This window comes from Cetorhinus maximus, chromosome 2 (assembly GCF_964194155.1).
Source record: "Cetorhinus maximus chromosome 2, sCetMax3.hap1.1, whole genome shotgun sequence".
Classification (NCBI taxonomy): Eukaryota; Metazoa; Chordata; class Chondrichthyes; order Lamniformes; family Cetorhinidae; genus Cetorhinus; species Cetorhinus maximus.
In genome coordinates, this window is record NC_135880.1 from 6,333,099 (window position 1) to 6,405,187 (window position 72,089).

The 72,089-nt window shown below is 45.8% G+C and overlaps 2 protein-coding genes and 1 non-coding gene across 3 annotated transcripts; 2 read left to right on the top strand and 1 right to left on the bottom strand.

Moving 5' to 3' along the window:
* The first annotated feature begins 1,768 nt into the window (after positions 1-1,768).
* LOC144691924 (coiled-coil domain-containing protein 80-like) lies at positions 1,769-24,371 on the top strand. Its single transcript, XM_078560498.1, has 7 exons — positions 1,769-3,825; positions 6,704-6,860; positions 8,617-8,750; positions 10,863-11,011; positions 21,713-21,816; positions 23,497-23,577; positions 23,883-24,371. Exons 1-7 carry the CDS (start codon positions 1,777-1,779, stop codon positions 24,164-24,166), a joined length of 2,958 nt encoding a protein of 985 aa, XP_078416624.1. The 5' UTR covers positions 1,769-1,776; the 3' UTR covers positions 24,167-24,371.
* LOC144689851 (olfactory receptor 4K13-like) lies at positions 24,196-30,588 on the bottom strand. The gene is given in 3 exon segments (XM_078557294.1): positions 24,196-24,788; positions 29,407-29,476; positions 30,315-30,588. Coding segments are annotated over 3 exon segments (426 nt in total). The 3' UTR covers positions 24,196-24,706.
* Positions 30,589-64,320: 33,732 nt separating this feature from the next.
* On the top strand, positions 64,321-64,393 carry trnak-uuu (transfer RNA lysine (anticodon UUU)). The gene has a single exon. It is a non-coding gene; the product is annotated as a tRNA-Lys (tRNA).
* The last annotated feature ends 7,696 nt before the right edge of the window (positions 64,394-72,089 follow it).

Here is a 72,089-nt window from a genome sequence, read left to right on the forward strand (position 1 = left end):
TCTCCTTAACTTACAGAACAAAATTGAAAGGTCTAGTGCACTCTATATTTTGTATTAAAGTTCATAGATCATATGTTGTCAGGTTGAGTTCATTAAATTCTCAAACATTAAGTTTTATAAATGAGGGGAATGGGCTGTCTCATAGCCCAGCAAGTGTCTTCTCGGTGAGTGGACCATCCCACCCTGTCCCAGTGTTACTGCATTGACTACGCTGCAGTGGGTGGGAATTGAACCATATCAGGGGAGGTGCTTTTAGGTTCTCATGCAGTTGGCATTCAGGCCTCTGAGTCAGAAGTCTGTGAAATTGAGTTTTTAAAGAAAATTCATTCACGGGATGTGGGCTTCACTGGCTGGGTCGGCATTTATTGCCCATCCCTAATTGCCCTTGGGAAGGTGGTGGTGAGCTGCCTTCTTGAACCGCTGCAGTCCATGGGGTGTAGGTACGCCCACAGTGCTGTTAGGAAGGGAGTTTTTGAAATTGAGTCACACTCCAAAGACTTAAGCAACATAATTTAGGCTGACACCTCAGCGTTCTGGGTGCTGAACTGTAAAAGATGCTTGCCTTTCATGAAATCGAGTTGCAGTCTGTCCTCTTGTATGCCTGTAAAAATCTCATGGTACTGGAGAAGAGCGGGGAAGTTGGTTGGCCTCATGTTTGAGCCAATATTTATCCCAGGGCAACATCTAACATAGATTGGAAAAACACTCGTGTAAATTTAAGTGCTGAAGGAAGGTCATATGGAAGTTGAAACGTTAACTCTGTTTTTCTCTCTCCACGGATGCTGCCAGACCTGTTGGAGTTTTTCCAGCACTTTTTTGTTTTTTATTTCAGATCTCCAGGATTTGGCTTTCATTTTACTAAAATAGATTATCTGGTCATGACCACATCGCTGTTTGGGGAGCTTGCTGTGTGCAAATTGGCTGTCGTGTTTCCTAGAATACAGCAATGGAGACAAAGTACTGCTTCGGGACATCCCGGGGTTGTGATATAAATGTAAGGCATTTCTCTCCCTCCTTCTCTCTCTCTCTCTCTCTCCCTTCCTAACTTTCTCAGTTATGCTTTAGATTAGTCGAACACTGACCGCCTCTGGGGACAGATTGTGCAAGAATGCCACGATGAAGACAAAGCCCACAGTTCGTTTAAAGTGCAATTGGTGACATACTCTTCTGATGGTAGCTATACAGAAAATGAAAAGGGGCTTGTCTGATTTAAAAAAAAATAGAAATTGAAAGCAAGAGTAGCGTTTCCCCCACCCCCCCATAAAATCTGATTTTAAGGACACGAGTGAAGGAAACAACCAGACACAGATGATCTCCCTGTGCAGCCCTGACTTGACTTGCAGTAGCAGGGCAGTCGCTCATCGCCTTGAGGGGGGAGATATTGCAGCTGTTTTGCACACGTGGCTGGTTCTGTGAGATTCCTGCTGCCCTTTTCGCTTTGTTGTGGTGCGTGTTTGTTTGTTTTTTTTTGCAGATCATCTCTTAGTCTCTGTCACACCTGAATACCCAGCTGTTTTGGTTTTTATGAGCTTCCAATATCCGCCCAGAGGTTTTAAAACAAGACCCAGGCTCACTGAAACATCAGGTTGCAATCAAAACTTCCCCCAGAGTTGGGAGACTTGATTTGCAAATTTGGTTTGAACCAGGAAGCTGAGCTTTTCTCTCTCTCTCTCTCTCTCCCTCCCCTGTATCTGGGGTGTGGGCAGGGATTGTTTTACACTCGGTTTGCTCGGGGATGATCAGTCAGTCTGTGAGTTTGGATGGAGAGGAGGGAAGATGAGCGCCCGCACGGTTTGCCTTCTGCTGCTGTCCCTGCTGGTAACCCGGGCGGGCGGCTCGCCTGATGCCCCCGGGAGTGGCAAGGATGGACCCCGGGCAGCCTGGGCCGGCTCCCCGGCTCTGCCAGCCCCCAGGGGGAGAGGGAGGCACAGCCAGAAGGGGACATCCCCGGCCCCGGCTAGCAGGAAGAGTGGCCAGCCGCCCCTGCTGCCCGCCCCCGAGGCAGAGCTGGGTCCCCTGGCCACTCGCTTTGGCAAGTTCCGGCTGCTGGTCCTCGCTGCCCCGGACCCCTCGGACAACTCCTACCGGCTGATGGAGCAGCAGCTGGACCTGAAGAGCCGGGAGCTGAGGTGCCAGCTGGCGCTCAGGGACCTCCTGCTCCTCGTCTTGTTCCAAGGGGCCGGGGGCAAGTTGGTCACCGTCTCCCAGGAGGGCAAGGTGTCCGAGGAGAAGCTGGAAGCCCAGGCGGTGGCTCATGTCATGCAGCACCTGTCCCTCAAGGAGGGTCAGTTCAACATGGTGCTGCTCAGAAAGTCCATGCAGCTGTACGAGCGCTTCCCCTACGCGGTGCGGATGGAGGCTGTCCTGGAGACGGTGGACCAAATGCCCCTCAGGAAGATAGAGAGCATGACCAGGAGAGGACAGCAGCTCAGGTGCAAAGGCTCTGGGGCCAGGAGATTGGGCTCAGCGCAGCTCCACGCCAACAACAGGGGAATGGTCAACAGGACACTGGTCAACAGGGGATTGGTCAACAGGACACTGGTTAACAGGGGAATGGTCAACAGGACACTGGTCAACAGGGGAATGGTCAACAGGACACTGGTCAACAGGGGAATGGTCAATAGGGGAATGGTCAACAGAGGAATGTTCAACAGGACACTGGCTAACAGGGCTATGGTCAACAGGGCAATGGTCAACAGCAGGCTGAGATCTGCCTCCCCCAATTCTCAGAAGCCAATCAGTTCTCAGAGTTTTGGGTCCCTGAATAAAACAGCATCATTGCATCCAGACAACAGTCGGCGGACATTGGGCAAACAGAAAGGTTCAGCCTTAACCCCAAACTCAGTTGGCAAGAGAACAGCTGAGAGCCTTAGGAGTGCGGCTAAACGCAGGGGGTCCCCCACGATCCCAGTGCGTTCAGGGCAGGGGTCGGTGGAGACCCTGATGTTTCAGATCAAAGAGAAAGTGCAGCAGATGTTAATGGCCAAACACAGGAACCCTGTCCAGCCCAGGCCAGCTCTCATCACCCAGAGTGGGAAGCAAGTGTCTCGGACAGGACCTCATACCTACCACATACCCCAGGTCCAATCTAAGGACTCAGCCTCGGCAACTTCAACCGTGGCTCCTCTTAACCAGCCCACTGTTGGAACTGACCAAGATTTCCAACTGACCAAGACTACTGTCCTGAAATGGGACCAGCCCCGATTCTCTACAGACCAAAAGCTGGACGAGGGGAACCCTGAGAGACCAGGAATCTTTGAATCTAACCCAAACACAGTCCAATCCCAGGACAGTTTTCCTTCTTTCCAAACTCTGGAGAACTTCTCCACTGCTCCCACAGTGTTAGTACATCAGAATGCCGAGTCAGGATATTGGGACTATGGGTCACCCAACACACAAGCCACTTTTCCTGGGCTCTCAAACCCCTCTGGCCGGATGTCTCAAGTCACACACCCACACAAAGACCCTCTCATCGGGATCACCCTACCCAAATCCCCCAGGGCCCCTGTCACTGCGCAACCCACTGAAATCTGGACTCGCGACAAGGTAGGGGGAGCATTGACCCAGGCTGGGACTAACTTGTCTCCAGAAACAGAGCAAAGAGCAGGGGGTCCGACGCAGGAGAGTCCAACATCTGTTCGACCCAGGGGGAAGAAAGCGGAGAGTAGGCATGGAGGGAACTCGGACAAATCGGTCAGGAACAGAGGCCGGAAAAACAGGAGAAACCGGAAGAACAAGAAAAATGGCTCCAGAAACTCGAAGCAGATTGATAACCAGGAGCTGATGGGGTTTTTAAATCATTTTCGGAACAAGCGGAGATTACTGGTGAGTCATGTTAAAAACTCAGACGGGCAAGCTGGAGAGGGAGGGGCATGCTGCCCAAGGTAAGCCATGTCCATTGGAGCTTTGATGCGTATTTGGTCCAGTTGATTGCAGGGCTTCCAGCCTGTGTCCAGTGCAGGACCTTTTCTACGGAGTAAGTGACAAATTTGCATTTTGAAAAGTCATTGTGGTTTATTTTGTGATGCATTCAGGGTGAGTGGTGCCAAGTGAATCACCCTTCACACCCCCCCATCTCCCCCCACCAACCCTTCAGCCTTTTAAAAACACAATGGAATGGGAGTAGGCCATTTGGCCCCTCAAGCCTGCTCCATCATTCAGTAAGATCAAGGCTGATCATCGACCTCAGTTTCCCTTCCTGCACTATCCCCCAAATCCTTTAGTTTCCTCAGAGTACCAAAATCTACCAATCTTAGCTTTGAATATACTCAATAACTGAGCATCCACAACCCTCTGGGGTGGGGAATTCCAAATATTCACAACCCTCTGAGTGAAGAAACTTCTCCTCAGTCCAAAATGGCCGACTTCTTAACCTGAGACTGTGACCCCCTAGTTCTAGGTTCTCCAACCAGAAGGAAAAAAACCTCTTGGCATCTACCCTCAAAATCCTGTATGTTTCAATGAAATCACCTCTCATTTTTCTAAACTCTGAAGAATACAGGCCCATTCTACCCAACCTCTCCTCATAGGGCTGCTTTCTCATCCCAGGAGTCAATTTACTGAACTTTCTTTGCAATGCCACCATTGAAAGCACTGCGAACTGTGAGGAGGATAGTGTAGAACTTCAAAAGGACATAGACAAAGTTAGTGGAATAGGCAGACAAATGGCAAATGAAGTTCAATGCAGAGGAATGTGAAGTGATTCAGTTTGGTAGGAAGCACATGGAGAGACAATATAAAATAAAAGGTACAATTCTAAAGAGTCTGCAGGACCTGGGTGTATACGTGCATAAATAATTACCAGAACTCTGAGGTGCAGAGGGATCTGGGTGTCCTGGTACATGAATCAGGAAAAGTTAGTAGTCAGGTACAGCAAGTGATTAGGAAGGCAAATGGAATGTTGTAATTTATTGCAAGAGGAATGGAATATAAAAGTAGGGATGTTTTGCTACTTGCACAGGGCCTTGGTGAGACCACTTCTAGACTACAGCTTTGGTCTCCTTATTTAAGAAAGGATATAAATGTATTAGAAGCAGTTCAGAGAAAGTTCACTCAACTGATTCCTGGGATGGTGAGGTTATCTTATGAGGAATGGTTGGACTTGCTGGGCCTGTATCCATTGGAGTTTAGAAGAATGAAAGGTGACCTTATTGAAACATGTAAGATCCTGAGGGGACTTGACAGGGTGGATGCTGAAAGGATGTTTCCCCTGTGGGAGAGAGACTAGAACTAGAGGACACAATTAAAAATAAGGTGGAGATGAGAAGAAATTTTCTCTCTAAGAGTTGTGAATCTTTGGAATTCTCTTCCCCGAAGAGCGGTGGAGGCAGTGTCAATGAATATTTTTAAGGCAGAGGTCAATAGTTTCTTGACTAACAAGGGAGTCAAAGGTTATCCGGAGGTGGAATGTGGAGTTGAGGCCACAATCAGATCAGCCATGAGCTTATTGAATGACGGAGCAAGCTTGAGGGGCCGAATGGCCGACTCCTGCTCCTAATTCATATGTTCGCACGTCAGATTGGAGGAGTTGGGACTGTTTTCCTTGAAGAGAAGGTTGAGAGGAGACATTCAAAATCATTGGTGGAAGGATTGAGAATGTGAGGGCACAGATTTAAAGTAATTGGCAAAAGAAGCAATGAGGAAAAACTTTTTTCATGCAGTGAGTGGTTTGGATGTGGAATGCACTGCCTGAGAATGTTTGTTTAATTCTTTTATGGGATGTGAGCATCACTGGCAAGGCCAGCATTCATTACCCTTGAACTGAGTGGCTTGCTGGGCCATTTGAGGGCAGTTAAGAGTCAACCACGTTACTGAGGGTCTAGAGTCACATGTATCAGGTAAGGACTAAAGGGCATTAGTGAACCAGATGGGTTTTTACAACAATTGATGATAGTTTCATAGTCACCATTACCAAGACTAGCTTTATATTTCAGCTTTATTAACTGAATTTAAATTCCACCAGCTACCATGGTGGGCTTTGAACCTATATCCCCTCATCATCAGCTGGGTCCCTGGATTACAAGTCCAGTGATGTTACCACTACACCACCATCTCCTGCATCCTCAGGTTCAACTGAGGCTTTCCAAGAGGGAATTAGATTATTCCCTGAAAAAGGAGAATGTGCAGGGCTACAGGGGGAAGGCAGGGGAATGGCACTAGGAAGGAACATAACCAATCTGAAAACAGTGAGTGTCTTTTAAAACTTGTTAGATTTCTCCTGAAAAGTCAAAGTATCTCTCTGTCCAATCCTCTAATCCAGTCCTCTCTACATCAAAGTATACCTGGTATCAGTAAAACGTGACTATGAAACAGTCAGATTGTGTTGTAAAAACCCAACTGGTTTACTGATGTCTTTTTGGGAAGGGAATCTTAGTCTGCCCTATATGTGATTCCAGTCCCACACTGGTCATGGTTTATTTCAAACTTCCCTCTGAAGTGAGTTAGCAATACATTACAACGATGCAACACATTGGACTGCAGCCCTTCTCAAAGGCAAATGGGGAAGGGCTATAAAATGGCACTTGTCGGTGACACTCAGATCGCAATGATGAATAATAATATTTAAAGTGTTTAAATGAGTAATTAATGCATGGTTTGTTTTGTGAATAGGTTGTGAGATGCTAAACGTTGAGCTGATTGCCTTGTCAGGCTATTGGCTCAGCCGCTATGTGTTTCTGTGATGCGTCTTGTCGTGTTTTGACAGCTGCTCACTGCGCCCAGCAAAGACAGCAAGCTTTACATACACCAGAGGGACGAGTACCTGGAGCACGTGTGCCAATTAGCTGTCAGGAGAATCAGCATGATTGCCATCCTGGGCTCGCAGTCTAACAGTACTCTGAAGGTGGAACATTATCAGAATGGTGAGTGTCAGCTCACAACACGCATGTCTCGTTACTCCTCGCTCCACCCATCTGCCCCCTACCCCATTCCACCCCTTCTATCCCAGCCCTTCCATCCCTATCCCCCCACTTCATCTGCCCCATCATTCCAACCTCACGCCTCACTTATTCCTCTTCATTCTGCACCCACATCCCTTCTTATTCCGCCACCCCATTCCCCCACTCTCTGCTATCCTCTGCATGACTCTTGACTCTAAGTTGAGATAGACAATTCACCGGCTGGGTACAACACAGATGGGACAGTTTTTGAAAATTAAGAACAGGAGGAGGCCATTCAGCCCCCTGAGTTTATTCTTTCATTGATTTAGCTAATAGCTGATTTGTATTTTAGCTCCATCTATCCACCATGGTCCCTTAATCCTTAGTACCCTTTACCCAACAAAAACCTATCATATGAACAAGGAGCAGGAGTAGGCCATTCGGCCCTTCGAGTCTGCTCTGCCATTTAACACGATCATGGCCGATCTGTTAGTAATCTTAAATCTGCATTTCACCTACCCCCGATAACCTTTCACCCCCTTGTTGGTTTGTTCATTTTCAATTGAGCCCCAGCCTCAACAGCTTTGTTGGGGGAGGGAGTTCCAGATTTCAATTACCCTTTGTGTGAAGAAATGCTTCCTGATATCAATGTCCTAGCTCGAAGTTTAAGGTTGTGGTAAGTTGGCATACTGTCCTATTGTCTCTAGCATCTGAATTCACCATTAGTGCAAAGACGAGATGGAAGTTGTTACATTTCTACAAGTGAAACCTCCGACAATGTAGCACTCCCTCGTGACTGCACTGGAAAGTCAGCCTAGATTATGTGCTTCAGTTGTAGAGTTAACCTTGAACTCAAAAACCTTCCAGGTGAGAGTGCTACCCAAGTCAAACTGACGGGTAATCATTGAGTAATAGCTGGCAGTTAGTCAGAGGCTGGGCTCATCACACAGTGGGATAAATCTTGCTGCCTTTTGGCATCTCCAAACAAATTAATCCAACAGTGAGAGAGGTGGAATTTAGAAACATGGGAGGGATTTCTTCACTTGATTTGTATTTGCTTAAAGTGCAGTAGATTGAGGGGTGATCTGATCGAGGTGTTTAAAATGTTAAAAGCATTTACTTGAGTAGATACAGAGAAACCATTTCCTCCGTAGAAGAATCCAGAACAATACGATGTACTGTTAGAGTTAGAGTTCAGCCATTCAGAAGTGAAATCAGGAAGTCCCCTCCCAAAAAGCCTGTGGGTGCTGGGAGTCAATTGGAGCTTTCAAGATTGTGATAGACACTTGTTGTGTAAGGGTGTTGAGGAAGATGGAACGAAGGTGGGTAGCTGGAGTTATAGAATGCTTACAGCACAGCAGGAGGCCATATAGCCTGTTGTGCAACTCACATAGTCCTATCCCCCTGTCAATTCCCTGCTGCAGCCTTGCTCTCTGATGATGACCATGTATGGCCATGACCTGAATGGTGAACGGTGGGGTAGGCTGAAGGGGCTGAATGGTCTCCTCCTGTTCCTAATGTTCTTATCAGACGACAAACCTACTCTTGTTTGGTGTCCATGGTTTAGGTGAGCATCCCCAAGCAATGGGGGGAAGGATTCAAGGTGTGGTTGGGCTTGGGGGAGAAGTTAAATGTAGAGGAGAAAATTAAGACTTCAAATAAAAGAGGAAGATGTGGCTTTCGGAGGCATTACACACTTCACACTTCCTCAATATATCTTTTCACTTCCATATTTTAGAAGATGAAGTAGCACTTGAAAATCCAGTGCACAATTCTGTCAGTGTGGATCTGATTGCACAGCTACGGAGAGACTTTGGGATGACGTTTGATGAATTCTTTATGGTTCTGGTTGATTATGATATGAAAGTTAAGGTGAGAGCTGACATTTTCTATTTTAATATCAATCTCAAACAATTTCTTTCTGTCCAGCTTGGAAAAAGGACATTTGCATTTATACAGGATCTTAGGATTGTCTTTCAGACTTGTCTTGAAGAAGCATTTTACACAATGTTACCTTTAACTGAACTGGACCAGCCATATAAAGACTGTGGCTATAAGAGCAGGTCAGAGGCTAGGAATCCTGCAACGAGTAACTCACCTTCTGACTCCCCAAAGCCTGTCCACCATCTACAAGGCACAAGTCAGGAGTGTGATGGAATACTCCCCACTTGCCTGGATGAGTGCAGCTCCCACAACACTCAAGAAGCTCGACATCATCCTTTTTTTCCATTTGCTCATGGGATGTGGGCTTCACTGACTAGGCCAGCATTTATTACCCATCCCTAATTACCCTTGAGAAGGTGGTGGTGAGCTGCCTTCTTGAACCGCTGCAGTCCAGGTGGTGTAGGTACACCCATAATGCTGTTAGGAAGCAAGTTCCAGGATTTTGACCCAGTGACAGCGAAGGAACGGGGATATATTTCCAAGTCAGGCTGGTGAGTGACTTGGAGGGGAACTTCCAGGTGGTGGTGTTTCCATGTATCTGCTGCCCTTGTCCTTCTAGGTGGTGATTTGGGAGGAGCCTTGGTAAGTTGCTGCCACTGTGCGTCGGTGGTGGGAGGAGTGAATGTTTAAGGTGGTGGATGGGGTGCTGATCAAGCGGGCTGCTTTGTCCTGGACGGTGTCAAGCTTCTTGCATGTTGTTGGAGTTGCACTCATCCAGGCAAGTGGAGAGTATTCCATCACACTCCTGAATTGTGCCTTGTAGATGGTGGACAGACTGTGGGGAGTCAGGAGGTAAGTTACTCACCACAGAATTCCCAATCTCTGGCCTGCTCTTGTAGCCATAGTATTTATATTTATCCATGACAAAGCAGCCCGCTTGATTGGCACCCCATCCACCACCTTCAACATTAACTCCCTCCACTGCCGATGCACAGTGGCAGCAGTGTGTACCATTTACAGGGTGCACTGCAGCAACTCACCAAGGCTCCTTCAACATCACCTTCCAAACCTGCGACCTCCACCACTGAGAAGGACAAAGGCAGCAGGTGCATGGGCACACAACCACCTGCAAATCCCATTCCAAGGCACTCAGCATCTGACTTGGAAATATATTGTTGTTCCTTCACTGTCGCTGGTTCAAAATCCTGCACCGGGCAGAATCCCCCAAACAACAACAAGAAACGAATGAACAGTTAACGTGTCTTTGATTAAGTGAGGAATGTTGGCCAGGACACTGAAAAAAAAACTTGGATTTACATAGCGTCTTTCTTGACCACCAGATGTCTCAAAGCGTGTTGCAGCCAATGATGTATTTTTTTGAAATCTCGTTCTTGTGGTAATGCAGGAAACTGCAACAGCCAGTTTGCGCACAGCAAGCTCCCACAAACAGCAATATGATAATGACCAGATAATCTGTTTTAGTGAGGCTGATGGCAGGATAACTATTGGCCAGGACACCAGGGAAAACTCTCCAGCTCTTAGAGAGCAGGCTGGGCCTTAGTTTACCATCTTATCCTTCAATAATGCACTGGAGTGTCTGCCTACAGTAACTCGGAATGAGAATACTACCCACTGAGACACAGCTGGCAAAAGAAACTATTTCTCTAGAGGCGAATCCAGAACAAGGGGACATAATGTTAAAATTCGAGCTAGACCATTCAGGAGCAAAGTCAGGAAGTACTGTTTGACATGCAGGGGAGTGGAAATTTGGTATTCTCCTTCTCCCAAAAGATGGGAAACAATTGGAACTTTCAAAACCGAGCTAAATATTTGTTCAATAAGGGTACTGAGGGGTATGCAGCAAAGGCTCCAGTGGAGCGGAGGTGTAGATCAGCTATGATATAATTATTGATGGAGTATGTATGAGGGGCTGAATGGCCTCCTCCTGTTCTCAGCATTTCAAACAGCTGGGTACTGTTGAGTTTGTTGTTCGAACTGGTATAGTAACGTTTTGTATATAGCACAGGCTACTGATGCAGCGTTCATGTACTAACTGCTCCCCTTTTATATTTCTGTGTTTCTCCCCTGCACCCCCCCCAGCAATATTTTGATGTCCCTATCCCTGTTAAGGTTCTGGTGGATTATATGGACACACTTCCCTCTAGGAGGCTAGAGATACAGGAAGAAAAGGAAAATGGTGTCACCTGTGTCAAACGCAGACAGTTCAACATCAACAAATTTCTTTCCAGGTATGTGTGAGGGGTCTTGGTCTGTGTTTTCTTAAGTAAGGATATTAGATGCATGTGGTCAACACAACCTTTCCTTTACTGCAGGAGTATCTCCTCCAAAGCACCACCCACCCCCAACATTTACACCTGTTAATCTGTTATGGTCAGGAGGGGGACATTAATTTCTCCTCTCACCACCCGTCCTTAAACAGAAAGGTACTTTCGATTTGCTTCCCCTTTTATAAGCAGTGGCGAATTTGCCAACCTGTCGGTTTGGTGTGATCCAATTTTCTATTAATAACCCCACAGCAGATAGGATGAACTCAAAGGGTTAATTTATTTGAACACACTCAAATGCAGGAAGGTCATAACGTTGCCCCCTTCGCAGTCATACAGTAAAAGAGGGATAGAGAAAAGAGAGATTTACAGTGCATAGCCCACAGGGAAAAGAAATAGTGTTTCACATGGGCTCCTGAGTCCAGAATCAAAGTCTAATGAGGTATTCCTTCACGGAGGTTAGCAGGTTGAAAACCAGTGCTGCATAATTCACTTTTCCAGTGGTGTTGATGTCACATGATGAGATGGACATGTAGAGATGAATCAATCTTGTAGGTGAGGGTACAGGATTCCCAGTAGTAGCAGTGTAGCTGGGGGCCAGGTGTCCAAACCTGGGCAAGAGCCCCTTTTCTGTGAGGCTGCTTATAGGATGGTAAACCGCAGACTGAACTTGCAGTTTCACAAGGCAATATAACTGGTTTCACAAACTGGAGGTCCATATCACATGACTCCCACCTCTCCACATTGTCTTTGACAAGGATGTGTATCCCTCATCTGGGTTCCCAAGATGGTTAAATGTTCCAGCCATTAAGAATTGAAAGGAAAGTGGTGGGGTCCTTTGTCCTAGCAGACAAGTACACTCCAGTTGGCCAGCCTGGATTATGAGATGCAGATGAACTTTGTATAGCTCTCTGAAATTGGTCTCTACAGCCCACAGGGGGGTTGTTAGTATCTCTGAGTTTACGAGGTGCAAGTTTCTGTGATACAGCCAGGTAGCTCCATTTATTGGAGAGTCACAGATAGACATAGCTTTAGCCATTTTAAAAGTTCTTTGTCCAGTTTTAGAATTTAGAAATAGCCATGAAGATATCTATTTTATAAAAAAAATACAGGGTGAAGTCTTAGACCCCCCTCACAGATCTCTATGTCCTTCACTGACATGATCGCACAAGAAAACATTAAATAAAGTCTACTAGGCCCATTAGGTCCACTCTTCCCATAACCCATATACAAGTAACCCTATCACTGACACCGCCCACCCATTTAATCCCCTCCCACAGCCCCATGTACACTCTCCCCTATCACTGACTCTACCCACCCATTTAATCCCCTCCCACAGCCCCATGTACACTCTCCCCTATCACTGACTCTACCCACCCATTTAATCCCCCTCCCACAGCCCCATGTACACTCTCCCCTCCCACAGCCCCATGTACACTCTCCCCTCCCACAGCCCCATGTACACTCTCCCCTCCCACAGCCCCATGTACACTCTCCCCTCCCACAGCCCCATGTACACTCTCCCCTCCCACAGCCCCATGTACACTCTCCCCTCCCACAGCCCCATGTACACTCTCCCCTCCCACAGCCCCATGTACACTCTCCCCTCCCACAGCCCCATGTACACTCTCCCCTCCCACAGCCCCAAGTACACTCTCCCCTCCCACAGCCCCATGTACACTCTCCCCTCCCACAGCCCCATGTACACTCTCCCCTCCCACAGCCCCATGTACACTCTCCCCTCCCACAGCCCCATGTACACTCTCCCCTCCCACAGCCCCATGTACACTCTCCCCTCCCACAGCCCCATGTACACTCTCCCCTCCCACAGCCCCATGTACACTCTCCCCTCCCACAGCCCCATGTACACTCTCCCCTCCCACAGCCCCATGTACACTCTCCCCTCCCACAGCCCCATGTACACTCTCCCCTATCACTGACTCTACCCACCCATTTAATCCCCTCCCACAGCCCCATGTACACTCTCCCCTATCACTGACTCTACCCACCCATTTAATCCCCCTCCCACAGGCCCATGTACACTCTCCCCTGTCACTGACTCTACCCACCCATTTAATCCCCCTCCCACAGCCCCATGTACACTCTCCCCTCCCACAGCCCCATGTACACTCTCCCCTCCCACAGCCCCATGTACACTCTCCCCTCCCACAGCCCCATGTACACTCTCCCCTCCCACAGCCCCATGTACACTCTCCCCTCCCACAGCCCCATGTACACTCTCCCCTCCCACAGCCCCATGTACACTCTCCCCTCCCACAGCCGCATGTACACTCTCCCCTCCCACAGCCCCATGTACACTCTCCCCTCCCACAGCCCCATGTACACTCTCCCCTCCCACAGCCCCATGTACACTCTCCCCTCCCACAGCCCCATGTACACTCTCCCCTCCCACAGCCCCATGTACACTCTCCCCTATCACTGACTCTACCCATCCATTTAATCCCCTCCCACAGCCCCATGTACACTCTCCCCTATCACTGACTCTACCCACCCATTTAATCCTCTCCCACAGCCCCATGTACACTCTCCCCTATCATTGACTCTACCCACCCATTTAATCCCCTGCCACAGCCCCATGTACACTCTCCCCTATCACTGACTCTACCCACCCATTTAATCCCCTCCCACAGCCCCATTTACACTCTCCCTTATCACTGACTCTACCCACCCATTTAATCCCCTCCCACAGCCCCATGTACACTCTCCCTTATCACTGACTCTACCCACCCATTTAATCCCCTCCCACAGCCCCATGTACACTCTCCCCTATCACTGACTCTACCCACCCATTTAATCCCCTCCCACAGCCCCATGTACACTCTCCCCTATCACTGACTCTACCCACCCATTTAATCCCCTCCCACAGCCCCATGTACACTCTCCCCTATCACTGATTCTACCCACCCATTTAATCCCCTCCCACAGCCACATTCTTTTTCTTCTTTCACGGGATGTAGGCATCACTGGCAAGGGACGTGTTGCAGTTAAGAGCCAACCACATTGCTGTGCACTGGAGCCACATGTAGGTCCAGACCAGGTAAGGATGGCAGATTTCCTTCCCTAAGGGGGGCATTTACTAATTAGTAAACCAGATGGGCTTTTGCAACAATTAATGATAGTTGTCATGGGACTGGCTTTCAATTCCAGATTAATTGAATTTAAAATTTCACCAGCTGCAGTGGGATTTGAACCCATGTCCCCAGAGCATTAGCTTAAGCCTTAGCCACTGAATTATAAGTCCAGTGACATTACCACTATGCCACCTTCTGAGTCTGGAGTTATATCTAGGCCATGACTGGGTAAGATGGCAGATTTCCTTTGTGAGCCAGATGGGTTTGTTTACAGCAATCAATCATAGTTTCATGGTCACCATTACTGAGAGCAGCTTTTTAATAGTCCAGATTTTTATTAATTGCATTTAAACCATGTCTCCAGAGCATTAGCATAGGTCTCCGGATTACAAGAACAGTGACATTATCGCTACACCACGATCCTCCCCCTGTATGCTATGAATAATGAAATCTAATGCTTTCTGTTCCCTGAATGGAATACCCAACCCAGGAATGCAAAAGAGATGAATTAATATGCACAGTTCACATTGAAGCCTTAATGTGTTAAGGCCGTGTTTCCACTGATACTTTATCCCATTGCTACATATTGTCAGGATCAGTGACTTATCTCAGTATATACCCTCCGATGGTCTGGATGTTGATGATTGAGTGTTGCTGCGATGCCCACTGGAGTTCATTGTTCAATACTCCGAATACATAATGATCCCTTGGGTGAGGTACCAGAGATCATCCATCAACTATACATTAGCAAGGACCCACCACTTTCAGGAGTGAAGAGAAAGTAAACCCAGATATTAAACACATATCATTGTTTCATTGTATGTATTGAAATTGAATGCATTGGTTTGAGAGTTTTGTCCCTGACCAGGTCACAGCCTCTGTGAATCCCACGTGTAAACTATCTGTCTGCTAGAACTGACTATTGTATAGCATGATCCAGACTGAAAGCTAGGTTTAGCAGTTCTAGTAACACTGGGTCTTGTACTAATCTGGAACATAACCAGATTCTCAGTAAAATAATATAATTTCCACCTAGGGAATACAGACAGTTTTGGCAGATACTGGTAATTGGGTTGAGTGGGTTATAAACATGTAATATACAGGATTACATTGGCCGTGTATCCATTCAGCCGAACCAGTCCGTGCTGGTGCTCATCTCCACTCGAGCCTCCTCCCATCTTTCCTCGTCTAAATCCACTGTCATAACTCTATGTTCCCTTCTCCCTCAGGTGCTCATCTAACTTCCCCTTAAAATAATCTATGATTCACTTCAACCACTCCCTGTGATAGCGAGTTCCACTTTCTCACTGTTCTCTGGGTTAAGAAGGTTCTTCTAAATTCCCTATTGGATTTCTTGGTGTCTATCTTATATTGATGGCCTCTAGTTATGCTCTTCCCCACAAGAGGAAACATCCTCTCCACCTCCACCTTGTCAAGATCACTCAGGATCTTATATGTTTCAATCAAGTTGCCTCTTACTCTTCTAAACTCCAGCGAATACAAGCCAAGTCTGTCCAACCTTTCCTCATAAGACAATCCATCCATTCCAGATATTAGCCTGGTAAACATCTGAACTGCTTCTAACACATTTACATCCTTCCTTAGATAAGGAGACCAATACTGTACACAGTACTCCAAATGTGGTCTCACTAGTGCCCTGTGCAACTGAAGCATAATCTCCCTACTTTTGTATTCAATCCCCTCGCAATAAATGATAACATTATATTAGCTTTCCTAATTACTTGCTGTACTTGCATACTAGCCTTTTGTGATTCATGCACCCAGATTCTTCTGCACCTCAGAGCTGTGCAATCTCTCACCATTTAGATAATAAGCTTCTCTTTTAGTCTTCCTGCCAAAATGGACAATTTCACATTTTCCCACATTATACTCCCATCTGCCAGAACTTTGCCCACTCACTTAAACTTATCTATATCTGTTTGTAGCCTCCTTATGTCCTCTTCACAACTTACTTTCCAACCTGTCATTGTGTCATCAGCAAATTTGGCAACAATCCCTTCATCCAAGTCACTTATATAAATTGTAAACAGTTGAGGTCCCAGCACTGATTCCTGTGGCACACCACTCATTACATCCTGCCAACCTGAAAAAGACCCATTCATGCCTACTTATATTATATGCTTTTTCTTTAACCTTCTTTAACCCTACTATCTTTAACCTTTCTAGTTAACCATGAATGGTGTTTCCATCCTTGGAATTTTTCTTACTCGTTGGAATGTATCTATTCTGTGCATTCTGAAATATCCCCTTATATATTTGCCACTGCATCTCTATTGACCTACCCCTCAACCTAATTTGCCAATTCACTTTGGCCAGCTCTGCTTTCATGCCCTCATAATTGCCCTTATTTAAGTTTAAAAACATAGTCTCAGACCGACTCCTCTCTCCCTCAAACTGAATGTAAAATTCAATCATATTATAATCGCTGCTACCTCGGGCTGCCATCACTATGAGATCATTAATTACTCCGATCACATTGCACAATACCAGGTCTAGTATAGCCTGCTCTCTGGCTGGCTCCAGAACATCCTGTTCTAAGAAACTATCCTGAAAACATTCAATGTACTCCTCGTCTAGGTTATCTTTGCACATCTGACTTTTCCAGTCGATATGTAAATTAAAATCTCCCATGATTGTCACTGTGCCTTTCTGACAGGCTCCAACTATTTCTTCCTTTATGCTCCACCCTACCATGTGATTACCATTAGGGGCCTGTACACAACTCCCACAAGTGACTTCTTGCCTTTACCATTTCTCCTCTCTACCCAAACCGTTTCCACATCCAGGTTTCCTGAACTTAGGTCATCCCTCTCTATTGTGCTAATACCATCATTAACTAACAGGGCCAACCCTCCACCTTTTCCTTGCTTCCTGTCCTTCCTAAATGTCCTAAACCCTTCGATATTCAGGTCCCAATCCATGTCCTCCTGCAGCCATGCCTCCGTAATGGCTATCAAATCATAATTATTTATTTCTATGTGCGCTCTCAGTTCTTCTGTTTCAAATGCTTCGTGCATTCAAATACAGAGTTTTTAGTTTTATCCGTTCATTTTTTTTATAACCTCTAGTTTCATCTGTTGATATACCGTTAGATTTGTACTCTCTATCCCTTCCTGTCACAGTCTGTTTTGCATTTCCCATAATAATACCTTTCTCTTTCATCTTGTCTCTGCTTTTTGATCTACCACATCTTCCTAAATTTGATCCCTTGCCCCACTATTTAGTTTAAAACCCTCTCTACTTTCCTAGTTATGCGGCTCGCAAGAAAACTGGTCCCAGCACAGTTCGGGTGTAGATCATCCCAACGGTACAGATCCCACTTTCCCCAGTACTGACGCTAGTGCCCCACAAACCGGAACCCACTTCTCCCACTCCCAGTCTTTGAGCCACACATTCATCTCCTATGTCCTATGCCAGTTTGCACGTAGCTCAGGTAATAATCCAGAGATTATGACCTTTGAGGTTCTGTTTCTTAATTTGGTGCTTAGCTCCTCATACTGACTATGCAGACCTCCTTCTTTGTCCTACCTATGATGTTGGTGCCTACTTGGACCACGACGACCGGTTCCTCCCTCTCCCACTGCAAGTTCCTCTCCAGCCCCAAGCATACATCCTGAACCCTGGCACCAGGCAGACAACACAGCCGCCTGGACTCACGCTCTTTGCTGCAGAGAATGGTTATCAATCCCTCTGACTATACTATCCCCTACTACCAAATACATTCCTACCCCAACAGGCTTCCTGTACCACGGTGCCATGGCCAATTAATTCATCCACCCTGCAGCCCCCACTCCCAACCAAACAAGTTGATAAAACCTCAAACCTATTAGACAATTGCAGCGGCTCACACTCCTGCCCTCTGAGTCCCCTTACCTGCCTCACTTGCAGTCACACTCTCCTGTCCCGAACCAAATCAGAAGACCCTGTCCTAAGAGGTGTGACTGCCTTCTGGTACAAATAATCCAGGTAACTTTCCCCCCTTAATTTTAAAAAAATATTCATTCATGGGGTGTGGGCATGGCTGACTAGACCAGCATTTATTGCCCATCCCCGACTAGACCAGCATTTATTGCCCATCCCCAATTCCCTTGTTCAGAGAGCATTTTGAGAGTCAACCACACTACTGTGGGTCTGGAGTCACATGTAGGTCAGATCAAGATAAGAACAGCAGATTTCCTTCCCTAAAGGACATTAATGAACCAGATGGGTTTTTACAACAATCAGGAATGGTTTCATGGTCATCATTAGACTCTTAATTCCAGATTTTCATTGAATTCAAATTTTACCATCTGCCATGGTGGGATTTGAGCCTGGGTTCCCCTGAGCATTACCCTTGGTCCCTGGAACACCAGTCCAGTGATAATACCACTACACCACCACCTCCCTCTACTGCAATGTCTGTAGTTCAACTTCCCGTTCATAAACTCTGAGCTGAACCTGCTCAAACTTCAAACACTTACTGCAGACATGTTTGCCCTGGATCAAACTGACATCCAGGAGCTCCCACATGCTGCAGCTGTGACACATCACCTGTCCTGACATCCTTAGTGTGTTCTAATTAACTATTTAACTAGTTTATTCAGTTATATATTTTACTTTTGTTTTTATATATTGTGTTAACCTTACCACCTGTTGCTAGACTATTTTGAACCTTCAGAATAGAATAAATCTTAGTCACTCACCAAATAACTAGCTTCTTCACCTGGAGCAGAGAATGACCACTTCCTGAAGGCTGAGAAAGTTAGAAAGCAGGAAGCAAAAGAGCACTTCTTCCCTTCCTTCCCTAGCTCCCTTAATTACCCAACTCCCAGCACTCTATTCTAAGTCACACTTCTTGCAGTAAACCTTACCTACAGCACCTCTTTCCCCCTATGTACCAAATTCCCACTTGAACCAAATACACTCCACTAATTTAGGCCCTATTCAGGCAAAGGGCTTTCAGGTCATTGGCAGTTAACTGTCACTAACTAGGCTACTTAACTTACTTGAGGCCTGTTAATTCTGGGTTGTTAGTTCTAGATCAGAATCTGACTCCTACTCCAAAATTGATCCCTGGAGAGGGAGCACGCGGTGTCCACTGGCACCATCGAGGCCTTCCGTGCTTGGTGGGCACTGCGGGGACTGGGATGCTTTATCGACCCCTTTAATCACATTTTGATTTGATGTTGGTGAGTTTCCTTTGCGTTTTGTCTTCTGTTTTTGTAGTTTCCCTTTAAGGGGCTGCTTTTACTTTATCCCTGATTTTGCTAATTTAGTTTAATTGTTTTGACTGAAAAGAGTTACTCCAAAATTGAAAAAGATTTACCAGTTGAATTTCCACTTGAACCAAATTCCCAAATATACTCACTCGGTCTCTGTCTCACTCAGGCCGAAGTCTGCACTCACTAATCGTGCGCCTCTTACTGATATGGTTGGACTAGTTGAGCCTGAAGGTGACGAGTACATGGATGAGGGTTTCAGCAACAGATGGGCTGAAGGAGAGTTAAGCTGGGTGGTGTAATGGAGGTGGAAGTCGGAGATCTTTGTGATGGAAAGGAAATTGGATCTGAAACTCAGCTGGACAAGATGCTTAGTTTGCAAAAGGTCTCATTTAGACAAAGATAGTGGTGTTGAAGGGAGACAAGCCACAGTGTTTGTGGTATGGCCAGGACAGGGAGGGTAAGGGCGTAGGTGGCAAAGACGATAATTCTGGCTTTCCCAATACTTAGCTGGAGGAAATTTTATTTTTTCAGCATTGTATGTCAGGTGTTACATTCATACATACGTGTTACATGTCAGATTACAGAGCTAGGGAGGATGTTATGACCCAGCAGTTTGGTAAAGCTGAGTTATTTAAAAATCCCAGAGGGAAACTTTAATCAATTGTCATAACCTATATTTTTAAGTGGTATGTTTGAGATGCAACTCTAAATTCAGGAATCAGACCGCCAGTTCTCGAGAGGTTTTATATTAAACTAAATGAAACATTTTGTTAATTTACACAAGCTAAATATATACACGTGGCTACAAATTACTACTATCATAACTTTTAACAAATTCCCAAACTAATCTCCATTAAGGCAACAGTAACCCATAGACTTAACCAGACATCAGACAAAGCAATTTCACTGTACGAATTCAAAATGAAGTTCCTTTCACTTTGTTTCCTGTGGAGACAGTTGTAGGTTTACAGCTACTTTGATCTTACATTGCTTCTGCCCTGCACACACAAAACTGCTGAAGTTATACCTAGAACAGTTCATTGCATGTGAATTCTCATGGTATCACCAGCCTCTTTGAACTCCACTTCTTCTAACAATAAAACCCCTTTCATAGTACCAATTTTATTAGCAATATAAACATATTGCTTGGTCTCTGCTAGCTAGGTGCCAGATTTCACCCCACTTCTTGAATGCTCTATTCAAAAAATGCAAATGCACTTTAACTCTCTTACTTCTCAAAACTAGAACACATCAAAACACCCAGACCAGCTGGTTTTAATCCAATTAAGACACACCCACAGACTAAACCTCTATTTTAAAAGAAAAATATTTTCCAATAATATTATATACATTAATAGCCTCATGACAGAGGGGCAATGCCATGAAACTTTAAACACAAGCTTGATATTTTATATTTGAGAGGATGGGGACTAGTGGCCTGTCAGATATCACAGAGGCAGCAGTGGAGAGGTGGAGCTGGGTGACAGAGGGGAGAGGGTGGCATAGTGGTGATGTCACTGGACAAGCCAGAAGCCCAGGCTGATGCTCTGGGGACAAAGGTTCAAATCCCACCAAAGTAGCTGGTGGAATTTAAATCCAATTAATAAATCTGGAATTAAAAGCTAGTCTCAGTAATGGTCACTGTGAAACTATCGATTGTTGTAAAAACCTATCTGGTTTACTAATGCTCTTTAGGGAAGGAAATCTGCTGTTCTTACCTGGTCTGGCCTACATGTGACTCCAGACCCACAGTAATGTGGTTGACTCTTAACTGCCCTCTGAAATGGCCCAGCAAGCCACTCAGTTCAAGGGCAATTGAGGATGAGCAACAAATGCTGGTCTTGCCAGCGACACCCACATCCCATGAAAGAATAAAGGAAAAAAATCAAATCTGCAGACATGTCTGTGGATCTTGCTGGGGCATGATGTAGATGTGGAAGAGCAGGAGAATAAGGGTGGATCCCGAAGTGACAATGTGGAAGTGGGTAGAGAAGCCATTGCTAGAAATGTTGTGGTCATAAACAGATAGGTGAGTGTGACACTGAAGAAGGGCAGCAGGGAAGATGTTTTGGAGGAGGAAGATAAAGTGGTCAAGTATCAATGGCTGGCATATGGTTGAGGAAGACAATCAGGAATAGTGCCCCAGGGTTACAATCACAAAGGTTGATGACTTTAGTTTGAGCTGTTCTAGTTCTGTGGGAGAGGTGGAAACCTAACCGAAACCTCAAACTGAGATGGTGTACTGAACTGGAATTGTAAGTGGAAATATTTTAGCAGTTTGGGAATTGCAAGAAAGAAGAAAATCTATTGATGGGAGTATGTGAAATTCATATTGGCACTGTTATTCTAAGGTTAATGTGGAAACGAAGATTGTTGATAATTTCATCTCCTTCTGAAGAAGAATGGGTGTTTCAACAGCAGCTCACATCATTACATGGCCAGGCCTGCAATCTGGGTAAGTTATTTCAACATCACCTCCTTCTTTCACTTCTTTGCCTAGTGGTAGACAAAGAACCCATTTCTTCCAGTGTTTTACACCAACAGATCATGTACCAACTGGTGGAGTGCTGGGGAGATTTCAACACTCCACTGCCATCACATGCAAGCTCCCTGCAATATACCAATCCGGCATTCAGAAGCAGGAAGTTTGGTCTCCTCTTGCTGAAGCATTTCAACATGTACCATACTAAATACAGTGAACTCAAAGTACTGTGGTGGAAAACATAATCCGTTTTACACAGAAAAAGATCCAGAAAAATTGTTGGCACAAATGTATGCTTAGTTTTATTGGTGGTAGTTGAGGGTGATTGTTGGCCAGGACACAGGAAAGAGTCCATCTTCTTCAAAAACCATGCTGGGAGCTTCAACAGTCACCAGAACTGGCAGGTAGGACTGGGTAAATGGGAGTAAGTTACAGTTCAGACATAATCTAAATGAATATGGAACAAGCTTAGCTGCCTGAATGGCCTCCTCTTGTTCCTATGTAATCTCAGTTAACACTTCATCTGAAAGACAGCACCTCCAACAATGCAACACTTTCCAACAATGCAACACTTTCTTAGTACTGGACAGGGCTGACAGCCAAGTTTGTTTTTTTAATGATTCTTGGGACGTGGGCTTCTCTGGCAAGGCCAGCGTTTATTCCCCATCCCTAGTTGCCCTGAGAACAGGTGGGTTTAATAGGCCATTTCAAATCAACTACTTTGATGTGGAACCGGAGTCACATATTGGTCAGACTGGCTAAGGATATCAGTGAGCCAGTGTGGATTTTTAAATGAAACAATAGTTTTATGGTCATTGTTGACATTGTTTACTGATTTTGGTTTTTTTTTTATAAACTGAATTTAGAATCTTAAACTGCCTGGCGGGATCTGAACTCACGCCTTTTGGATTGTGTCCAGTAACATAACCACAACATAACCTTATCCTAATTGATGCTCAAATCATGGCGTGCAGCTTAAACCCACAACCTGCCCGGTGGACACCACGGGGACTGGGGTGTTTTATCGACCCCCTTAACTACATTTTGATTTAATGTTTGTAAGTTTCCTTTAAAATTTGTCTTTGGTTTTGCAGTTCCCTAATTTAGGGGCTGTGATTGTTTTGTCCCTGATTTTGTTAATTTAGTTTATTTGGTTGACTCCAAAAGAGTTAAACCCACAACCTTTGACTCAAGGTGAGGCTGCTACAAACTAAGCTACGCTGTCACCCTACTACAAACCACACTGATGCTTCAAGGATATTTGATGGTGTGTTACAGTTTACTCAGGTAATCTGAGTTGCTGTGGCAGTTGGTAGTCTGGAGCTATGGATAGTGATGGTAGAAGCTTTTCATCATACGGCTGACCAGAAATCTCTCTCACTCTTACTGTCTGCCATTAGTTTGTGTTGGGAGGATGTGCAAGTTGATACTCAACCTGTTTGGCTATGTTTTGAATGTTCCTTCCTTGGCCATCAAGTCCTGGGGTAGGACTGGAACCTGAAGCATCTGGCTCAGAGGCAGGGATGCTGCATCATTACACCTCCACTCAAAGACATTTATGGCAGTGTTAAATCATAAATGCAAATGCCCTGTACTGTGTGTGTTTTTTTTAATAGAAGAAGCAAACTTTTTTTGTATTCTGTATTTGATCAGGAATTCGCCATTTTACACTGCTGAAGTTGATAGGTTCAGGGGAAGACTTTTCAGGATCTCTGGAATTGTTTCCATTAAATGGTAAGAGCATTTGTTGGATCATGTATTAATTCATACACTAAGTTCTGCGTGACGGTTACACAGGGTTTCGTGTTCAGTTTAACAACTCAACCAGAAAGCAGTACCTCCAACAATGTAGCACTGCTTCAGTGCTGCGCATGAGTGCAAGTCCAGGCCATGAGGTCATGTGCTGAAGTGGGGTTTGAACCTACAGTCTTGTAACCTTGAAGCATGTGCGTTGCCGACCACGCATGGCTAATGAGACTTAGTGCAGGTGAAACTCAGATTTGTTTGCTGAAATGTTTGCTTTAATTTACTGAACATAGGGAGGTCCGAGGTAGAGGATGAGGAGCTTTCCTCAATGGCAGTGAGAAGCCTTCGTGAACACTTCCAGATCAGCGATGAGCACTTTATGATGCTGCTAATCGGTAAGGACGGCACCATCAAGTCCTGGTACCTGTCTCCCATGTGGTCGCTGGCGACCATTTATGAACTGGTGGACTCCATGCAGCTCAGGCAAGAGGAGATGAAGCTTCAAAAGACACTGGGAATCTACTGTCACGAGGATGCACCTTCCCCCCATTATCGTGGATATCCTGAGCATGCATAGCAGCACAACAGTGGGAAATAATTCTTACATGAGACTTTGATTGCATTTTCAAAGCACCAGTGTTATGAACTTTATGTAATTAGATATATAGTCAATTTATATCAGCAAACATGCATTGGACAGTTTACAATCAATGTTATTACTGCACTTGTTAGGATGGTGGTGTCTGTGCTGTGGTAACCAATACAGTGTCTCCCCTAATGAGCTAAGTTGCCTTTTTGATGCTAAATATTTTTCTTTCATCAACCTTTAAAGACACAAGACGTGAAACCTGCTCCCATATTTGCAGAGATGCCTGCATCTCTTTTGTAACACCCTTACCTTGAGTCAAAAGGTTGTGGGTTAAAGCTGCACGCCATGATTTGAGCATCAATTAGGATAAGGTTATGTCGTGGTTATGTTACTGGACACAATCCAAAAGGCGTGAGTTCAGATCCCGCCAGTTAGGAACTCCCTTCCTAACAGCACTGTGGATGTACCTACACCACATGGACTGCAGCAGTTCAAGAAGGCAGCTCACCACCACCTTCTCAAAGGCAACTAGGGATGGGCAATAAATGCTGGCCCAGCCAGCAAAGCCCACATCCCGTGAATGAATAAAAAAAAAATCATCCCTGCCACACTAGACCAGGCACAGTAAAAGCTGGACATGCTTATAAGTGATTACCTCTTACCTCTACTTCCAACGTCTTTCTTCTTTCTGTACTTTATCAATGCTAACAATGATTACTGCTCTTCTAAACTTTCCTCTCAGCTCCAAATACCTGATCCAATATAGTCTTCCTCCTGCCTTTATTCTCCCTGTATTGAAAGCAAGATTTCCCAGGTCTTCAAAAATAGAACTCCTTTACAGAGCAACAGAAGCAGGCCCTTGAATCCCTCAAGTCTGAGTGTCCAGACGGCTATGTTACCTGCCCGGTACCTGGGTTCGGGACATCTGCTCGGGGCTGGACAGGAACTTGCAGTGGGAGGGGGAGGACCCAGTCGTTGTGGTCCATGTTGCTACCAACGACATAGGCAGAACAAAGAAAAAGATCCTGCATAGTCAGTATGAGGAGCTTGGCACCAGATTAAGAAGCAGAACCTCAAAGGTCATAATCTTTGAATTATTACCTGCGCCATGTGCAAATTGGCATAGGACAAATCAGATTAGAGAAATTAATGCATGGCTCAAAGACTGGGAGTGGGAGAAGTGGGTTCTGGTTTGTGGGGCGCTGGCACCAGTATTGGGGAAAGTGGGATCTGTACCGTTGGGATGGTCTACACCGAAACCATGCTGGGACTGGTGTTCTTGCGAGCCGTGTAACGAGGGAAGTAGAGAGGGTTTTAAACTAAGCAGTGGGGGCAAGGGTACAAAGTTGGGAAGATGTGGTAAATCAAAGAATAGAAACAAAGCAAAAGAGAAAGATACTATTACAGAAATGAAAAACAGACCATGACAGGAAGGGATAGAGAGTGCAGATCTAACAGTAAATCAACAGATGAGACAAGAGGTTATAAAAGGATAAAACTAAAGGCTCTGTATCTGAATGCACAAAGCATTCGGAACAAAACAGATAATCTGAGAGCGTACATAGAAATAAATAATTATGATTTGATAGCCTTTACAGAGATATGGCTGCAGGAGGACATGGATTGGGACCTGAATATCGAAGGGTTTAGGACATTTAGGAAGGACAGGAAGCGAGGAAAAGGTGGAGGGTTGGCTCTGTTAGTTAATGATGGTATTAGCACAATAGAGAGGGATGACCTAAGTTCAGGAAACCCGGATGTAGAAACGGTTTGGGTAGAGAGGAAAAATGGTAAAGGCAAAAAATTACTTGTGGGAGTTGTGTACAGGCCCCTAATGGTAATCACATGGTAGGGTGGAGCATAAAGGAAAAAATAATGGGAGCTTGTCAGAAAGGTATGTTGATAATCATGGGAGATTTTAATTTACATATAGTCTGGATAAGTCAGATGGGCAAAGCTAGTCTAGATGGGGAGTTCATAGAAGGTTTCCAGAATAGTTTCTTAGAACAGCATGTTCTGGAGCCAACCAGACAGCAGGCTATACTAGACTTGGTATTGTGCAACTACATGAGATTAATTAATGATCTCATAGTGAAGGCGCCCCTAGGTAGCAGCAACCATAATATGATTGAATTTTACATTTAGTTTGAGGGAGAGAAGAGTGGGTCTGAGACTATATTTTTAAACTTAAATAAGAGCAATTATGAGGGCATGAAAGCATAGCTGGCTAAGGTGAACTTCCAAATTAGGTTAAGGGATAGGTCAATAGAGATGCAGTGGCAAACATAGACTCATAGATGGCTACAGCACAGGAGGCCATTTGGCCCATCGTGTCTGCACCAGTCAACAAAGATCTGACTACACTAATCCCATTTTCCAGCGTTTGGCCCATAGCCCTGGAGGTTATGGCAATGCAAGTGAATATCTAAGGGGATTTAAGGGGATCCCCTTAAATCCCCTACATTTAAGGGGATATTTCAGAAGACACAGAATAGATACATTCCAACAAGTAGGAAAAAGTCTAAGGGACGGACACACTATCCATGGTTAAAAAGAAAGGTTAAAGATAGTATCAAACTTAAAGAAAAATTATATAATTTTGCAAAGATAGGTGGAAAGCCTGAAGATTAGACAGAATATAAGGAACAGCAAAGGATGACTAAAAGATTAATAAGGAGGAAAAAATTAAGAGTATGTGAGAAAGCTAGCCAGAAATATAAAAACAGATAAAGAGTTTCTATAAATATTTTTAAAAAGAAACAAGATAACAACGTGAGCATTGGTCCAAGAGAAAGTGAATCTAGAGAACTGATGATGGAAAACAAGGAAATGGCAGGTGAATTGAACAGGTATTTTGCATCATGGCTGATCTGATAGTAACCTCAAATCTGCATCCTGTCTACCCCCAATAACCTATCACCCCACTTTCTTACCAAGAATCTAAGCACCTCTGCCTTAAAAATATTCAAAGACTCTGCTTCCACTGCCTTTTCAGGAAGAGAGTTCCAAAGACTCTCAACTCTCTTAGGAGAAAAAATTTTACCTCATCTCCACGTTAAATGGGTGACCCCATTATTTTTAAACATAAAGTGATTCAGGATATTTGAGATGGGATCCCTACTCGAGACTTGGGCACAAAATCTAGACTGACAGTGCAGTGTTGTACCGGGAGAGGGCAACATTGTTGGGAGGTTTGTCTTTTAGAGAAGAGGTTAAAACATGGCCCGGTTTGTCCTCTCAAATAAACATTAAAGATCTCACTGCATTATTGAAAGAGGTGTGAGGAGTTCTTCCCACCATCCTGCCCAACATTTATCCTTCAATCAACATCTCTAGTTTGGTTCCTGGAATGAGATAGCTATCTTGTGACGAGATGCTGAGTAAATTGAGCCGATATTCTCTGGAGTCAGTTTTTGTTCACTTAGAAACTGGAGTGATCCGTTTCCTTTCAATGTTTCATTTTTCTGTTTCCATTTTCAGTTAGGTCATGCATTGTTGAAGTCTCTCAATCTCTGTTTTATAGTGCTATCTCTTCTGTTCTGACCTTGCAGCTTGCTTACATTTACCCCCACTTTCTATAACTTTAATTCTTCAAACTCCAAGTTATATTCTAAAATGCATGAATCACGAACTGGATATTCGCACAGGGAGCTTGAGAGGATAGACGCTGCCTGGGGAATCTAGAACACAGGAGCACAGCCTCCGGATATGGGGCCAATCATTTAGCGCAGAGATGAAGAGAAATTGCTTCATTTGTTCACACCTATCCCATAGGGTTGTGGATGCTCCACCATTGACTATGTAAGGCTGAGATAGGCAGGTTTTTGATCTCCAGAGAATCAAGGGATATAGGGAGCCAGGAGGAAAGTGGAGGCGAGGCAGATCTTCAGCTGCTTCATCAATGACCTTCCTTCCATCATAAGGTCAGAAGTGGGGATATTCACTGATGATTGCACAATGTTCAGCACCATTCACGACTCCTCAGATACTGAAGCAGTCCATGTCCAAATGTAACAAGACCTGGACAATATCAGGGCTAGGGCTGACAAATGGCAAGTAATATTCGCGCCACATAAGTGCCAGGCAATGACCATCTCCAACAAGGGAGAATCCAACCATCACCCCTTGATGTTCAATGGCATTACCATCACTGAATCCCCCACTATCAACATCCTGGGGGTTACCATTGACCAGAAACTGAACTGGATTATCCATATAAATGTGGCTACAAGAACAGGTCAGAGGCTAGGAACCCTGCAGCAAGTAACTCACCTCCTGACTCCCCAAAGCCTGTCCACCATCTACAAGGCACAAGTCAGGAGTGTGATGGAATACTCCCCACTTGCCTGGATGAATGCAGCTCCCACAACACCCAAGAAACTTGACACTGTCCAGGATAAAGCAGCCCACTTGATTGGCATTCAATTCACAAACATTCACTTCCACCATCACCGACGCACAGCAGCAGCAGTGTGTACCATCTACAAGATGCACTGCAGGAACTCACCAAGGCTCCTTCGACAGTATCTTCCAGTGGGTCGTGAGTCTGTAAGGTGCTGTCAAAGCAGCCTTGGTGAGTTGCTGCCGTGTATCTTGTAGATGGTACACACTGCTCCCACTGTGCATCCGTGGTGAAGGGAGTGAGTGTTTGTGGATGGGATGCCAATCAAGCGGGCTGCTTTATCCTGGATAGTGTCAAGCTTCTTGAGTGTTATTAGAGCTGTACTCATCCAGGCAAATGGAGAGAATTCCATCACACTCCTGACTTGTGCCTTGTAGATGGTGACAGTCTTTGGGGAATCAGAAGGTGAGTTAGTCACCACAGAATTCCCAGTCTCTGACCTGTTCTTGTAGCCACAGTATTTATATGGCTGGTCCAGTTAAATTTCTGGTCAATGGTAACCTGTAGAATGTTGATGGTGGGAGATTCAGCAATGGCAATGCTGTTGAATGTTAAGGGGAGATGGTTAGACTCTCGTTAGATATGGTCATTGCCTGACACTTGTGTGGCACGGTTGTTACTTGTCTCTTATCAGCTCAAACCTGAATGTTGCCCAGGTCTTGTTGCATGCGGGCACGGACTTCTTTAGTATCTGAGGAGTTGTGAATGGCCCTGAACACTGTGCAATTATCAGCAAACATCCTGACTTCTGCCCTATGGTGGAGGGAAGGTCTTTGATGAATCTGCTGAAGATGGTTGGGTTTAGGACACTACATGTTTTCTATACCGGATTATCTGCTCATTATCACATTGCTGTTTCAGGGAGCATACTATGTACACATTGGCTGCCATGTTTCCTAAATTACAACAGTGATTACCCTTCAAAAGTACTTCATTGGCTGTAAAGTGCTTTGGGATATTCTGAGGTTGAGAAAGGCTCTATAGAAATGCAAGTTATTTCTTGTAAGATGAGTCTATAATTGTGAATTTTATTTCCCAATATATTCAAATATGTTGTTCCAAACCATACTGTCTCAGTTTGCTACCAACAGAAAACAAAGCTGAGATTTTGGTCAAGTGATGAACAAAGACAAAAAACAAATACGTGGCAAGAATGGTCATGACTCAATGATTCTTCAATTTAATTCAAGGGTTGTCAATAGTAACAGTGCTTCCAATATGAGGAAAAATCTTTTTTACTCTGATGAGTTTAAGAATCTTTTCTCTTATTTCCTTTGCAACTAGAATGTAAATAATTGGACTCAATAATGGACTTAAGGTCACATACACAATAGCGGAAACAACACGAATTATGGGGAGGGGGCTCTACCCAACATAGAATAATGCCAAATAAAGGGCCGCGGAGGGGAAAAAGAAACTAAGAACCAGCACATGACCTACACAGGTGTATAAAAGCTTTCTCTGTTCCGGGGAGAGAATTTTTAATGATTTATATATTTTGATGTAAAACCAGAGAGGAGTAACAAAACTTGAAAAGGCTATTAATGTATTTAAAACTACATTGAAAAATTTGACAGAGATTGCATGTGTGCAAATCAGACTCGTGACTCACAAAAGGAATTGTAAACTTCATTTGAGCCACAAAAGGGAAAGATAGAAGTTAAAATTACTGGAGGCAAGAAACAAGCTATGCCTAGTACCCAGGTAAGACCAGTCAGTTTGACAAAAAAAAACCATTTCTTGTGAGGGACAAATAATGTCAGGGGTTGCATATTGCAACTGAACGGTCATAAGCCATCACAGCGAGAAGCAACATCTTTGCTGCTGACATACTGTGGTAGAAATACATTTGACTAAAGCAGTTGTTCCAGAGGATAACTTTCACGTCCAATATAAGCCTCATCAACATTTCAGGAATGACTGAACTCGTCAACACCACATCCATTGCTGCCAGGTTGGCGACAAGAAAGTACATGGATGCATGCAAGTGTTTGTCTGTCGTAACCATGCACACAACAGAAACGTTCCCAAGAACTATTAATATATATACAATCAGAAACAGGGACCAAAGGCGTTGTTCTGGAAATCCAACAAGAATGAATCCTGTGACTGGGTGCTGTTTTTGATCTGTCTCGGCCATTAACTGGTTCTGCCCTATTGAATCAACAATTATGAATCGGAAGGGGGCACAAAAACCTCTTTGCATTTATTAGAAACTAGCAGAGAACCATAAAATATTTGTGGTAAAATTAGTATCTATATTGCAACGGTACTTCTTTGAATACAGGATGTCTAGTTATTCGTTTACCAGAATCAAAACTTTTCACTCTGGAAAAAGCTAATTAAAGCCTTCACTGTGTAAAAACAGACCCAGGAATACAAATACAGATTCTGTCAAGATTCCTGTCTTGTGACATTTTTATGGTCATAGAATATACAAGTCTGACTGGGAAACATGGAGCTGAATTTTACAGGGGTTTGTGGGTGGGGGGCAGTTGCATGGGAGGGAGGTATTGCTTGCTCCCTCCCCGGAAGAAATGTCAGATGCCTGCTGACCCACATTAAATAAGGTCATTCCGCAGTCATGACACCCTGCCAGCGGCATGAACGAGGTGAGAGAGGAACCTCTGCCCCTCAGTGTGAGGAAGTCCTGACCTCTAGCAGTCCCAGCAGCACTGGAGATCAATAGTGGGTGCTGCCGAGACTGCAGGCAGTCCCACAGATGAGGAGGGCATAGCCTCCAGAATGAGGTAAGTTCTGGGTTTTGGACGGGGAAGGATCAGGGAGCTGAGGCAGGGGAGGGGCAGGTTTATATCTGATGGGCTCAATATTATTAGGGGAACAAACACTATTTCCTTGAAATCTGCCTGTTGTACTTTCAGTATCTGTCATCAAAGAAAACAGCTTCCTGACTATCCAAAACAAAAACAGAATTACCTGGAAAAACTCAGCAGGTCTGGCAGCATCGGTGGAGAAGAAATCAGTTAACGTTTCGAGTCTTCATGACCCTTCGGCAGAACTGAGTATAGTTAGGAGAAAGGTGAAATATAAGCTGGTCTAAGGTGGGGGGGCGGGGGGAGAGAGAAGTTGAGGGTGGGGTGATTGTGGAGATAAGCAAGCAGTGATAGGAGCAGATAATCAAAAGATGTCACAGACAAAAGGATCAAAGAGGTGTTGAAGGTGGTGATATTGTCTAAGAAAAGTGCTAATTAAGAGTGGAAGACAGGATACTCAAGGTACAGCTCTAGTGGGGGTGGGGTGGAAAGACTAACAAAGTTTTAGTTTTAGATTTAAAAATAATGGAAATAGGTGGGAAAAGAAGAATCTATATAAATTATTGAAAAAAAAGGGAGGGGGGAGAAACGGGGTGGGGATGGAGGGAGGGGGAGTTTAAGATCTAAAGTTGTTGAATTCAATATTCAGCCCGGAAGGCTGTAAAGTGCCTAGTCGGAAGATGAGGTGCTGTTCCTCCAGTTTGCGTTGGGCTTCACTTGTTCCACTGCCCCTGAGGAATCATTATTTTTAAATCTAAAACTAAAACTTTGTTAGTCTTTCCACCCCACCCCCACTAGAGCTGTACCTTGAGTATCCTGCCTTCCATTCTTAATTAGCACTTTTCTTAGACAATATCACCACCTTCAACACCTCTTTGATCCTTTTGTCTGTGACATCTTTTGATTACCTGCTCCTATCACTGCTTGCTTATCTCCACAATCATCCCACCCTCAACTTCTCTCTCCCCCCGCCCCCCCACCTTAGACCAGCTTATATTTCACCTTTCTCCTAACTATACTCAGTTCTGCCGAAGGGTCATGAAGACTCGAAACGTTAACTGATTTCTTCTCCACCGATGCTGCCAGACCTGCTGAGTTTTTCCAGGTAATTCTGTTTTTGTTTTGGATTTCCAGCATCCGCAGTAGCTTTTAGCTTTTTGTTTTTATTCCTGACTATCAATCTGTGTCAAAGCCCTTGTTTCAGAATCAAGTTTTGCTGCATCACTGTAACTACGCCTTCCTTGAGTCTAAGTCTGTGTGGCATGCCTATTGGAGTTGGACTGTATAGAACCTCCGGAGGGTATAGACTGTTATCATCTTCTTTGTCTAAAGAATCAATGCTGAGGTATTCTTTTAATTCAGCTGACAGCTTTTCTAAAACTTTTTTCATGCAAACCTAGTGAATCTACATTTTCAGCACAAAGAATAGCTTTTGAATAAGTTGTATCAGATAATTGTCCCCCGCCATTTTGCAACAGGTAAACAATTCCATCATCTCATCAAGCCCCCTGTCCCATGCCGCCACTCCCATCCCAACTTTCCTATGCCATCACTGAGCCATATAAGGAGACATTAGGGCAGATGGCCAAAAGCTTGGTCAAAGGTTTTATTAAAGGAGAGAGAGGCAAGGAAGTAGAGCGGATTAGGGAGACAAAGCCAGCACTTGAGGCCCAGGTAGGTAAAGGCACAACTGCCAATAGTGAGAGTAATGAAAATCAGAGACACGCAAGCGGAGAGAATTGTAGGGCTGGAAGAGATTTCAGAGATAGGGGGGGGATTTGAACACAAAGTTGGGAATTTTAACTTGAGGTGAAGCCAGAAGAAGAACCAATGTAAATCGACAGCAACGTTTAAGGTAGGCTTCTCAATGACTTGGTGTTAGGCAAGGACCTCATCTTAGGATCCAGCACAATATGATCAGGTTTATTAAGAGCTTACTCTAACGTCCTGTTATAACAGTTGCTGTATTTTATTTACAATCACGACTGATAGAATTTGATGAAAAAAGTTGCTACTTAGATCCACTTCTGTAAACATAGCAGCAGAAAGTAGCTTTTGGAGCTTTTGAAAATATTCTTGAAATTGAGGTAGCCAGGTGGACCGTATCAATGTTTGTATTACAGTGTGTACAGATACAATAGGTGAAATTGAAAAACATTGGCAGAGAGAACTGTAGTCCAAAAACTTGAGTGAGATAGACACGCAGGGCATCTATCTTTATGTATACATTTCCTGTGCATATTCATGTTCCTGCCCTAGTCAATCGCCTGGGTGAGTATGCTACGGTTATCATTACACCCCAAGTGAGTGCAGAGAGACAACTGTTTGCTGCCCCACTGACATGCAACCTTTGGTCTTCCTTCCAAACTCACAGGAGAATTTGAGTGCTTGGCATCTTCTACAAGCTGCTAACTAAAACGAAAGCACACAAAAGCGTATTGGTGAATCTACCCTTCAAAGCTGCTTAAATGCTCTTTACCACTTTACCCTTTGCTTTCACATGTATTGCTGAAAAAAAGAAACTTGCTGGTGAAGCTTTTTGTCTTGCACTCATCAGGACAATTCACAAGAATACCAAATTGTAAAGGGAACAACAATTTATACTGCATGAGATGAGAGTGCTGATTGGTTAGCAAGTGGGCGCTGATTGGTTGGCAAGTGGACTCTTATTGGTAGAACTGTTGACATGGAGGATGCACCAGTAATTGACAACTGACAGTTTACTGCCAAGCTTTGTTTAAATTCAAACCAGGAAGGTTGACACTGACTGGTCTAGGCACTGCCCCTGAGGAATCATTTTTTTAGCTGAAAAATGTGTGTACATGCCCCTCTGTCTGCAAAGGACAGGGCCCTGTATGTGAATATATGTAGCTTCTAGCACGTGTAAGTGAGCTACATTGTGAGGCCAACTGGTGATCTTAAATTGGTTGTCAGTGTAATTCTGAGGACACTCAGATTTGTTTAGCAAATGTTGTCCAATCGCAGAATCACATCTAATGTTGGATACTATGGGCAGAATTCTTCCCTGCCCCAGTCGGCGGTTTCAATGGCGGGCAGGGGGTGGGGGTGGGGGGGTGGAGAATTTGATGGGAGGTCCAAAACTCGGCTTCACACTGGCATGAAATGACAGTGGGATCTTCTGCTACTGCCTGCCACGACGGGTCGCAATTCCCTCCAGAGGCTGGCGTGAAACCAATTTGTGTCCCACTAATCGAATGCAGAGGAAGGCCTGACCAGAATTGCAACCCCCCCCCCGCCCCGCCAATCAAATAATACGCCAGTGGGAAAACACGTCTGGACCAACGTGGCATGTAAAAATCAGGACTTACCTTAAGAAGGCCTTGGGCAGCTCGTGGAGATCAGAAGATGGAAGCGTCCAGCGACCGGACCCTGGAGCACATGCAGTGCTGTGTGAGTGGGGCTTCAACCACCTGGGTCTTCTCCATGAAGCAGCATCCAGAAGGTGAGAGATCTCAGCGCAGCAACTTCGACAAGGGTCCAGACCTTCATCCAGCGACTTTGCCATGGGACAGGACCATCATCCAGGGACTTCATCCTGGGTCAGGACGTTCATCCAGGGACTTCGCCAGGGACCGGACATTCATCCAGGGACTTCGCACAGGGACCGGACCATCATCCAGGGACTCGCCCCAGGTCCGAACTTTCATCCAGGGACTTGCCCCAGGTCCGGACCATCATCCAGTGACTCGCCCCGGGTCTGGACCATCATCCAGTGACTCGCCCCAGGTCTGGACCATCATCCAGTGACTCGCCCCAGGTCTGGACCATCATCCAGTGACTCGCCCTGGGTCTAGACCATCATCCAGGGACTCGCCCCAGGTCTGGACTTTCATCCAGTGACTCGCCCCGGGTTTGGACATTCATCCAGTGACTTGCCCCGGGTCTGGACCATCATCCAGTGACTCGCCCCGGGTCTGGACCATCATCCAGTGACTCGCCCCGGGTCTAGACCATCATCCAGGGACTCACCCTGGGTCTGGACCATCATCCAGTGACTCGCCCCAGGTCTGGACCATCATCCAGTGACTCGCCCCAGGTCCGGACTTCCATCCAGTGACTCGCCCTGTGTCCGAACTTTCATCCAGGGACTCGCCCTGGGTCCGAACTTTCATCCAGTGACTCACCCCGGGTCTGAACTTTCATCCAGTGACTCACCCTGGGTCCGGACTTTCATCCAGTGACTTGCCCCGGGTCCAGACATTCATCCAGGGACATCGCCAAAGGACCAGTTTGTTCAACTGCAGGTTGAAAGCAGCAGAAGGTACTGCTGTACAGCGAGGGTCTGTTTTGGGAGGCGATGGGGGTAGGGGTTGTTGAAAGAAGGGTGGGAGAGAAATGAGGAGGTGGACAGGGCTTCAGGCCTCGAGGAGCATGGGTATGGGTAGTTGGGGGTGCTGGGGAAAGAGGGTATCAGAGGGGTCTTTCAAAGGTGTCAGATAGAACGGAGCGGAGGGACGGGAAGGATCTTGGTGGGTTGTGGCCAGGGAGGTGGTCTTCAGCAGTTGTTAAGGTGCATGGAGTGGGAGGAGTCTTGAATTCTGAAGGGCCATGGGGGTGTTGAAGTGTGAAGGGATTCACAGGGAGAGGTCAGTGGAGTTGATGTTGGATTCTTGGGGTGAAAACTGAGGGTAGGAGGGAATGCTGATGGTTACAAGGGGCAGAGGGAGCCGGTAGGGTGGGAGGGACATGCTGTATGGGGGTTGGGTCATTGGGGGTGGGTGGATGCAGGTCATCTCAACTGGACAACTGAAAGGGAACCCCAGCATGTAGAATTTCCAATGCTTGGGCCTGTTTGAAGGATAAAGGCTCACTGTGCATGGGAGAGTGATTGCAAATGGCTCGCAAGGGCGCTGGCACATTTCTTTGCCTCCCTACAGATGCCTCATTCCAGGGGATGGGGTGTCCACAGGAAGGAAGCGGGGGGAGGGTGGGGCGGTGATGGTGAACGCTAAGGGAAGCACTGCAGCTAAAACAGGACAGTAGACATTATTAAAGTGGAAGTGATTATATTTGCAAAAGTTTTCTAATTGTGACATTCAGTTGTTCATCTGTGCGGCCAGCTGTACATTTAACATTTATTAGGCCAGAATTTTATGTTCCATGGGCGGGGACCTGCTCGACCCAAACGGGCGTGAAATCGCGTGAGATAACATTGGGCGAGTGTCCCGACGTCATCGTGCACCCGCGCAATATTTCGCTTGGCGGGGGCGCGCAAAAGTCAGAAGAGCGCCTGCCGACAATTATGCCCATTAATGACTCAATTGTCAGTGAATCTTTGTGGCCCATCCAACCTTACTGGCCAATCGGCCAGGTGGGCTTTACATTTTTGATGAAACCTCGTCCAAGGGTGGGATTAAATCTCTGTTAGGATTTAAAATGAAAAGAAATATCTGGGGACTGTTTTTTTTTATGAGGTATGTTTTCAGGTGCTTGATGGTGCTGCACGGACATTTTTTGCATCATTTTTGGACTTGATTTTCTTATTTGGAGGTCTGCAGCTCCCTGAGGCAGCTCTCTTCCTTCAAGGAGCTCACTGGAAGCTCTCACCAGCACCCATGGTGACATTGGTGCCTGCCCTCTTCCCGCCTACAATGGCAGTGCTGAGCCTTTCTCCGGGCGTGTTTCACGCTAGCTGGCCATTAATTGGCCAGCCAATGTAAGATCGCGGCTGGGGGCCGATCGCAGGTGGAAGTGCATTTTGCATCCGCTTCTAGGCCTGCCCATTGCGCGCGCCTGACAAGCGCAAAATTCAGGCCTTAATTTCCTTTTCCTCCTACTTCTTCTAAGTGCGGCTCTGACATCTGCAGCAGGGGTGGAGGCAGCCTGCTGACTAGTTGGCCCTGTTGCCTTGGATGACCTTGGCAGCTGTCCTCTGGAGAGCCGAGGCTTGGCCCAGTTTACTTTGCTTGTCCTGCTGTGGACCAGCTGCTCCCTCTGCAGTGACAGAGGATGAGGTTGAAGGGGTCACAGGCAAAGGGGGTTCAGAAGGGTCAGACAACCTCTGAGATTCCTGAGTGAAGGTCCCAGGAGGGTCCAGCTGCTGCTGCTCCTCCCTTTGGGTGCCCGTAGGCCCCGGCCTGACTCCTTGAGGGGGAGGGAACCTGGTGCCTCACCCACCTCTTGCATTGCCACTGCAGAAGCTCCCCCCTGGTTACCGTGGTGGAGTACAGGTCTGCAGGAGACCCATCTGCCATCCTCCCCACGTCAACCCTGGTGCGTGCACAGGTCGGCACCACTTCATCAGCCAGCAGGCAGACGGCTTCCTCTGAATCACGTGCCATCCTGCTGAGGGCCTCCAACACCTCTGCTTGATGTTCCTCCGCCTATTGCTGACTCTCCACCATGAGTTGGAAGGCCGATTCCAGAGGCCTGTCATCGGACTTGGACCTCACAGTTTCCTCTTCCCCAGCACCCCTCTGAATGCCGGTGAGCTCGGCTGACCTCCTGCTGCGGACACATATCTGTGCGGTGACCACCAGATTGTGAGACCCTTCCTACCCTCGAGCTAATACTGTGTCTCTGGGCTGGTGGAGGGTGCAGGTGTCTGCTGTGACAGCTTTACAGATGCACATGTCTCTTGAGTTATCTCCTCGCTCCTCTCCAGGCCTGGGCTTGCACTGAAACTGGACAGGTCTTCTTCTGACTCGGGCCTTGCCCACTTCCTGGTGGTACCTGTAAGTGAGAGAGGAGAGACCGAGTGACAGCATGAGCTGCCTCCGATATGGAGCCCCCTTGGACCTGAGATTTCTGTTACATGCATGGATCCTTACTGGTTGGAGGCCCAAATCTAGTCTCCCCATCTTCAATGGCTTGGTCCCACTCCAACCCTGCCAGCTGGGCTGTCCTCTCCTTGAACTCAGTCACAAAGTGTGGCCGACCCCCTCCCGTCTTCTCCCTCTCTTACCAGTTATGGCTTAACTTGTCCAGCTCAAATATAACAGAGAAGATGGGGTTGAGGGGAATTGTATTTAGGCATCCATTTTTACATAGCAATTTCACATTTCTTTCTATACTTCCAGTCTTAGAGATAACTCACTAGATTGTGTGGCATTTCATTACTCCACTGCATGTTGTTCAGAAGGGTTCTGGGCCAGCACCCTCCAGAGCGGTGAGCCCATACAAATAAGGATAAGGGCTCAGAGAGGCATATCCTTTGCAGAACTTGCTGTCGCGCTCTGCGATGGAGCCCCTTCCACCACCACCCACTTCCAGATAGCTTGTGAACTCTCTGTATGGAAGGGGGAAGGAGGCACAAGTGGTCACTACATCTGCAGAGCGGATGGTCTACATTGGGGCCATGAAGCATCACCTTGATGTTGCCATGAGGCCCATTTCTCTGACATTCATTCATTCTGGTACCTGTGGTCAGCTGAGACTTACTTACCCTGGCAGAGCATATGAGGTCATTCATTCTCTTCCAGCATTGGATGGCTAACCTACACTGGGCATTAACTGTGATGGCAACCTGCGCCCATGCAGGGCTGGTCTTCCTGGTTGGCCGCCTCCTCCCATCAGCTGGGTACAGGACATCCCTCCTGGCCTCTACCTGGCCAAGGGGGATGCCAAGGGATGAGTCACTGGGCTCAGGAGCAGGAAGTTCCTGTCATCTTTATGCGCCTTGTTGGTAAGTTGATGTCTGGGCACCTTTTAAATATGACGCCCGGAAATGAGGGTGGGTGGTGCGCCATCCAGCTCATCCCACTGTGCGATTTTTCGGGGAAACCCCTGGCTGCACAATTAATGAGGCCGGGGAAGATATTGTGGGAATTCCCATTGGCTTCCGCGATGAGAAACAACCCTGTCCCCAACTCTGAATTGGGACTCAGTCCCAGATGGAAGAATTCCGCGTTATGGTTTGAGTTTTGCAAGCACTGACTGGGGTTGGCTATGGTTAGTACCTTGACTGTTGGGAACAGCCGGAGGGACATGCTGTTTGATAGGATCCGGTACGGCCTATATACCTAGCATCACACTGGCACTGAAATTCATACACCACATTACTCATTTGTGTGATAGGCAGAACGTCTTTTTTGGCTTGAGGGCAGCATCCTGTTAGTGGCCAATACCACTCGTTGCATAACATAGTAACAGAGTGACTCAGCTAGCTTCACCTGTTGCTCAAATTTTTGAGACACCTTATTAATCTGAAGTAGGCTGGGTACTTTTTAAGACTGAATGTGGCAGCCTTAGGCGTATTCATGAGTTTACACGATATCCAGCTAGTAATCACAGAATCACAGAGTGCAGAAGAGGCCCTTCGGCCCATCGGGTCTGCACCGACACGTGAGAAACACCTGACCTACCTACCTAATCCCATCAGTAATGATCTGATTAGGGTAAGATCATTGCTCACTGTACATCGCGCAAACTCATGAATGGGCCTAAGGCGGTCAGTTTCGGTCTTGAGAAGTGCCCAGTCTACCTCAGTTTACTCTGGAAGGGTAAGTTATCTCAAAATTTTGAGCAACAGAGCACGAAGCAGCTAGTTTCACACTGTTACTATGCAGTAGCAATGCAGGTGGTGTTCGCCACTAACAGGATGCTGCTGTCAAGCCAAAAAGATGTTCTGTCTATCACACAAATGAGTAATGTGGTATATGAATTTCAGTGCTGTTATGATGCCAGCTATGTAGGCCGTATGTCCCAACAACTGGTGGATCGTATCAAACAGCACATCCCTTTGGCTGTTTGCAACAGACAAGGTACTGACTGTACCCATCCAGCCGTGTGTGCAAAACTCAAAACATAGCGTCCAACATTAGACATGATTCCGTGATTGGACAAGATTTGCTCAACAATCCCAAGTGTTCTAAGAATTACACTGACAACCACTTTAAGATTATTAGTCAGGCTCGCAGTGGCTCACTTACACGTGCTAGAAGCTACATATATTCTCGCACAGGGGCCTGTCCTTTGCAGACAGAGGGAACATGTACACACATTGCGCCATTCCAATAAACAAAGTGAGTGACAGCCATTCCCTGGTTCATTCCCCAGGGCAATGCCTTGATCAGCATCAACCTGCCTGGTTTGAATCTAAACAAAGTTTGTAGTTAATTGTCAGTTGACAGTTACTGGTACAATTTCCATGGCAACACCTCTGCCAATCAGAGTCCACTTGCCAACCAATCAGTATCTCCTTCTCATACAGTAAAAATTGTTGTTCCCTCATAATTTGGTATTCTTGTGAATTGTCCTGATGAGTGCAAGATGAAAAGCTTTGACAGCTTGTCTCTTTTTAAAGCAACACTCACGTTCTGTATTACCAAACGAGCTTTCACATGTTGTATACTATTACTGTTAGCCACTTCTGAGTTTTTGTCTGTGGCAAAGCACCAAACGTATATCCAAAATGATCATAATTGATTCCCTGGTGCGCTGTTTAATTCAGTTTCATAGTCCCAAGCAGAAAGCAAGCCACATTTCGCAGGTTGGATAGAGGTAGATCATCTTAACTACCCGAGATCGTAATCACCTGAGGTTTTGTTTGGTGTACTAATGAGCAGCAGTGGTACACGGTAGCTTTTAAATCCTGTCTTCTGATCCAATATATTACATTATCATCCAAAGATAAGGTTAAACACTAATCTGCAGATACAGAAAGTTAATTTTGTAAATGTGATTGGGCACAGAACAGGCTCCTGAAAAATACAAACCATTTTGAAATAATGCAAGGTGTAACTATGCACATTACCACTGGAAACGAGAAGATGTTATACCATTATAAAAACAAAAAACTACTGCGGATGCTGGAAATCCAAAACAAAAACAAAAACAGAATTACCTGGAAAAACTCAGCAGGTCTGGCAGCATCTCCACCGATGCTGCCAGACCTGCTGAGTTTTTCCAGGTAAAGATGTTATACCATTCACTGCTTTGTTGCTGAACACTCAAAGAACTTATATCTATACAATGTAATGATGTCCAAATTTGCTTTACAACCAATTATACCACAATGACTACACTTCAGTGATGATATGTAGGAAATACATAACGTAATGTAAGAAACTGACACCATCCAGGACAAAGCAGCCCGCTTGATTAGCACCCTGTCCATCACCTTAAACAGTCACTCCCTCCACCACCGATGCGCAGTAACAGCACTGTGTACCATCTACAAGATGCACTGCAGGAGCTCACCAAGTTTCCTTTGACAGCACCTTCCAAACCCACGCCCTCTACCACCTAATAGGACAAGGGCGGCAGATGCATGGGAAAACCACCACCACCACCTGGAAGTTCCCCTCCAAGCCACTCACCATCCTGACTTGGAAATATATCGCTGTTCCTTCACTGTCGTCGGGTCAAAATCCTGGAACTCCCTCCCTAACAGCACTGTGTGTGTACCTACACCACAGGGACTGCAGCGGTTCAAGAAGGCAGCTCACCACCACCTTCTCAAGGGAAATTAGGGATGGGCAATAAATGCTGGCCTAGCCAGCAATGCTCACATCCTGTGAAAGAATAAAAAAAAAAACAGGAGCCAATTTGGGCATAGCAAGCTCCCATAAACAGCGATGTCATAATAATCAGATCCTCTGTTTTAGGTGTTGGTTATACAACAAATCTTGGCAGAATTAGCTGAGGAGCTACCTACTCATGAGGAGTGGCCTACTCATGTTCTTATGTCCTGATAAACAATACATAGAAAAAACCCTTAAGAAACTAGATTAGATGCTGCAATGGACGAAGGAGGCGATTAGAGATTAATGAAAGAATGCAAGTAAAATTTACTTCCTGATCTATTTACCTTATGATAGCAGAAAGCCAAATTACATTTGTGCGTTAAATGGTGTGATATTTGTATTATTAATGTGCACATTACTGAATTTGAGCAATTCCTCAGGAACATAGGATTTGGGAGCGGGAGTAGGCCATTCGGCCCTTTGATCCTGCTCCACCATTCAATATGATCATGGCTGATCTGGTAGTGGGCTCAACTCCGCAAGCGAACATCCCTCAGAGAAAATATTTCTCCTTACCCCCTTCTTAAAAAGGGGACCTCTTATTCTTAAACTGTGTCCCCTAGTTCTTGTCTCTCCAACAAGAGGAGCCATCCTCCCAGTATCCACGCCATCAATTCCCCTCAGGATCTTATATGTTTCAATATGATCACCCTCTCATTCTTCGAAACTCCAGTGGGTGTAGGCCTAGCCTGTTCAAACTTTCTTCATAAGACAAGCCCTTCAGGAAATCTCCTGGTACCTGTTAATACCTACCCCGTTCCAGTATACCTTTTCCCTATGACTCCTTACCTTAGTCAAACAACAGGATGGAGAAGAGGTGGGGGAGGTCTATCAGTGAGTTATATAGTTTGGTATCAGGATCCATCAGCAGGAAAGATCCAAGGAAGACAATTGAAGTCAGACAGCCCGATGTGTATTTGTATAGCACCTTTCACGACCACAGCACGTCCCAAAGTGCTTCACAGCCAATGAAGTCAGGTAAAGTTTTGATACCACGATACTGAAAGGGGGAGTATCCATCAGCAAGAAAGATCTGCAGTGAGCAATTAAAGATTTAATGCTTCAACCTCTGGTTTTTGCAAACAAGTGGCAATTATTAAGAAAGTAAGCAAAATCCCATTGCAACGAGAGGCCAAGTGTAGGAAGCTACACGACCCCCTCAACACTCAAGAAGCTTGACACAATTCAGGACAAAGCAGCCTATTTAATTGGCATCTCATCTACCTATTATTAGCTATAGTCCATGAGGGACCGTAGGCATCTCTCTCTTTTGACTGCAATTTCTCCCTCCATCCAGTTTCTGATGTTTTCCATCCATCCAGTCCTTCTCTCACCTGGCCTGTTCTTTCCTGATGTCTCACCTTCTATTATCATCAACACCAGATTCTCACCCCACCTTTTCCGTGGTCGGACATTCTCAATTTCCACTTCACTTCAACTGAAAACTCTTGAGATCTTGGGACTCCAATATTCCTGTGGACAAAACCATTGGTTCTTCATTCTGTCCAGCTGGTTCTAAGGGCCCTTCACCAGAGCACATTTCAAAAGCTGTAATCCTCTTCTCACCAGCTTTATTTAATCCAGTCTTGTACACATACAGTGCAATGCTCCACACCAGAGATTGCTTTTCCAAGTGCAGGCCGAAGTTGGATGCCCTCCATACTCCATTCGGCTGACAAGTTGGGGGGTGGGCAATTCCTAGCCTTCTCTTCATTTCAGTGCTGCAATCCCCATTTGTGACCACTTTCTAGCCCAGGAATTGAAACCGATTTACGTCTGCAATGGTTGTGGACTGAAGCATCACACTGTTCTTTTCAAAGGCACAGGAGACAAATTCATGGTCATAAGAAATAAGAGCAGGAGTAGGCCATTCGGCCCATCGAGCCTGCTCCACCAGTCAATACGATCATGGCTGATCTGATTGTGGCCTTAAACTCCACTATCCTGCCTGTCCCCCATAACCCTTGACTCCCTTGTTGATCGAAAATCTGTCTAACTCAGCCTTGAATATATTCAATGACCCAGCCTCCACTGCTCCCAAGGGAAGAGAATTCCAAAGACTAATGATCCTCTGAGAGAAGAAATTCCTTCTCAGCTCTGCCTTAAATGGAGAACCCTTTATTCTGAATATGTGGTCCCTCGGTCCTCCCCCATGAGAGGAAACATTTTCTCAGTTTCCAGCCTGTCAAGCCCCCCTCAGAATCTTGCATATTTCAATAGATCACCTATCATTCTTCTAAACTCCAATGAGTATGGGTCCAACATGCTCAACCTATCCTCATAAGACCATCCCTTCATTCCAGCAATCAGCCTAGTGAGCCTTCTCTGAACTGCTTCCCATGTAAGTACATCCCTCACGTAAGGAGATCAAAACCGTACACAGTACCCTAAGTGCGGTCTCACAATACCCGGGACAGCTGTAGCATACTACTACTTTATACTACTACTTTTACACTCAACTTTTATATAGCTACTTATAGTACTTTTATACACCATCCCCTTACAATAAAGGCCATTTGCCTTCCTAATTACTTGCTGATTCATGTGCAGGGACACCCAGATCCCTTTCTACCACAGCATTCTGCAGCCTCTCTTCTTTTAAATAATATTATGCTTTTCTATTCTTCCTGCCAAACTGGACAACCTCACGTTTTCCCACATAATACTCCATCTGGCAACTTTTTTTTAATATCCTTATTTATATCCTTTGTCAGACTTTGTACCCTCCTTGCTCTCCTCTCTACCTTTGTACCAGCAAATTTGGCTACAATGCAGTAGGTCCCCTCACCCAAGTCATTGATATAGATTGTAAATAGATGAGACTCCACTAGTTACAGTTTGCCAACATGAAAATGACTCATTTTTACTGACTGTTAGCCAATTAGATATCCATGCACCCACACATTTATTGCCCATCCCTAATTACCCCTTGTTCAGAGAGCATTTAAGAGTCAGCCACACGCAGGTGAGACCAGGATGGCAGGTTGTGACAATGGTCTCATGGTCACCATTAGACTTTTAATTCCAGATTTTTATTGAATTCAAATTTCACCATCTGCCGTGGTGGGATTCAAAGCCAGGTCCCCAGAGCATTACCCTGGCTTTCTGGAAGACTAGTCCAGTGACAATACCACTAAGCCACCACCTCCCCTCACCACCTTTTATATGGCACCTTATTAAATGCCTTTTGGAAATCCAATTACACTACATCTACTGGTTCCCCTTTATCCACTCTGCTTGTTACATCCTCAAAGAACTCTAATAAATTAGTCAAACATGACTTCCCTTTCACGAACCATGTTGATTGCCTGATTGTATTATTTTCTAAATGTCCTGCTACTACCTCCTTTATAATGCATTCCAGCAATTTCCCAATGACGGATGTTAGGCTAACTGGCCTATACTTCCTACTTTCTGTCTCCCTTCTTTCTTGAACAGTGATGTTACATTAACCATTTTCCAATTCGCTGGAACTTTTTTAGAATCTAGGGAATTCTGGAAGATTACAACCAATGCATCCACTATCTCTGCAGCTCCTTCCTTTAATACCTTAGGGTGCAGGCCATCAGGTCCAGGGAATCTTAGTTTTCCAAGTGCATTTTGAGATTGTGCTTGTTTTAAGTTTCACTCTTCCTTTCCCCCTCCTACTTTTCTACTATTCTTGAACTGCTTTTTGTGTCTTCAGATACAGGGCTGAGAGTGACAAAAGATCTGAAAGTTTGTATCACAAGGACTTATGTAATTATAGCTTTTTTATGATCTGTAGTGAAATGCAAATGCTTTTAGATTACTTAAAATAGGTGGAATTAGATTCATGTGGGTGGAAATTTTAGTTTTTCCTTTGTTTACCTTCTATTACCATCAAGACTGTGGACTGTCAAATTACCAAAGTGACCGTAGCATTTCAGCATTCAATGCAGTTAGCGCATGTAATACAGGATGATCCAAAACAAAAACAGAATTACCTGGAAAAACTCCAGGTTTTTCCAGGTAATTCTGTTTTTGTTTTGGATTTCCAGCATCCACAGTAGTTTTTTGTTTAATACAGGATGATGTCTGTGCTAACATCAGAGCGTGGCCTTGCATGTTTATGAACATGTGAAGTGAAGCAAATGACTATGACAGTGCTTCACAAACTATTTTACAATGTGACCCCATTTTAACTCACCACCACCTCCTCAAGGGCAACTAGGGATGGGCAATAAATGCTGGCCCAGTCAGCGACACCCACATCCCATGAACGAATATACATCAAAACAAATCTCTTGAAAATTAATGGGACCCCAGCAAAAACAAAACAGTATTAAAGCCGCCGAGTAACATTAAAGTTTGCGTACGCCATATAATAATACATCATATCAATACGAAAATTTGTGTTTTTAAAGTGTTTTGTAAAGATGTTATTTTATATATTCATGTAGGCTTCAGCCAAGCCCTCCATATTCTCTGGTGACAGAAGACTCAGTGAAGCCCCTCTCTCCGCACCCAACACATTTGCCCTTCTGTCCAGCCCCCTGCCACCCCCACTTACTCAGCAGCCCCTCACCCAAAATTCCTCCCTCCAATCACTCAGCAGACCCTCGCCCAAAACCTCTCCCCCCACTCACTCAGCTGCACTTCTCCTGAAACCCCTCCCCCAACTTACTCAGCAGCCCCTCGCCCAAAACCCCTCCCCCACTCACTCAGCAGCCCCTCACCCAATACTCCTCCACCCCACTTACTCAGCAGTCCCTCACCTAATGCTCCTCCCCCACTCACTCAGCAGTCCCTCACCCAATACACCCCCACCCCACTCACTCAGCAGAACTGATTCCCAACAGCTCCTCTTCCTCCTACCTGCTGAACCCCAGGAGACTCGGGCTCCACTGCTCCCTCCTCTCGCCTGGGCCTGTCGAACTCCGTGGAGATCATTAATTAATCCTATCTTATTACACACTACCAGGTCTAATATTGCCTGCTCTCGGGTTGCTTCCAGAATGTATAACTCCAAAAAACTATCCAGAATACATTATGAACTCATCTTCCAGTTTACCTTTGCCAATCTGATTTCTCCAATCTATATGAAAATTGAAATCTCCCATGATTATTGCAGTCCCTTCTTATAAGATGCCATTATTTCTTGAATTATGAATCACGTGGCTAGAGTGGATAGTGGGATGGTGGGTTCACTGGGGGCGCGGATTTGGAGAGTTGGAGAGAAGGTGGTGCAGGGTGACAGAGTGGGTGATAGTGGCCAGAGTGTGATGGGAGGGAGCAGGAATTACAGAATGCACCAGCAAGTGGGGAAGAGTGGTGTGGAACAGAGTCAGAGACTCTTTGTCTGGATGCTTACAGCATTCATGGCAAGGATGGAGGCATTGACAGCGCAAATAGATATAAATGGGTATGATATGGCAGCCAATTATACTCTGTCCTTCAGTGTTGATATTGTTAGGAGCCTGTAAATCACTCCCACCAGCGATTTGTTTTGCTTTGCTATTTCTCAACACCACCCAAACTTATTCAATACCTTGATCTTCTGAACCAAAATCATTTTCACGACTATACTGATCTCATCCTTCATTAACAGACCATCCCCACCTCCTTTTCCTCTCTTCCTGTCCTTTCGAAATGTCAAATACCCTTAAATATTCAGGTCCCAGCCCTGGTCAGTTTGCAACCATGTCTCTGAAATGGCTGCCATATCATACCCATTTATATCTATTTGCGCTGTCAATGCCTCCGTCCTTGCCATGAATGCTGTAGACATCCAGACAAAGGGTCTCTGACTCTGTTCCACACCACTCTTCCCCATTTGTTGGTGCATTCTGTAATTCCTGCTCCCTCCCATCACACTCTGGCCACTATCACCCATATTGCTACCCTACGCCCCCATTATTTCTCTCCAACTCTATCCTCCCCGCCCTCACGTGAAGCCACCATCCCACTATCCACATGATTCATTAGGAAAGTGGTCCCAGCGCGGTTCAAGTGAAGACCATCCCAACGATACAGCTCTCTCCCTAGTACTGGTGCCACTGTCCCGTGAATGGAAACCCATCCCTCCCAGAGCAATCCCCGATCCCATCTACCCCACGCCAACCTGCCCGCGGCTCAGGCAGCAACCCAGAGGTCATCACCTCTGCGGTTTTGCTTTCTAACTTAGCGCCTTGCTGCTCAGGCTCCCTCAGCAGAACCTCTCTTGTGAGGTCATGAGGTGAGTCAGCTCTGCTCTCCCAAAACATCAGTATTGGTCAGAACATCAGATATGCTGATCACACTACTCTAATGGCTGAAGACATGCAAGAACTATCCAGGATGGACTGGATGAAGCACTGAGAAACTAAAGTCTGACCCCATCCACCACCTTAAGCATTCACTCCCTCCAACCATTGGCGCACAGTAGCAGCAGTGTGTGTGCTATAGAGAAGATGCATTGTGGCAGCTCTCAAGGCTCCTCCGACAGCACCTTCTAAACCTGCGATCTTTCCCACCAACAAGGACGAGGGTAGCAGACACATGGGGCCACCAGCACCTGGAAGTTCCCCTCCAAGTCACTCACCATCCTGACTTGGAAATATATCGCGGTTTCTTCACTGTCGCTGGGTCAAAATCCTGGAACTCCCTCCCTAACAGCACTGTGGGCGTACCTACACCACAAGGACTGCAGCAGTTCAAGAAGGCAGCTCACCACCACCTTCTCAAGGGCAATTAGGGATGGGCAATAAATGAAAGAAAAAAAACCCTGCTGAGACAGCTTCTTCCCCCGACCCACAACAGGAGGAGTAGACCAGACGGCCCATCGATTCAGCTGCGCCATTCAACACAATCATGATGATCTTGGGCTTCAACTCCATTTTCCCACTTGCTCCCATATCCTTTAATTCCCTGAGACCAAAAATCTGTCTATCCCAGCTTTGAAGGAGAAGCTTCCTCCTCCCCCTTTGCCATCCCCCTCAGACTCTCCCCAAACCTCACCTCCACCCTTACCCCTGTACACCCTCTCTTCATCCACCATCCTGGACCCCTGACTACCAATACCCCTTCCCTCTCTCTCCCCAATGACCCTCTCTCCCTCCAATATCCTTTTCCTCTCTCCTAATGCCCCCTCACTCCCTCAATGTCCCTTCCCCATCTCCCCAATGTTCCCTTTCCCCAATGCCCTTTCTCTCTCTCCCCAATACCCTCTCTCCCCCCAATGCTCCCCTCTCCCAAAGTGCCCCTCTTTCCCAATGTCTCCTCTTTCCCCCAATGCCCCCCTCTCTCCCCCAATGTTGGGGGAGACAGTGGCATAGTGATATTGTCATTGGACTGGTATTCCAGAGACCCAGGGTAATGCTCTGGGGACCCGGGTTTGAATCCCAACATGGCAGATGGTGAAATTTGAATTCAATAAAAATCTGGAACTAAAAATCTGATGATGATGAAATCGTTGTCAATTGTTGTAAAAAACCCATCTAAGAACAGGAGTAGGCCATTCAGCTCCTTGAGCCTGCTCCACCATTCAGTAAGATCATGGCTGATCTTCTTGTGTTTCGATTTCCACATTCCCATCTAACCCTGATAACCTTTGATCCTCTTGCCTAACAAGAATCTATCTACCTCTGCCTTAAAAATATTCATTGACCCGACTCCACCACCTTCTGAGGCAGAGTTCCAAAGTCGCACAGCCCTCTGAGAGAAAAAAATTCTCCTCATCTCTGTCCTAAAAGGGCGACCCCTAATTTTAAAACAGTGGCCCCTAGTTCTGGACTCACCCACAAGAGGAAACATCCTTTTGACGTCCACCTTGTCAAGGCTGTTCAGGATCTTATATACTTCAATCAAGTCACCCCTCACTCTTCAAAACTCCAGTGGAAACAAGCCCAGTCTGTCCAACCTTTCCTCATAAGACAACCACTCATTCCAGGTATCAATCTAGTAAACCTCCTTTGAACCGCCTCCAATGCATTTACATCCTTCCTTAAATAAGGAGACCAAAACTGCACACAGTATTCGAGGTGCGGTCTCACCAATGCCCCGTATAACTGAAGCATAACATCCTTACTTTTATGTTCAATTCCTCTCGTAATAATTCCATTAGCCTTCTTACTTGCTGTACCTGCATACTAACTTTTTGTGACTCATGTGCTAGAACACCTAGATCCCTCTGCACCTCAGAATTATGCAACTGTTCTCCATTTAGGTAATACTCTGCTTTTTTGTTCTTCCTGCCAAAGTGAACAACTTCACATTTTCTCACATTAAACTCCATTTGCTAGATCTTTGCCCACTCACTCAACTTATCTATATCCATTTGCAACCTCCATATGTCCTCTTCACAACATACTTTCCTACCTAACTTTGTGTCATCTGCAAATTTAGCTACCATGTCTTCACTCCCCTCATCTAAGTCATTGATGTAAATCATAAATAGTTGAGGCCCCAGTACAGACCCCTGTGGGACTCCACTCGTCACATCCTGCCAGTCAGAAAAAGACCCATTTATGCATACTCTCTGTTTTCTGCCAGCCAGCCAGTCTTCTATCCATGCTAATATGTTACCCCCTGCACCATGTGCTTTTATTTCCCGTAATCATCTTTGATGTGGCATCATATCAAATGCCTTCTGGAAATCCCAGTACAGTACGTCTACAGGCTCCTCTTTATCCACTGCGCATGTTATCCCTTCAAAAAACTCCAATAAATTGGTTAAACATGATTTTCCTTTCACAAAACCATGCTGACTCTTCCCGATTGCCTTGAGCACTTCTAAGTGCCCAGGTATAACATCGTTAATGACCGATTCTAATAACTTCCCCATGACAGACGGCAAGCTAATTAGGCTATAGTTTCCTGTTTTCTGCCTCCCTCCCTTCTTGAATAGAGGGGTTATATTTGCTAGTGTCCAATCTGATGGAATCTTTCCAGGATCTAGCAAATTTTGGAAAATTAACACTAGCACATCGACTATCCCATTAGCCGCCTCTTTTAAGACCCTAGGATGTAGTCCATCAGGACCCGGAGACTTGCCAGCCTGCAGTTCCATCAGTTTGCTCAGTACTGCTTCCCTATTGATTTCAATTTCACCAAATTCCTTTCTCCCGTTCACCTCCTGATTTGCAGCTATTACTGGAATGGTTTTTGTATCCTCTTATAGTGAACCCAGAAGCAAACTATTTGTTCATTTCTTCTGCCATTTCCGTATTTTGTACTATGAATTCTCCACTGTCATTCTCTTAGAGGACCAACACTCACTCTACTTGCTATGTTCCTTTTTAAGTACCTGTAGAAGCTCTTGCTACCAGTTTTTACATTTCTAGCTAGCTTCCTCTCATACTGTAATTTCTTTCTCCTGATTAATCTTTTAGCCATTCTCTGCCGTTCTTTATATTCTGTCCAATCACCTGTCCTGCCACTCATCTTTGCGGAGTTGTATGCTTTTTCTTTAAGTTTGATGCTTTCCTTAATTTCTTTAGTTAACCACGGATGTTCACTGATGCCCTTTAGGGAAGGAAATCTGCTGTCCTCCCCTGGTCTGGCCTCCATGTGACTCCAGACCCACAGCAATGTGGTTGACTCTTAAAAAAAAAAAGTGCTCTGAATAAGGGAAGGGCAAAAAAATGCTGCCCTAGCCAGCGATGCCTACATCCCATGAATGAATAAAACAAAGTCCCCTCTCTCCCCAGTGCTCCCTTTCCCTCAGTGCACCTTCCCTTGTACCCTCTCTCCCCCCAGTGCCCCTCTCTTCTCAATGCCCCCAACTCCCCCAATGCCCCCTTTGGTCCCCAGTTATTCACCATATATATCAATGATTTGGATGAGGGAACCAACAGTAATATTTCCAAGTTTGCTGATGACATGAAACTAGGTGGCAATGTGAGTGGTGAGGAGGATGTTAAGAGGCTTCAAGGCGATTTAGACAAGTCGAGTGATCAAATACTTGGCAAATGCAGTATAACGTGGATACGTGTGAAGTTTTTTTTTATTCGTTCATGGGACATGGGCTTCACTGGCTGGGCCAGCATTTATTGCCCATCCCTACTTGCCCTTGAGAAGGTGGTGGTGAATTGCCTTCCTGAATTGCTGCAGTCCATGTAGTGTAGGTACACACAGAGTGCTGTTAGGAAGGAAGTTCCAGGATTTTTACCCAGTGACAGTGAAGGAACGGCGATATATTTCCAAGTCAGGATGGTGAGTGACTTGGAGGGGAACTTCCAGCTGGTGGTGTTCCCACGTATCTGTTGCCCTTGTCCTTCTCAATGGTCATGGTCGTGGGTTTGGAAGGTGCTGTTGAAGAAGCCTTGGTGAATTGCTGCAGTGCATCTTGTAGATGGCACACACTGCTGCTACTGTCCGTTGTTGGTGGAGTGGGTGAATGTTTATGGATGTGGTGCCAATCATGCGGGTTGCTTTGTCCTGGACGGTGTCAAGCTTCTTGAGTGTTGTGGGAGCTGCAGGAAGTTATCCACTTTGGTAGGAAAAACAGAATGGCAGAGTATTATTTAAATGGTGATAGACTGGGAAATACTGATGTACAAAGGGACCTGGGATTCCTTGTACACCAATCACTGAAAGCAAGCATGCAGTTGCAGCAAACAGTTAAGAAGGCAAATGGTATGTTGGCCTTCATTACAAGGCGAAGTCTTACTGCAGCTGTACAGGGTCTTGATGAGACCACACCTGGAGTACTATGTGCAGTTTTGGTCTCCTTATCATAGAGGGAGTGCAGCAAAGGTCCACCAGACTGATTCCTGAGATGGCAGGATTGTTGTATGAGGAGAGATTGGGTCGACTAGAACTGTATTCACTGAGAATGAGAGGGATCTCATTGAAACATATAAAATTCTGACAGGGCTGGACAAACTAGATGCAGGGAGGATGTTTCCTCTGGCTGGAGAGTCTAGAACAAGGGATCAAAGTCTCAGGATACGGGGTAGACCATTTAGGACAGATGAGGAGAAACTTGGAGAGAGAAGTAGAGTTAACGTTTCGAATCCACGTGACCCTTCTTCATATGGACTCGAAACGTTAACTCTGTTTTTCTCTCCACAAATGCTGTCAGACCTGCTAAGTTTTTCCAGCATTTTCTGTTTTTATTTCAGATTTCCAGCATCCGCTAGTATTTTGCTTTTATCTCCACGAGGAGAAACGTTTTCACTCAGAGGGCAGTGAACCTGTGGAATTGGAATCTGTGGAGACCGAGTCACTGAATATATTCAAGAAGGAAATGGATGGATTTCTCGACCCGAAAGGGGGTCAATGGGTTTGGGGCGAGCCCGGGAGTAGGGCGTTGACGTGTAGCCCTGATCATGTGGAATCATCAGTCACCAGGGGACATAAATTCAAGGTGAGGGGCAGGATGTTTAGGGGGGATGTGAGGAAAAACTTTTTACCCAGAGGGTGGTGACGGTCTGGAATGCACTACCTGGGAGGGTGGTGGAGGCGAGTTGCCTCACATCCTTTAAAAAGTACCTGGATGAGCACTTGGCACATCATAACATTCAAGGCTATGGGCCAAGTGCTGGTAAATGGGATTAGGTAGGTAGGTCAGGTGTTTCTCATGTGTCGGTGCAGACTCGATGGGCCGAAGGGTCTCTTCTGCACTGTGTGATTCTGTGAATGGTGGGGCAGTCTCGATGGGCTGAGTGGCCTCCTCCTGCTCCTATTTTTCTTCCCCCCAACTGACAGCCCCCGGGGGGGGAGGAAAAGGCGGGAAAGTCCGTTTAAAAACTCTGGGGGAAAGAGCGAAGGAGGTTAAATAAGTTTTTAAAAAAGCAAGGAGATAAACAGTCCCAAGGTAAGAAGCTGTTTCCAGGGGCGAAAACCCGCAGACAAATTTTTAAAAAATCGACGTTTAATAAAAGTGATCACCTGAGGGAAAATTGCCGGCGTCCTCCCGGTGCGCAGGCGCACTCTCTCACCTCGGGGCCGGCGTCCTCCAGGTGCGCAGGCGCACTCCCTAACCTGACCGGGGGAAATACCTGTTCGGGCCACGTGACCTCGCTGCAGTAGCTACCTCCAGACCCAGAGTCTCACCTGTGACCAGTAGCTCAAGCAACACGGGGAGAGAGATTGCTGAACATTGAAAGATGCTTAGGGTGGGGAAAATTACTGAATTTATAAAGGGATCTGAAATCTATAAAGGGATCTGAAATCCAAAAAGGGGTTTGAAGTTCAAGGTTTGAGTGGAGCGTAAATACCATCATTCTGTTGGGATGATCGACCTGCTCCTTTATTGTAAACTCTATGCGCCGCTATCTATGAATTTGTGTAGTGCTACATTAGTAACACACATTTGCCCACATTGATAACCATTTGCCACAGTTGTGCCCATTCACTTGGAGAGAGTGCAGAAGAGGTTTACAAGAATGGTTCTAGGGATAAGAAACTTGAGTTATGAAGATAGATTGGAGGTTGGGACTGTTCTCCTTGGAGAGGAGAAGGCTAAGAGGAGATTTGATAGAGGTGTTCAAAATCATGAGGGGGCTGGATAGAGTAGATAAGGAGAAACTGTTACTGCTCGTAAAAGGATCAAGGACAAGAGGACACAGATTTAAAATGATTTGCAAAAGAAGCAAATGTGATGTGAGAAAAATCTGGAAATATGGAGGTAGGTCCAATCGAGGCATTCAAGAGGGCATTAAATAATTATTTGATTAGAAACAAAGTGCAAGGATACGGTAGGAGAATGACACTAAGTCATAATGCTCATTTGAAGAACCAGTGCAGGCACAATGGGCCAAGTGGCTTTCTGCGCCTTAACAATTCTTGATTCTGTGAATATCTTGGTGAAAAGAAACGTGTTGCCAAAGATTTTCATCTTGCGCTGATCAGGACAAACACAAGAATGCCAAATTGCAAATGATTGCGACAATTTATACCACAGGAGAAAAGGGTGCTGATTAAACCAACTGGAGCAAATGCAGAGAGGCTCTCCCTTTAAAAGTGACGTAGGTTTATTTCCCTCTTTTAAAAAATAAAATGAAAGGCAGCGTTTCAGCATTTGTCTGATCACATTAAATGCCCGAGTGTTGGGGGAGGTAAGGTCTTTTTCTGAGTATAAAGTATTGGTGCAAGCATTTGTGTGGAAAAATAAATTATCTTGTTTTTCTCACTTATTATTTGAAGTGCATTTGACATAGATTTTACTAGAATTGGGGACGGTGGGGAGGCCTAAAGGGTCCCAGAAACAGGAGAAGCACCAGGTCCCATGATTTCTCTCCTGGGTCCTGACTATAGACTCCCCAAGCTCCCGGGTAATTTGAAAGAAGGCCCTTCGCTTTTGCAGTGAACAGGTCACTTTATGAATGTATGTCACTTCTAGCAAGTGTAAATGAACCACATTGTGAGCTTATGAGCACGTTATGTGCTTGACTGATCATCTTAAATTGGTTTTTAATGTAAGCTATTAGTGCACTCAGGGTTGTTCAAGTGCTGTCCAATCGCAGAATCATATCTAATAGTAGACATTTTGTTTTGCATTTTGCAACCACGGGCTGGTTGAGTACGGTCTATACTCTGCCTATTATGTACAACGGTAGGAAAATGCCATTTGGTTCGATCATATGCTGGGACGTATGATCTACATACCTGCCATCACTCTGACACTGAAATTCATACACCATGGTGCTCAATAGACCTAAAGTATTTTGGGCTGAAGGCAGCATCCTGTTAGTGGAAAATATCTCTGGCGTAGCAGCAGTGTGAAGCGGCTGACTTAACTTGTTCAAATTTTTGAGACACTTTGTCTTTCTAGGGTATTTTGAGGTAGTCCAGGAACTTTTCAGGTTCAAAGGTGGCAGCTTTTGCTCCATTTGTGAGTTTGAATGATACAGAGCAAATAATGATCTGATCTGGATAGCCATTGTCTTTTATTATTCATTCATGGGATGTGGGAGTCGCTGACTAGGTCATCCCTAAAAGCCCCTAATCAGAGGGCATTTTTTAAAAGCGTCAACCATGTTGCTGTGGGCCTGGAGTAGAAGGAACAGATGTGCAGAGTATTTCCGAAATGGTAAGAGATTAGAAAGTGTAGATATACAAAGGGACCTGGGTGTCCTTGTCCATAAGTCACTGAAAGTTAACATGCAGGTGCAGCAAGCGATTAGGAAGTGTTAGCCTTCATCGCAAGAGGATTTGAGTACAGGAGTAGCGAAGTCTTGGTTAAGACCACACCTGGAGTACTGTGTGCAGTTTTGCTCCCCTTACCTCAGAAAGGATACTATTGCCATAGAAGCAATCTGTCTTATGAAGGGAGATTTTTTTTTTATTCATCCACAAAGGCCAGACCAGGTAAGGATGGCAGATTTCCTTCCCTAAAGGGCATTAGTGAACCAGGTGGGCTTTTACGACAATCAATTTGTGGTTATCTTCATATTTTTAATTCCAGATTTTTATTGAATTCAAATTTCACCATCTGCCATGGTGGGATATGAACCCAGGTGCCCAGAGGATTACCCTGGGATCCTAGCCCAGTGACAATACCACTATGCCATCATCTCCCCACTGGATAGCTTTGATGGACAAAAACGACCCTGACTCCTCTATTAAACACCGCAAGATTCCAGACTTGGGGAAAATACATTCTTTATCCAACGCTCAAGAAAAGAAGTGGGGGATAGGTCACATGACTTCCTCCAAGCTGCCAGAACCTGTAAGCCGTGTGGAACTGAACCCAGGGAGTCTACCATTTTATCCTCTAACAGATAGTAGCAGAAAGAGCTCTGTCCAGGTGAGGTGCCTGGCCCTCATCTACACTTTGAACTACTGGAACATTGGAACTTCTGTATCTGTGCCTTCAAATCTAATTCATCTCCATGTGCCTTCTCCCATCATGGAAGTCCTCGCTTCTGGAAAGATGGATCACCCTGCAACTGTTTCAACCTGCTAACCTCTGAAGGAATTTACCACTGGGCTTTTGATTCTGGACTCACGTGAAGCCATAACTCTTATTTTTATCGTGGTCTTGCCCTGTACCCCTTTCTTTCCCTTATCCGTCTTTTATTGTATGAGAGCAAAAATGTTGCGAAGCTCCTTTCCTGCATTTTGTGTGTACGTAAAATAAACCAACCTCTTATTTTACCTTATCTCGAGTTTGCTGCGGAGTTATTAATAGAGGATTGGGTCACTCCAAAATGAAGGGTTGGAGAAAACATGCCACCACTTCTAAAGGGGGAAAATCAGAAACACCTTTCTGTTTATGGACAGGTAGTGAGAGGAGTAATCAGGGCTGGTTAAATTAAACCCCAACCGTAACACATGAGATAGGAGACAAGGGCTTATTCCATCAAAAAACACATTTCTCATGGAAACCAACAAAAATGTTAGCGAGCGCTGGACCTAGAGGCAATCATATGGGCTATGCCATCTATTTGGACACACATGGTATCATTAAAACTAAACTCAACTGCACACATTGCCAAGTTCATAAATTCAATGAATACAGATTCAGAAAATGGCGGTGTGCCATGATTTAGCAATGCGGTGCAAATGTGGATGCTTTTCTTCAGCAACATGTTCGTAAATAAACTCACAATGTCAAACATGTGCATAGATAAGGTGTTGCTATCGATATGTAGGTTCACATAGTCTGGGTTCAAGTCCAGGATTTGATGACCAAAAAAGGTGCATTCGTAATGCAGCCAAACAGGCTGAGTGTCAACAGCCTGTAAAAGCTTCTATAGGTATGTAAAAAGGAAGCGTTTGGCTAAGAAACTGAACTGGACTAGCCATATAAATACTGTGGCTACAAGAGCGGGTCAGAGGCTAGGAATCCTGTGATGAGTAACTCACCTCCTGACTCCCCAGAACCTGTCCACTATCTACAAGGCACAAGTCAGGAGTGTGATGGAATACTCCCCACTTGCCTGGATGAGTGCAGCTCCCACAACATTCAATAAGCTTAACACCATCCAGGACAAAGCAGCCCACTTGATTGGCACCACATTCACAAGTGTTCACCCACTCCACCACCGACACACAGTAGCAGCATCTACAAGATGCACTGCAGCAATTTACCAAGGCTCCTTAGACAGCACCTTCCAAACCCACGACCACTACCATCTAGAAGGACAAGGGCAGCAGATGGATGGTAACACCACCACATAGAAGTTCCCCTCCAAGTCACTCACCATCCTGACGTGGAAATATATCACCATTCCTTCACTGTCGTTGGGTCAAAATCCTGGAACTCCCTCCCTAACAGCACTGTGGGTGTACCTACACCACATGGACTGCAGCGGTTCAAGAAGGCAGTTCACCACCACCTTCTCAAGGGCAACTAGGGATGGACAATAAACTCTGGCTAAGCCAACGAAGCCCACATCCCATGAATGAATAAGAATAAAAGACAAATGTGGGTCCATTACAGGCAGAGTCAGGAGAATTCATAATGGGGAATAGAGATTTGTCAGAGAAGCTAAATGGTTACTTTGTGTCTGTTTCACTGAGGAAGATATAGGAAATCTTCCAGATTTAGAGATCAAAGGGACAAGGGAGATTCAGGAGTTGAAGGAAATTAGTATAAGTAAGATTAAGCATTAGAGGAATTAATGGGACTGAAAGCTGAGAAGTCCCCGGAACCTGATATTCTTCATCCCAGAGCGTTGAAAGAGGTTATTGTAGAGCTAATGGATGCGTTGGTGGTCATTTTCCAAAATCCTATAGATTCTGGAATGGTTCCTGAAGATTGGAAGGTAGTGAATGTCACCCCACTGTTTAAGAAGGAAGGGAGAGAGAAAACAGGGAACAACAGGCCTGATAGCCTTACATCAGTAGTAGGGAAAATGCTAGAATCTATTATAAAGGATGTGAATAAATGGATACTTGGATAACCACGATCTGATTGGGCAAGGTCAGCATGGATTTACAAATGGGAATTCATGTTTGACGAGCTTGTTGGAGTTTTTTGAGAATGTTACTAACAAAATTGATAAAGGAGAGTCGATGGACGTAGTGTAATTGGATTTTCAGAAGGCTTTTGATAAAGTCGCCCACAGGAAGTTGATTAGCAAAATAAAAGCACATGGGATAGGAGGCAATACTGACATGGATTAAGGATTGGTTAACAGGCAGATAACAGAGAGTAGGAATAAACAGGTCATTCTCAGGTTGGCAGGCTGTGACTAGTGAGGTACCACAAAGATCAGTACTTGGGCCCCAGCTGTTCACAATACATATCAATGATTTGGATGTGGGGACCAAATGTAATATTTCCAAGTTTGCGGATGATACAAAACTAGGCAGGAATGTGTGTTGTGAGGAAGATGTAAAGCAGCTGCAGGAGGATTTGGACAGAATTAGTGAGTGGGCAAGAGCATGGCAGATGGAATATAATGTGGAAAAATGTGAGGTTATCCACTTTGGGAGGAGGAACAGATGTGCAGAGTATTTCCTAAATGGTAAGAGATTAGAAAGTGTAGATGTACAAAGGAACCTGGGAGTCCTTGTCCATAAGTCACTGAAAGCTAACATGCAGGTACTTAGGAAATATTAACCATCACAAGAGGATGTAAACACAGGAGTAGTGAAGCCTTGGTTAATCAAACAGTGACATTAGTGAACCAAATGGATTTTTACAATCATTCCTTTTAATTCCAAATCACTAAATTCTGCTATGGTGGGATTTGACCCCCAGTCCCCAGAGTATTAGCTTGGGTCCCTGGATTCACCAGCCTAGTGACAATACCATTGTACCACCACCTCCTCCTAAATTGGGGAGCTGGGTCTGTATTCTCTAGGGTTTTGAAGAATGAGAGGTGATCTCATTGAAACCTACATAATACTTAAAGGAATAGACAGGGGAGATGCAGGTGAGATGTTTCCCCTGGTTGGGGAGTCTAGAACCAGGGGACATAATTTCAAAATAAGGGGGAAACCACTTAGGGCCGAGATGAGGAGAAATGTCTTTACTCAGAGGGTTGTGAAACTTTGGAATTCTCTACCCCAGAGGGCCATGGAAGCTCAGTCATTGAGTTTGATTAAGATAGAGATTGATAGATTTTTGATTATCGATAACATAAAGGGTTACGGGGATGGTGTGGGTAAAAGGCATTGAAGTGTTCGATCAGCCATGATTGTATGGAGTGGCGGAGCAGGCTTGAAGGGCTGAATTCTCCTGTTCCTATGTTCCTTCCGACATATGCCAATGGCAGGTGGTGAGAGCAGGAGAGATTCCTGGCCAGCTCTTTCTGTGCTGTAACCATTCTACAATTCAATAGAATTGGAGCGTCTTCCATCAGTATTCAGAACTACAACATGCGTGTAACTACAGCAACTTGGACTTCTTGGGTGGTTGGGGTGGGGGCAGTGAATCAGATTGGTACCAACAGCTCAGGGTTCAATCACTGTTTGGGCTGGGGTTGAATTCAGGACCTGCCTCCTTGCCCTGCCTGTGGTGGAGGATGTAGTGCTGTAAGTTGGTCCTGCCCTCAGGGAGAGAACTGAAGGAGACGCCATTTCCAATGTTGCCGATCTCTATATCAACAGCAAGCTCGGATAGCAGTAGTGACCTGGACAGAGTAGATGGGGATAAACTGTTCCCATTGGTGAAAGGATCTCATACCAGAGGACATTGATTTAAGGTGATTGGCAAATGAAGCAGCAACAATGAGGAAAACTTTTTTACACGGCGAGTGGTTAGGATCTGGAGTTAACTACAGAATCACAGAATTCTTACAGTGCAGAAGGAGGCCATTCGGCCCACCTAGTGCCCCTCTCCCGCCTTTTCCCCGTAACCCTGCACATTCTTCCTCTGATTCCCTTTTGAATGCCTCAGTTGACCTGCCTCCCCCACACTTTCAGGCAGTGCACTCCAGATCCTAACCACTCGCTGTTTGAAAAAGGTTTTCCTTATGTCACTTTTGCTTCTTTTGCTAATTACTGTAACTATGTGCCCTCTTGTTCTCCATCCTTTCACAAATGGGAACAGTTCCTCCCTATCTACTCTGTCCACAGCCCTCATGATTTTGAATATCTGTATCAAATCTACTCTCAACCTTCTCATCCAAGGAAAACAGTCCCAACTTCTCCAATCTATCTTCATAATTAAAGTTCCTCGCCCCTGAAACCATTCTTGTGGAATGCACTGCCATGGTTCTATATTAAAGGGGGCTTGAAACAGATGGGCACCTAGCAAGAAGTGAAATGGAGCCTCTCATATCTCTGGCGTTACTCTTGACACTAACGTAAGTTCCTAACCGCTAACTCCTGACGAACTGACTAAGGCCCTTGAGTCCTTCGAGAAGAGTAAAACTCCCGGAAGTGACGGCTTGCCGGCGGAGTTGTATTCAGCTCTGTGGGACTGGATCAGCCCAGACCTGCTAGAAGTGTACGAGAATAAGCTCCTGGCCGGCAGCATGTCAGAATCCATGGGGAAAGGCATCATCACCCTCATCTACAAGCACAAGGGAGAAAGGGAGGAAATTAGAAATTGGCGACCCATTTCACTGTTGAATGTGGACTGTAAGATTCTGTCCAAGGTCATCACCAATCGGGTCAAGTCCGCTCTGGAATTGGTGATCCACCCTGACCAGACCTGCACTGTGCCGGGCAGGAAGATCTCCGACAGCCTCGCGCTGCTCAGGGATACGATTGCCTATGTACAGGACATGGGTGTGGACAACTGCCTCATCAGCCTGGATCAGGAGAAGGCCTTTGACAGAATATCGCACACCTACATGGTGGATGTGCTCTCCAAAATGGGGTTTGGGGAGGGAATTCGCAATTGGATCCAACTGCTCTACACAAACATCAGTAGCGCAGACTCAATCAATGGGTGGGAATCAGATAGCTTTCCTAATAAATCTGGAGTCAGGCAGGGCTGTCCTCTCTCCCCTGTTCTGTTTGTGTGTTGCATAGAACCCTTTGCTGAGTCCATCAGGAAGGATCCGGGCATAAGAGGAGTGACAATCCCAGGCAGTGGAGGCACTCAGGTCAAAGCCTCCCTGTACATGGACGATGTCGCCGTCTTCTGCTCGGACCCGCTGTCGGTGCACAGACTGAACTACATCTGCGACCAGTTCGAACTGGCCTCGGGAGCCAAGGTAAATCGTGGGAAGAGCGAGGCCATGTTCTTTGGGAACTGGGCTGACTGATCCTTTGTCCTCTTCACCGCCAGGGCTGACGGCCTGAAGGTGCTGGGGATATGGTTCGGAGGGACCGGGGCATGCGTTAGAAACTGGAAGGAGCGAGTGTCTATGGCAAAGAAAACTGGGCATGTGGGAGCGACGCTCCCTCTCCATTGCGGGTAAGAACTTGGTCATCAGGTGTGAGGCACTCTCGCTGTTGCTGTACGTGGTGCAGGTCTGGCCCATTCCAGACTCCTGCGCGATGGCGATCACCCGAGCCATCTTCCGCTTTATCTGGAGGTTGAAAATGGATTGTGTCCGCAGGGACGCGATGTACAAGCCTATAAAGGGGGAAAAGCCTATAAAGGGGGAAAAAACGTGCCCAACATCACCCTCATACTGATGGCTACCTTTTTGTGCGGCTGCATCAAGCTCTGCATGGACCCTGGGTAAGCAAACACCAAGTATCACTACGTGCTGAGGTTCTACCTGTCCCCGGTGTTGCGAAGGATGGGTCTGGCCACGCTGCCGCAGAACGCTCCAAGTAGTTGGACCGTGCTGTACCACCTGTCCCTCGTGGAAAAATTTATGCAGAGGAACATCTTTGACCACAAGTTCATCAGGCAGTGGTCGGCACGTAATGTCTTAGAGGCCCTGCGGGAAAAGGAGAGGGTGGATCCTGTGGGATGGTTCCCCAAGCAGACTGTCAAAGTCATTTGGCAGAATGCCTCATCACCAGAGCTTTCCAACAAGCACCAAGATGTAGCTTGGCTGGTGGTGAGAAAGGCCCTCCCCGTCAGATCCTTCCAACGCGCCAGGAGTCTCAACCCCTCTGCAAGTTGCCCTCGAGGTGGCTGTGCTGGGGATGAGACCATTGTTCACCTCCTTGTGGATTGTGCCTTTGCAAAGAAGGTCTGGAGAGAGATGCAGTGGTTTCTGTCGAGGTTCATCCCGAGCAGTTCTGTGACACAGGACTCTGTGCTCTACGGGCTGTTCCCAGGGACACACACCGAGACAGACATCAACTGCAGCTGGAGGATCATCAACTCGGTGAAAGACACTCTTTGACCTGCCTGAAACTTGTTGGTCTTCCAGCGCAAAGAGTTGTCCCCGACCGAGTGTTGCAGACTGGCACATTCCAAGGTCCAGGACTACGTGCTGAGGGACGCACTAAAGCTTGGGGCAGCCGCCGCAAAGGCGCAATGGGGAAAGGTCGCTGTCTAAGACCTTTCTGCCATAGAGCACCAAGGGGCTGGGAACTGTTGAGAGCCCCTCGGGCTGTACAGCTCCAAATGAATGTCTGCATTGAATACTAATTGTATTATAATTGTATTGAAGCACCTCAGACTGCAACATGATGTATGTTGATAACTCCAATACCATTGTCTGATTGTCTGTAATGACCATATTGAAATGATTGTAATATTCATTGATTGTATTGATGCATCTCGTGATCCATGTGTAAAAGCTGAATCTGATTGTACTTTTGTGATGGTGATTTTGGCATGTTTTGTAATGTTTTTCCAGATATTTTGTGAATAAAGTATATTTTTCAAAAAAAAAAGTTCCTACCAGCCCATTGACACCAGTGAAAATCACATCTCCTGGAGCTCAGACTGTAACCAACTATAAAAAAAAGCAAGTTGCTATTGTTAAAAAATAACTAGCATTAGCCTCTCAGGGCGTTTTACAGCCGTAACATCAACAGCAACTTGCATTTATATAGTGCCTTTGACGTAGTCAAACTTCCCAAAGAGCTTCACTGGAGTTTTACCAAGCAAACTTTGACACCAATTCAGAATTACAGTATAAGAAAGCAAGGCATACAATAATGTAGCGCCTATCAAGATCTCAGGATCTCCCAAGGTGTTTCACAGCCCACGAAGGACTTTTGAAGTGTGTAGTTGATGTTGTAATGTGGGAAACAGTGCACCTTGTCCTGGTCACCTGAATGTTTCGAGGTTCTCCCTCTGTGTGTGTGAGAGAGAGGGGTAACTGAGAGGTTTCTGTACCCTAGGAATCTGCAAAGTTTTGCATGGAGGTGAGGCAACCAGGTACTGACTGAATCCAAAAATAGTCTTTAAGGGGTTGTGCTAGTTGGAGTGAAATCCTGTGCCTCCCAGTCTTTCTCTTGGTCTCTTGCCCCCGCTTTAAAAGCAATGTCTTGAAATGTTCCAGGAGGCGGTGGGAGGATTCACACCCATCATTGCAGCCCTTCCAGCCTGGCAGTGATCAGGGGTTTTTAGAGAGATAACCGAAATGACTTTGGGTTGAGGTCGTTAGCAATTTATTCCAGTCCCAGCGCCAGACGCTACACGCAGGGAGGGGGAGAGGGATTCCCTCCGCTGACTGTTGCACTGTTGCGAATCGGGGATCCCCCTACGCATTGACGTCATCACGTCACCATGTCACATTCTGGGTTACATGCTCTTTAGGAGGGAACTTTCGCAGGGCCCGGATAGCTCAGTCGGTAGAGCATCAGACTTTTAATCTGAGGGTCCAGGGTTCAAGTCCCTGTTCGGGCGCTTCATGTTTTGTTTTTTTTTTGCATTTCTACATGAATTTTACCTTAATTTGGTCCGTTGAAATTCAATCAAATGTTTCTCAGTTTGTAGGTTTAGGATAATTTGCAGAAAATGCAGGAGGGGAAAATGAGGATAACTGTTTTCCTACAGAGTTTAGCTGGAGGGTGGAAGCAGCTTTAATATTAACTAATATTAGCTCTTAGCGTTAACTCTTGATTAAATAGATATGTACCCGAAATGCAAAACTGGCAGGGCTATAGGGAAAAGAGCGGAGGCTGGTAAGTGGGACTATGTGGACAGCTGCCTTAAAGATCCAGCACAGGCTAAGTGGCTGAATGGCCACCTTCTGTGCTTTAACATCATGAAGTTAAGAGTTATTTAGCACGGAAACAGGCCCTTCAGCCCATCGTGTCCGTGCCGGCCATCAAGCACCTATCTATTCTGATCCCATTTTCCAGCACTTGGCCTGTAGCCCTGTATGCTACGGCGTTTCATGTGTTCATCTAAATATTTCTTAAATGTTGTGAGGGTTCCTGCCTCTACCACCCCCTCAGGCAGTGTGTTCCAGATTCCCACCACCCTCTGGGTGAAAAAGTTTTCCTCAAATCCCCTCCAAACCTCCCGCCCCTTACCTTAAATTTATGCCCCCTGGTTATTGACACCTCCGCTAAAGGGAAAAGCTTCTTGCTATCCACCCTATCTATGCCCCTCATAATTGTGTATACCTCTATCAGGTCTCCCCTCAGCCTTCTCTGCTCCAAGGAAAACTACCCTAGCCTATCCAATCTCTCTTCATAGCTGAAACGTTCCAGCCCAGGCAACCTCCTGGTGAATCTCCTCTGCACTCTCTCCAGTGCAATCACATCCTTCCTATAGTGTGGCGACCAGACCTGCACACGGTACTCCAGCTATGGCCTAACTAGTGTTTTATACAGCTCCAACATAACCTCCCTGCTCTTATATTCTATGCCTTGGCTAATGAAGACAAGTATCCCATATGCCTTCTTAACCACCTTATCTACCTGTGCTGCTACTTTCAGGGATCTATGGACACGTACACCAAGGTCCCTCTAATCCTTCGTACTTCTTAGATATATAGGCACATTATGTTTTTATATTCCTCCATAGGATGTGGGCATTGCTGGCTGGGCCAGCATTTATTGCCCATCCCTAATTGCCTTGAGAAGGTGGTAGTGAGCTGCCTTCTTGAACCGCTGCAGTCCATGTGGTGCTGGTACACCCACAGTGCTGTAAGGGAGGTAGTTCCAGGATTTTGACGCAGTGACAGTGAAGGAACGGTGATATATTTCCAAGTCTGGATGGTGTGTAGCTTGGAGGGGAACTTCCAGGTGGTGGTGTCAGCTGCCCTTGTCCTTCTGGGTGGTTGAGGCCATGGATTTGGAGGTGCTGTCTAAGAATTTTTTAATTGTTCAGAAGATGAGAACACCGATTTAAAGTGAATGGAAAAAGAAATGACATGAGGAAAGACTTTTTTATACAGAGAGAGTTTGGGACCTGGAATGCATTGCCTGAGAGCGTGATAGGGGCAGATTCAATCATGGCTTTGCAAAGGGTATCAGGTAATTATCTGAAGAGAAATAAATTTCAGGGCCAAGGAGAAAAGTGCTTTGTGAAGTCTGGTGGATGTGGAAAGTGCTATATATAATACAAAATACAAATCCACTTCTTTCTAATGGTAAACTCCAAAATATTAATGGTGGAGGATTCATCAGTGGTAATGATGTTGAATGTCATAGAAACATAGAAACTAGGAGCAGGAGTAGGCCATTTGGCCCTTCGAGCCTGCTCCGCCATTCATTATGATCATGGCTGATCATCCAACTCAATAGGCTACTCCCGCTTTCTCCCCATACCCTTTGATCCCTTTCGCCCCAAGAGCTATATCTAACTCCTGCTTGAAAACATACAATGTTTTGGCCTCAACTGTTTCCTGCAGTAATGAATTCCACAGGCTCACCACTCTCTGGATGAAGAAATTTCTCCTCATCTCGGTCCTAAATGGTCTACCCCGTATCCTCAGACTGTGACCCCTGGTTCTGGACTCCCCCACCATCGGGAACATCCTTCCTGCATCTACCCTGTCTAGTCCTGTTAGAATTTTATAGGTTTCTATGAGATTCCCCCTCATTCTTCTGAACTACAGCGAATATAATCCTAACCGACTCAATCTCTCCTCATATGTCAGTCCCGCCATCCCAGGAATCAGTCTGGTAAACCTTCACTCCATTCCCTCTGTAGCAAGAACAAGCTTCCTCAGATAAGGAGACCAAAACTGCACACAATATTCCAAGTGTGGTCTCACAAAGGCCCTGTATATTTGCAGCAAGACATCCCTGCTCCTGTACTCGAATCCTCTGGCTATGAAGGCCAACATACCATCTGCCTTCTTTACCGCCTGCTGCACCTGCATGCTTACCTTCAGCGACTGGTGTACAAAGACACCCAGGTCTCATTGCACATTCCCCTCTCTCAATTTATAGCCATTCAGACAATAATCTGCCTTCCTGTTTTTGCTACCAAAGTGGATAACCTCACATTTATCCACATTATACTACATCTGCCATGCATTTGCCCACTCACTCGGCTTGTCCAAATCACACTGTAACATTTCTGCATCCTCACAGCTCACCCTTCCACCCAGCTTTGTGTCATCTGCAAATTTGGAGATATTACATTTAGTTCCCTCATCTAAATCATTAATATATATTGTGAATAGCTGGGGTCCCAGCACCGATCCCTGTGGTACCCCACTAGTCACTGCCTGCCATTTGGAAAAAGACCCATTTATTCCTACTCTTTGTTTCCTGTCTGCCAATCAGTTTTCTATCCCTCTCAATACACTACCCCCAATCCCATGCACTTTAATTTTACATGCTAATCTCTTATGTGGGACTTTGTCGAAAGCCTTCTGAAAGTCCAAATAAACCACATCCACTGGCTCCCCCTCATCAACTCTACTAGTTACATCCTCGAAAAATTCGAGTAGATTTGTCAAGCATGATTTCCCTTTCGTAAATCCATGCTGACTCTGTCAAAGGTTCTCTCCTATTGCAGATGGTCATTCCCTGGAACTCCTGTGGCATGAACATTACTTGCCACCTACCTGAGTATCGTTTAGGTCTTGCATGGACTGCTTCATTATCTGAGGAGTCGCGAATGGTGTAGAACATTGTGAAATCATCAGCGAACATCTGCACTTCTGACCTTAGGATGGAAGGAAGGCCATTGATGAAGTAGCTGAAGATGGTTGGACCCCAGGGTGGACTTCGGACCCCATGAAGTCTCATGGCATCCGGTCAAACATGAACAAGGAAACCTCCTGCTGATTACCACGCAATGTCCTCCTTCAGCTGATGAATCAGTGCTCCTCCATATTGAACACAACTTGGAGGAAGCACTGACAGTGGCAAGGGCGCAGAATGTACTCTGGGTGGGGGACTTCAATGTCCATCATCAACAGTGGCTCGGTAGCACCACTACTGACTGAGCTGGCTGAGTCCTAAAGGGCACAGCTGCTCGACTGGGTCTGCGGCAGGTGGTGAGGAACCAACAAGGGGGAAAAACAGACTTGACCTTATCCTTGCCAACCTGCCTGCCACACATGCATCTGTCCATGACAGTATCAGTAGGAGTGATCATGGAGGTGTGTTGTGGAGGCGGAGTCCTGCCTTCACATTGAGGATACCCTCCATCGTGTTGTGTGACACTACCACCGTGCTAAATGGGATAGATTTTGAACAGATTTAGCAACTCAAGACTGGGCATCCATGAGGCACTGTGGGCCATTAGCAGCAGCAGAATTGTACTCGAATACAATCTGTTACCTCATGGCCCGGCATATCCTCTACTCTGCTATTACCATCAAGCCAGGGGATCAACTCTGGTTGAATGAAGAGTGCAGGAGAACATGCTAGAAGCAACACCAGGCATACCTCAAAATGAGGTGCCAAACTGGTGAAGCTGTAGTACAGGACTACTTGTGTGCCAAAAAGCATAAGCAGCACTGGAGCCAGCACACTTGAAGGGTTAGTCGCTCAATCATTAGAATCAAATCCTGGAAGTTTAAACCCCATTGGTGACAGGTTATTCAGTGAATCTGGTTAGTTGTGGGCCAATGGCTTCTCCCAAAAATCCAACACATGCCCTTGGGGAAGGGAACCCCTCTCTATTTGGGCTACATATGATTCCAGTCCCACCAGCTTGAGCCTGGGGTGCTCTGACAAGCCAGTGAGCATGATTTAAACTCAAGGTGGATGAGTGTAGAGTATTATAATAATTAATTATTCTAATTATTATTAATAGAGTACTGTGTACAGTTTGGTCTCCTTACTTAAGGAAGAGTTTACTTGTATTGGAAGCAGGTCAGAGAAGGTTCACTAAGCTGATTCCTGGGGTGAAGGGGTTTGTCTCATGAGGAAAGGTTGAGCAGGTTGGGCCTATCCTCACTGGAGTTTAGAAGAATGAGGGGTGATCTTATTGAGAGATACAAGATTCTGAAGGGACTTGACAGGGTGGGTGATGAGAGGATGTTTCCCCTCGTGGGGGGAAAGGTTTCAGAATTAGGGACCTCTCTTTTAAGCCGGAGATGAGAAATTCCCTCTCTCAGAGTGTCGTTAATGTTGGAATTCTCTTCCCCAGAGAGCAGTGGAGGCTGGGTGGTTGAATATATTTAAGGCTGAGTTAGGCAGGCTTTTGATGAACAAGGGAGTCAAGGGTTGTGAGGGACAGACAGGAAAATGGAGCTAAGGCCATAATGAGAATGGCCATGATCTTATTGAATGGTGGAGCAGGCTCGAGGGGCCGAATGGCCTTACTCCTGCTCTTATTTTTTATGGTCCCGTGTTCTAATGAGGACGAATGCAGCCTTGCCTCCAGGGATTGCGTAGGGAGGAATAACTTAAACCAGTAACAGGAGAGTCTCCTCGCCCCCTGATTGGTGTGGGAATGCAGAGTGTCATGAGGATGGATATATCAGGTGACCAGTTGTGGGAGTGTGGGTGTGGGGTCAGTTGGAGGGTAGAAGTCATGTGATGAAACCTCCTGGGATACACCCAACCACTGGAACCGCATCATGGTGAGATGAGAGTGTGAGCGATTGCTGCCCATATTAATTCTCCATTAAGATGTAACTGTGCTCAACTTTGGGGTTTCCAGGTTCCCTTTGTGGCTTTTAATTGGTCAGCTCTGGCTCTGTGGGCAGCTCTCTTCTTTCCGACTCAGGAGGTTTGGGGGTTCAAGCCCAATGTCAGAGAGTTGAGCCGATAATTTAGGCTGACACACCCAGTGCACGGCTGAGGAAACCGTGCACTGCTGGCAGTGTCGCCCATTGGATAAGACGTCCGCCTCTCAGGTGGACATAAAATACCTCAGGGCACTGTTTTGAAGAAAAACAATGAGTATCTCTGGTGTCATGTTCATCTACCCCTCAACCAACATCACTAAAACCAGAAACTGAACTGGACCAGCCATAGAAATACTGTGGCTACAAGAGCAGGTCAGAGGTTGGGAATCCTGCATTGAGTAACTCACCTCCTGACTCCCCAAAGCCTCTCCACCATCTACAAGGCACAAGTCAGGAGAGTGATCGAATACTCCCCACTTGCCAGGATGAGTGCAGCTCCCACAACACTCAAGAAGCTCAACATCATCCACAACCAATCAGCCCACCTCATTGGCACTTCTTGCACAAACATTCACTCCACCGACGCACAGTTGCAGCAGTGTGTGTACTATCTACAAGATGCACTGCAGCAACTGACCAAGGCTTCCTTGACAGTACCTTTCAAACCTGCAACCTCAATCATCTAGAAGGACAAGGGCAGCAGGTGCATGGGAACACCGCCACTTACAAGTTCCCCTCCAAGCCACTCACCATCCTGGTTTGGAAATATATCACCCGTTCCTTCACTGTCGCTGGGTCAAAATCCTGGAACCCGCTCCCTAACAGCACTGTGGATGGACCTACACCACATGGACTGCAGCGGTTCAAGAAGGCAGCTCACCACCACCTTCTCAAGGGCAATAAGGGATGGGCAATAAATGCTGGCCCAGCCAGTGAGGCTCACATCCCTTGAATGAATAAAAAAAGATTGTCTGGTTAATATTACATTGCTGTTTTGGTTGTGAAAATTGGCTGTCACGTTTCCTGCATTCCAACAGTGACTACATTTCAGACAGCACTTCATTGGCTAGGAAGTGTCTTTGGAAGTGCTGAGGTTATGAAAGGCGCTATATAAATGTAAGTCCTCTCTTTCTCTCCTCCTCCAGCAGTAGCACTTCCTCCCTGTAATTCACACCCAATTTCAGGCCTGTGATTTTAATCAGTTAATGACCGCCAAATATTGTTCATTCTCTGTTGAGTTCCAGTTAAAATGTAGAGTAAAAGAAACATTTTACTTCTGCCCTTTCCTGGTTGGAGAAATTTTTTTGGGACCTCCCCTCTCCTCGCAGTCACGAGGACCAGCACTCGGAGCGAGAGGAGACACTGAATAAAGTGGGTGTGTGTTACACAGTCCTGCAGCATCCTCTGCTGGGTATTCGCTTAACTGCTTTAAATACGTCTCCAGTACCCTCAGCTCAACCTTAACTGTTGATGCTGCAGAGTTTGTATGTGTAACTGAAAGTATGTGTTACTATGTGACTGTGTTTCCCGTGTTGGGTGGGCTCAGCGGGAGCGGTCCCAGGACCGCCCGCGATCGGCTCCGCACCGCCATTTTACGCTGGCGGGTCAATTCAGGCCCGCGCTGTGTGGATCGCGAGCGGTAGCGCTGACCTGTGCGGGCAGGGGGAGGAGGGAGAGTCGGGTCCAGCGCTCTCTCACACATACACGCGGAGGAGCGCTTCAGTCTCCCTGAGGCATGGAGCGGCCTCTGGGTGATTGAAGCGCTTTTGAAAACAATCAGTAAAATCAATAAAAATTGAATGAAATGTGTGACATGAGATGGGGCATGTTTTTATTTTTCAGGAAAACTTTTTATTTAATCCATAGAAGCTTTAGGAAACCTCATCCCGCTCGTGGATGAGGTTTCCTAAAGAACATTAAGGCCGCTTGGCATTTTCGCCTGCCCCGCCCACCGTAAGGTTGGACAGGCAGCGTGTACTTGACATTAATTACTTTGTTCGTGGCCTTAATAGGCCTTTTAATTATCGGCCGCCGCACAGCTGACTCCGGCAGCGCCCACCGAATGTAATGTCGCGAGGCAGCGCGATGACATCATTGGGTGTCACTTAACGCTCAGGTGTGTCGGGCCCACCCCTGCAGGCCGACCGCAAAATCCTGGCCACACATGTTACTGTTTGTAAATTGGTGCCTGTGTTACCATTTCAATGTGTGTCACATTGCGCGGCATTTTAAAAAATTCATTCACGGGATGTGGGCTTCGCTGGCTGGGCCAGCATTTATTGCCCATCCCTAGTTGCCCCTTGAGAAGGTGGTGGTGAGCTGCAGTCCATGTGGTGTAGGTACACCCACAGTGCTGTTAGGGAGGGACTTTCAGGATTTTGAACCAGTGACAGTGAACAAAGGACAATATATTTCCAAGTCAGGATGGTGAGTGACTTTCAGGGGAACTTCCAGATGATGGTTTTCCCATCCATTGTCCTTCTAGGTGGTAGGAAAGCTAATAGAATGTTATTGTTTATTGCGAGGGGAATTGAATACAAAAGTAGGGAGGTT

Bases quoted from the DNA above. Each gene is read 5' to 3' on its own strand.
- LOC144691924 (XM_078560498.1), top strand. From the start codon at position 1,777: ATGAGCGCCCGCACGGTTTGCCTTCTGCTGCTGTCCCTGCTGGTAACC. The intron at 6,861-8,616 runs GTGAGTGTCAGC...TCCATATTTTAG, and splicing joins GGTGGAACATTATCAGAATG to AAGATGAAGTAGCACTTGAA. The intron at 23,578-23,882 runs GTAAGAGCATTT...TACTGAACATAG, and splicing joins GGAATTGTTTCCATTAAATG to GGAGGTCCGAGGTAGAGGAT.